The 60,948-nt window shown below is 37.3% G+C and overlaps 3 protein-coding genes and 1 long non-coding RNA gene across 13 annotated transcripts in view; all 4 read right to left on the bottom strand.

Annotated features, from left to right (window-relative positions):
* Positions 1-672: 672 nt before the first annotated feature.
* On the bottom strand, positions 673-6,504 carry LOC131697626 (uncharacterized). Its single transcript, XR_009307414.1, has 4 exons — positions 6,077-6,504; positions 5,037-5,151; positions 4,176-4,291; positions 673-3,553 (listed from the first exon to the last, which is right to left on the bottom strand). It is a non-coding gene; the product is annotated as an uncharacterized LOC131697626 (long non-coding RNA).
* Positions 6,505-7,170: 666 nt separating this feature from the next.
* Positions 7,171-39,475, bottom strand: LOC117422249 (synaptotagmin-16-like). Of its 7 annotated transcripts, none has more exons than XM_034037016.3 (9): positions 39,090-39,475; positions 24,954-25,133; positions 24,320-24,349; positions 16,513-16,725; positions 15,488-15,723; positions 12,866-13,309; positions 12,572-12,610; positions 11,712-11,901; positions 7,171-10,589 (listed from the first exon to the last, which is right to left on the bottom strand). In XM_034037016.3, the coding sequence occupies exons 1-9, from the start codon at positions 39,100-39,102 to the stop codon at positions 10,276-10,278; spliced, it is 1,659 nt and encodes a 552-aa protein (XP_033892907.3). In that variant the 5' UTR covers positions 39,103-39,475; the 3' UTR covers positions 7,171-10,275. The 7 variants fall into 7 exon arrangements, with proteins under 7 accessions (XP_033892907.3, XP_033892904.2, XP_058843972.1 ...); XM_034037013.3 differs by lacking the exons at positions 16,513-16,725; positions 39,090-39,475 and adding exons at positions 19,909-20,509; positions 28,007-28,218; XM_058987989.1 differs by lacking the exons at positions 16,513-16,725; positions 39,090-39,475 and adding exons at positions 19,927-20,509; positions 28,007-28,217.
* Positions 39,476-40,940: 1,465 nt separating this feature from the next.
* On the bottom strand, positions 40,941-50,193 carry LOC117422701 (snRNA-activating protein complex subunit 1-like). Of its 3 annotated transcripts, none has more exons than XM_058987986.1 (12): positions 50,055-50,193; positions 49,355-49,397; positions 49,022-49,204; positions 48,572-48,731; positions 48,146-48,286; positions 45,928-46,032; positions 45,536-45,694; positions 43,975-44,079; positions 43,081-43,143; positions 41,956-42,088; positions 41,466-41,558; positions 40,941-41,102 (listed from the first exon to the last, which is right to left on the bottom strand). In XM_058987986.1, the coding sequence occupies exons 3-12, from the start codon at positions 49,153-49,155 to the stop codon at positions 41,068-41,070; spliced, it is 1,128 nt and encodes a 375-aa protein (XP_058843969.1). In that variant the 5' UTR covers positions 49,156-49,204; positions 49,355-49,397; positions 50,055-50,193; the 3' UTR covers positions 40,941-41,067. The 3 variants fall into 3 exon arrangements, with proteins under 3 accessions (XP_058843969.1, XP_058843968.1, XP_058843970.1); XM_058987985.1 differs by lacking the exon at positions 50,055-50,193 and adding an exon at positions 49,524-49,651; XM_058987987.1 differs by lacking the exons at positions 48,572-48,731; positions 49,355-49,397; positions 50,055-50,193 and having other exon boundaries at positions 49,022-49,154.
* Positions 50,194-51,937: 1,744 nt separating this feature from the next.
* The window catches only part of LOC117422192 (hypoxia-inducible factor 1-alpha-like), a 13,879-nt gene continuing 4,868 nt past the window's right edge, over positions 51,938-60,948 (bottom strand). Inside the window, exons 2-15 of one of the 2 annotated variants that reach the window (XM_058987984.1) lie at positions 60,575-60,765; positions 60,039-60,184; positions 59,640-59,724; positions 58,960-59,072; positions 57,848-58,053; positions 57,343-57,449; positions 56,372-56,519; positions 55,914-56,137; positions 55,527-55,783; positions 54,936-55,058; positions 54,212-54,576; positions 53,987-54,083; positions 53,593-53,698; positions 51,938-53,161 (exon numbers count right to left, since the gene is read on the bottom strand). In XM_058987984.1, the coding sequence (XP_058843967.1) occupies positions 53,010-53,161; positions 53,593-53,698; positions 53,987-54,083; positions 54,212-54,576; positions 54,936-55,058; positions 55,527-55,783; positions 55,914-56,137; positions 56,372-56,519; positions 57,343-57,449; positions 57,848-58,053; positions 58,960-59,072; positions 59,640-59,724; positions 60,039-60,184; positions 60,575-60,765 (2,320 nt within the window). In that variant the 3' untranslated portion in view covers positions 51,938-53,009. Of the gene's footprint in view, positions 53,162-53,592; positions 53,699-53,986; positions 54,084-54,211; positions 54,577-54,935; positions 55,059-55,526; positions 55,784-55,913; positions 56,138-56,371; positions 56,520-57,342; positions 57,450-57,847; positions 58,054-58,959; positions 59,073-59,639; positions 59,725-60,038; positions 60,188-60,574; positions 60,766-60,948 lie in introns of both variants that reach the window. The other variant, XM_058987983.1, reaches the window with a different exon arrangement.

Below are 60,948 nucleotides of genomic sequence, written 5' to 3'. Positions count from 1 at the left end.
TTCAGAATTGTCCACTTGTCTAAAAATGTGTATGTGCAGAAACCCTTATAAAAGTTTACCATATTAAGAGCATGGTCGAGTGTAATAAAGCATAATGAAAACATGGTAAAGTATAGTTAAGCATTGTACTGGGGAATTATATTATACACACAGATCAACAAGGAGGACTAGTGCTGCTCTATAGAGACATTCGAAAGTAAACAATATGGTACTGAAACCTTTTAACTACGCCCTGTTCTCTATTAACTGTAATAACTTCAGTCTCGCTAAAATCAATTTATTAAGCAGACACACTACCACATTTAAATCGTTTTTTTGTATTGTCTTTAGAAAGACCTATTTTGTTTTTAAAATGTGGTTAATATTTATAAATATTTAATTTACTTTTATTTTGAATGTAGCAATATGCTTCCTGTTAAGTACGGTGCAGGCACTATTTTAGTATAACATTTACAACATTATGAGATGCTGCTTTATCCCTTTTACAACTTGTTGTCAAAGACGCGTTGCATAATGACGTCTGCCACAAGAACATTTTAGTTGTAGATTCAGTATTTTATAAAGTTCCTCGTTTAGCCACATGATGGCAGTGTTGTGTGTTTTGCGTAATTGTGTTACACAGCAAGAGAAGCCAGGAGAAAACTTTTGAAAACATTTATTTGACATGTTGAGCAAAATAACAAATACTTTGCCAAATATATAGCATTTTAAAAAATATTTAAATACATTAAAATACATAAATTGTAAACTTTGAAAATAAGAGGGTTTTCTGTAAATGAACTGTTCCATGTTAAAAATCAGCATCCTCTAGCAATATCTGAAAATAGATAATGTTACATGTTTATCAATGTATTAAAATATATCACATATATTTTTATTTATATAGGTTTTTTTTCATTCATATTCTATATATTTAAAACCATATTTATTTGGCAGTAATGATAGCAGATAAGCTCAATACCTTTTTAAATAAATGCAATACTTAATTACAATATTTTTTTGTCACATATCTGGCACAGGCTGTAAAACTCACTTCAAGCGAACACTATCTTACTATTAATAAAATACATAATGAACGGGTTCCAGAGAGTGCAGAGACTTCAACAGAAATACAAATGATGGGGAATGACCTTTACATTTACAAGGGACCATTTATTTTCTATTTAATTAGGCTCCCACTTTTTCAACCCATGTTTGCACTCTTAACTATATAGAAACAAACATGGTACACAAACGTTATTAAATCATAGGCAGCAATTACAAAAAAAACCAGGCAGCAAAACCTTAGCAGATGTTCTATAGTTAAATATTGCACCATATGGTTCTTAAAAGTAATAACCTCAGTTTTAAAAGCATTGATTGGACATACATTTAGATACAGTACTATATAAACAATGGATCATATGCACACATCACAGTAAGGCACACTATTCCAAATACTGAACTACAATGGACGCAAATGCAGAGCAAAATAATCTAATTCAGCATTAAAATAAATATGGATTTTGCATTTTCCATTTATTCCACCAATGTATTTTGCTTGCAGCTCATTTTTTTTTATCTGCTGCATATTTACACAAACATATCTTTCTGAAACAGCATTACAGTACCAGATACCGTATGCATAGAAACACAGTCCAGCCACACTATTCACAGTAAGCATGTGCTTGTGCGTGCTATGCATTCATACAAGTGTGCCATATACACAGGGGTAAAACTTAGCTGTGTTGTCCCTGCAGTAGGAGAATCTGCTGAGTCAGGCCCTCAGACTAGTACATTAAGCCACTGTTCCACAGAAAAGAAAAACAAATACAAATTTAAAATAAAAAAAAAACAGCGCTATGGCAACCGTGTTGTATTTATTAATTCAACTTATAATTGGCTAACATTAGTCTTCCCATTTGTACGCAGCCATAGACCTCAAACCTAATAAACAGGTTAGCTACTTTTCAGAAGTTAACAACCAGTTGCATTTTTACTGGCACTAGGACAGCTGATTCCGCTGCTGCCAGTAACTGCACAAAACAAATCCTTAATATAACCACCTATTGCACTTTCTCTAAACATAAAGGCAATAAAATATAAGTACTATAAGTATATAAGTGCTCAGGCACACATGTAAATGGTTGATTTTCATAACCTTCGTGTTCACAAAGGCCCCTTTATTATTATTTCTCTAAACATGGCGCAGTTTGGATCAATTGAACAAACCCTCTCTGGAATGTCAGAGAAAGACAAACATAAATACAGTAATACAGTGTCTGTATTCCGTACCCAATGCAATGCATAATGTTTTATTTAAAGGTGTGGGTAAAAACTTGAGGTGAATATCTTATCACATTTCAAACACCTGTGTTATTGATATGGTGAGGAAAACAGCTTGTTAAATAAGTGGGTGAAAGGTTTGGTGATTATTGATAGCAATCTAGTATGTTTTGGCTACATTAGTTTGACAAGTTAATAATAAGATATTTATCGATGCCAAAACAGAACATTTAGTAGTCATTCATTACATCGGCCAGCAGTCACAAACTATAGTCTTCTTTTACAGCTGCAGATCAGCTGTTAAATCATCGATAACAGACAACAGACAAGTTTGGATATCTGATTTAGGCTTCTAAATTGTATAGTTTAAAAGTTTCCATTTTAACAGTATAGTATTCACTGATTAAGCTACAATCATACAATATGCTTTTGGGAACATTAATGCTCTCAATGAATGAACAAAAGCTTAAAATATATAAAAACTCTATATATATTTTATACTGTATTTATAAATAAATATATATATATATATATATATATATATATATATATATATATATATATATATATATATATATATATAATCACAAAGGTCCCTGAAATTTTCAACTGCTGCCGCTGAATTTGCATATGCCCTCACCTGTAAACTGTGTATCAAAATATTTTTTGCTCAGCTGCTTAGATCCTTGTTGTATATTGCCACACTCTGACATAAAAAGCAGAACACCACAATACAATTTATTAACCACTTCTACTGTGCTTCCAAATGCTATGATATACTTTGACACCCATGCTTCTCAGTCGTGTTTTTTAAGGCATGGCATGGGTCTTCCATTTACTGAAAGCATTTCAATATTATCTCTGCCTCTGTTAAGCTATTGATAAACATTGTGCTTGTTTCAAAGTGCTAGTCAAAAAGTTATCATCCCTTATCGTCCATTTTATAAACCAGTAGTTGAGGAGTTTGGCCTCGTTGACTGCTGGGAAAGCCCAATCCATACATGGTGTTGTCTGACCCATAAGGCACAACATGATAAGACTGCAGCTCGTTGTAGCAGAAGGACTGAGAGCAACAGCCGGCAACCATGAGTTTCAGTCGCTTTCTTGGTTCTGGGGTATGTTTTCCGAAGTACTCAAAGCCCTCTTTCTCAGCCTCATGGTGGATCTTTCTTAACAAATTGTTAATCAAGACAGACCTACGCAGATAGACTTCAGGATCCTCAAGGAACTTTAGCTTCTCCAGAGACAGCCTTAAAATGCATGTCCGGTCCTCTGGCAATATCAAGTGCTGAAAAGAAAGCAACATGAAACATTAGCGGTTTCAAGCCTTAGAATGCACAGAAGCAGTTTATTTTGCAACGTAATAGATGTATATGACACTTGTGGCATGGGGTCAGGGGTGGCACAGTGGGCACTAGCCTTTCACTTCTGGAGGCCTGGATTTGCAATCCATGTTAATTGAGTTTGGTTGTTTGAAAATGGGTGCACCACCCATATGAAAAAGGAACATCCGAAAACACCATAGCAAGTCAGATCTTTTGTTTTGGGTAAATTGAACTTGTTTTAAGATAGTCTTTCTTTTTTTCTGTTAGTAAAATATGCATGGCTCTAACCAAAAAGGCTGGACAGCTACAGGAATTATGGATGCTCTGTTTCTTTGCATGGGACAGCAGCCTTTCATGAAGAGAAGCCGCAGATGGAGACAAAACTATGAACTACTTGCTCTCTCAGGTGGGGTCCTCACAGAGCAGGCTTGGGGCATGTTCACAGGGCAATGTAGATGTGAACAAGCTCACATTTCTACAGCTTGTGCTATCCCTCCTGTTCAGATACAGAGAGAGGGCTTCTGTCTCCTGCCAACCCAGCAAGTTTCATGAACACCAAAATCCATCCCAAAGAAAAGTTCTTACTTTCTGAAAATACCCATGGTAATCTTTATGTGAATCCTCTTCTTCTGCATATTTTCTCTTAAAGTATGCAACTTTCGACGTTGTTGATGTATTTGGTCTTTCTCGGAGTGAATGGGCTGTGTAAAACAATGGATTCTTTTTTAATTTAATGGACAAAGAAAAAAAAAACTAAATGGTTTGGTTATAGTTTTAACTTTCAAAAAATAACAGCTTGCATCATTGTTCGTTATAATCAAGCCAGGTTGTACATGCCTCAATAGAAAGAAATATTGAATGCTGCTGGGTAGTTTATTTGGAGACACACGATAAATGGCTCTGTTAAAGATGGGTCCTAATTTGGAATCAATCAGTCAGACAAGGATCATTACTTTATTTGCAACAAATCAATCATTTAACCAATATGAGCAAGATTTTAGACTAAATTCAGGAAGACACTGCAAATTTCAAAACTCTTACAAACTGGCTGAGCTCAACAGGGCTCGGAATACATCACAACTAGGGCTGTGCAATATCCATTATAAAGTACAGCAAAGGCTACACCATACACTTTGATTTAATTCAGGCTCAGGTTCTATATAAAATAAAATATTTGAAATGCATAAAACTAGTAAACCCTGTTCTTAACTTCTTCATAAACAATTTACAACAGATTTATGAACACCAAACCTTACCGGTATTAAAAATAATAATAACTCCAGATTTATCAATACAACCCCCCCCCCCCCCCCCATATATATAAAATAAAATAAAAAAATGAAAGAAAGTTAAAAGGTATATATGCAAAACTACAACAAATAAATTACAATAAAACCTAAATATTCTTAATAATAATAATAATGATGATGATAGACCAATAATTACCCGACGTTACTGTAGTCAGCCGTCAAACTGCTGTTCTAAATGGATCTCTTTCGTTTCAGTCAGACTCTTTTCAACAGCAAGCATTTCTTTATTACACAGTGGCTCTTCTGTACGGCTGTACATTGCAAAAGGAAACAGTGTTACGTCTATGTACCACACACGATCATGCAATTATTAAAATCATAACGATTTCTGCAAGTACATATGTTTTTTAAAACAATGAACGAAACTAAGAATATCCATTGCACATGAGACGGTATTAGAAGCGCATGTATCAAGGTCGGTTTGTCTGGCCTATTGTTGCATATTACTGGTACATTATTCTGTTCATCTGATGTTTTAAAATCGTAATTACCATTCTCGCCAGATCAACAGTTTAGCAAATGTAATCTGGAATTAAATATAAACACAGTGATGTCACATCTTTATAATTGAAAATGTGCCACACAACAGCTGACACAATTAACATCGACAATAATATTAACACACATAATGCCATCTTCTGACTCTGATGTGTGCGTTAAAATATGTTGTTTAAAACAATAGCATTCAAATATTCTAGGTGTTCTAGTAAGCATGATCCCTTGTGTTTTTATTAGGCTACTGCATTTACACCGTGGCTGTATGTTTAGCTGAGTTTTTGTAACCTGTGCAGTAACCTGTGCAGTTAACTTGAATGCAACTGAAATATATCTTCTGTAATGATTTACATGATGCGTGCACGTTAAGACGCACCAAATGAAAGCTGTTTCGCACAAAGTAAGCTGCCGAGTTTTAATTGAACTGATTTAGAAAATTACTGTTTTCTGTTTTGCAGCGTTGTATATTTAGAACAAACGTTTCTGCTAGCACATCCAATACAGATTACTATTCTTCCTTGTACAACATAGCTAAACTATAGTATTATCTGTTACCTTATTTTTCTTGATGCTCCGACTATAACAATACAATAGCCTATATTGTCCATGCATGTTTCATATGGTATTTTTATAATGAATTAGTAGAGGAGGGTAAAATAAAATTAATACATATATAAATACCTTATAGAAAACACGACGAGTTCTTGTAATTTAGAAGTATCTCTTCGTTTCTTTAAAACGCAATTCACTGAGGAAAAAAAATGCTGGTTGTTGGATGCTGTGCCATTGGTCCTTTGTTTTTGTGTCAGATATCCAAATCCTTGTCTTGATGTAAGTTTTCTTTTTTTTTTTTTTTTTTTCTTTTACACCCAGTTCCAATCTGGGTTGCAATAATCTAAGATCTTAAAATATCCTTTTATGTGCAATAAGCAACAACACAGCTGTTCTGGTAGCGGATTGGTCCAGGCAGCGGCAGATGTTACCTGTTGCTAAGAGAGTTGCTAGGCGATAATGACGCTCTCCGCATCTCAGCAACATCTCGACTTTGGTGCTAGAGATGTTTGTGTGTGGGTGTGATTTTTTAAAACTACAATTATAATATATACATGATTCCATGTAAGCACAGCTGTAACATAAAGAAACTGCATGAAGTATAAAGCTATACACAACAAGTGCCATAGTGTGTGTGTGTGTATTCTCAATTGTGTATGTAGTACTGTTTTGTGTGTACTATGGGCTGATTGGATAAGGGCGTCTGCTAAGAAAGAAATAAATAAATGTCACTCGTTGCTTTATAATATTATTTTAATTTTATTTTTTGTCCATTTTCTTTGGAAAGGAATTACATTTTAATTTCCCTTTGCTACCCCTTGACATACATTTGTTTGGCAGCTTTAAATTTACCGGACGAAACCAGAAACTTTTCACCTGGGTTGAGAAATAATCGCGTGTCCATTTCACTGCTTAAGATGCACGATCGCGCTTATTCTAATGTCACTGCCGAGGAAAAAGCGTTGAAATCTTTACACAGTGCACGGTCAAGGTCAGGTTATCCAGCAGCAGTCATCAAATTACATAGTTTTAGTTTTACACTTATCCGTACTGAGTATCAGTACGCTGCTGGACAAAACGTCAGTTATCTAAAATAATGTATTTGTGTTGTAGTTCATAATCACTGTGTATGTGCTTTTCTGTTTCAGTCATCTTAACTGGGCAACTTCTTAAACTTCTTAAAAATGCTGCAATCAAACAATAAGACAGACTATACGGTGACATGTATTGCATAATTAATTTTATTTCATTTTAAGAAAGAACCTTAACTTGGCCAAAAAACAGCTGTTTGATGTACCAGCATACAATTCGAAAGATTACAAAGCAGGGAAGCTGAACAACCATCATTTTCATAGGCCCTCACATTTTTAATTCACCTCATATTAAGAGTTTTTTTTTATTATTTGTAGAACACTACTTGACAATTTCAATAATGCACATTTTGAATGCAGTTCCAGAACAAGACTTTGTATGAGACCAGGAATAAGAATAAGACACACTTAACACTGTAGGTGCAGAATGCTAAAGGGTATAGCCTTGCTGTATATTTCTATTTGAATTAGTTTGCTCTTTTCAGTGTCATATCCCCTGCTCATTGATAGTTTGTCTATATGACATGGCTTGCATAAATAGGACATTACTCATGATGCACAAAGTGCACTATGAATACTGGTATTGTTGGTATGCTTTTTGAGGGGGTATATGCCATTCATTTATTAGCCTGTATATGTGCAGTTAACATTAACAATCCTTCCTTTAGGTACTGTATAGATCATTACAGGAGAAGCTCTCCAAGAGCTCTTTAATAGAGCACAAGGACAGTAGTCACACCCTTTCAGGGATTCTACCCTCCACTGGTTGTTAGAATTACAGGTTATTCCGCTTGGTGAAATAAAAAGAGTACCATGCACAGATATGATGAATTATCCCAGGTATAGTGTTTGAGCAGACACCGTATTCGTTCTGTGTGTCCCATTTTACAACATGTACAGCTATGGCCAAAAGTTTTGCTTCACCTAGAGTTTTAGGATGGAGACATTATACAAATTTAAAAAAAAAATAAAAAAATAACAAAAAGAAAAAACTATATGAACATCATTTTTTTTTTAAATTTAACATCATGTAATCAAAGAAACTAGAAAATGATATCGCAAAAGTCTACTTGAAGCCATAATAGAAACCAAATAAAAGTATTTCATGTTAGAATTCAACATTTTGTCAGTTTATTTTATTTAGTATATGGATTAGTTGATTCTAGGGTGATGCAAAACATTTTGGCCCTAGCTGTATGTACACTAAATTACATATCATGTATAAATGAACACAGAGCCAGTTGGCAACACTAATCTGCTGGACAGCAAATGTATTGTTGCACCTTTTTCATTTTTGTAAAAAAAAAGAAAAGTTTAAATACATTGCAAATCTTTTTATAGAGACTCAACATTCAGTGAGTTGTTTGTTTATAATTCCCTTATATAAGTTTTAATGTAGTAGAGCAGGAAGTGGTCAAAGCACAGCTGCAGAATTGTCATGCTATACTGTATGAAACACACTACAGGAAACTTCCATAACGGTTAGCTTCCAGTTTGCTTTCAGCTAGCAAGATGCTATCACAGAGATTTCCCACCTTTCTTGTTAAAACATTTATATGTGTGTCGGATTAGCAGCCCTGAAGATGCATATCATTTACTACTGAATATTGCACTGTTAATCACAACTGACACTATCATAAAATACATACAAAACATTGTGTTCTTGTTGCAGCATCTTTGCATGCATTGCAGAGGCCCTGTGTAGACTGCCCCCTGGGGGTTGACGGATCATGCTTCCATTTGATACCACGGCAACACATTTAGCGCATGCTGGTCTTAAACACTGGTTTTGTTTCTCGTAATGCTTACACATCACAGCCCCACACCGACGCTTACCTACAGGCACTTTATAAAAACATACAGACAGAATAAAATATAAAGTCATGCCATATAAAATAGATTTTATTTCAAATGCATTAAAATATATATTTTAATGCATATATATATATATATATATATATATTTTAATGTACATGAATATAAGGACATGCATACTGTAGGTGTGTTTTGGGATTATATGGTTAACAGTAAAATGCTTTGTTGTTTGAACTCTAGCCAGTGTTTCTTGGTGTCAGAATGAATAGAACGGAATTCAAAGAAAGCTCTGCGTTTGTAGACACTGTGAGGAATATCCCCTAAAAAATGAGACATTTCAAAGTGAACGTCACACTGCTGTTGACACAAGGTTATAGAGATGACTTTACAACATAACAGACAAGGCAACATTTTAAATGGACTGAAGTATTTTTTTAAATGCAAATTAAAGGAAATTCCTACAAACATCATCTCCTTTGTGGTGAGCATGCCTCGACAGAAAACCAACAGCAATCTAATTCTACACAACATTCAGTATCACTCACTTTACAGCTGCTGTCCACCCAGGACAATAGCCAGGCTCCATACCAGCAGGCACTGTTCTTTAATGCCTGCTGCTGTTCCTCTAATGAAGACTGGTGGCAGGTCCTGAAACTAGAGTTCAGTTCTCTGTAGGTCAGGGCTACCATTCACAACAGCCAATCCACACCTAGTTTACTAGGGTTAAAGATGCATATGTGCTGCCATGATAGACAGGTGGGACTCCCTACATGAGAGTGCAAAGGCTGATTGTGAGGTAGATGTGGCACATTGCCTGAATATCTAGAGCTGCGGCTCATGGTATTTCACTTTCTAAAACCAAGCACACCACTGGCAGTTGATACGTATTCCTCAAGGCTCAATGGATGGAAGTTAAGATGAACTGAAGAGTATGACTAGGAAGATAGTTGTGAAATAGCTTCTCTAGGGACTGTGTATCTAAGACAAAAAATGACACAGATCATTTTGAGAACATTCAGCTTTTGGCATAGTTCCTTTTACTTAGTGTTAAAAAACGTATGGCATGCAATAAAAATGTATCGCAAGTGCATAAGAATTAGTAGTAATGATTTAGTGCATTAGGCCACCTCATGTCTTTATTTGTGAGGACTTCTAACAGTGAACAATAATAGATGACCTTTCATCTGAACAAACCCTTGTTACATCAAACCTAGATTGCCTCATGTGTAATTCTGAATGCACTGCAGCAACTGGTCTGAAGTAGGTTCTGGTTGATAGAAAAGTAATCAAAATGCAAACAAGCAACAGAACTCATCTTAGCACCAGCAAAGCGGCCAGTTCTAGAAGTCTACACTGGTCCTCGTTGGATTCGTACAAGGCCACAAACTTTAGAGGACCTTCTTTGGACTTTCGTATGGAAGTCTAGGATTCAAGTAAGACGTGCCACCGGCACACCTGCTGGCCCTTGGATTCCTTCATGTCCAACCAGTGGTTCTGCTCCTCCTCCCCGCTGCTGTTCTGGCCCAGGGAGACCCAGCCGATCATCTCCTTGCGCTTCATGCTGCGGCGGTTGTAGATGGAGATCATGAGCGTGACATCGGAGAGCTGGAAGAGAGCCACCTGGAAAATGAAGGTCTCCTTGTAGATGGGGTTGGGCTGGCCCCTCCTGATAGACGTCTTACACCGAGAGATCTCCTGACCCACCGAGTTCAGAAGTGTGAGTTTCACATAGGTGTCTACAAGAAACGAGACATCCATCGTCAACCCAGTGTAGGGAAGCCAATTGGAAATACTTATACATTCTAAAGAAGGACCATTCCATTAAAGCAGATGCATTTCTTACACAGATAAGACTAACTGATAAAAAACTGTTTACTTTACTAAAACTGTTTTTTTTTCCTTCTATTTTTAAGATAGTTATTTTCGCATCAGTCGCTGTGTTTAGGAAGTATGAAAATGAAGTGTGATATCACTTCTCTGCGTACACCCAGCCCGGGGCAACACAGCTAATAACAAACAGCAAAGTTTCATGCCAAGGAGAGTGCTCCTTTGCTCTAAGGCAACCACTAACACACAGAACTGGTAATAAAGTATTTTTTATATGGCTCCCATTTTCCATTTAATACCAGTCCACATACACTTGCAGTTCTCATTAGAAGGTAGAACACATCCAGCACAGGTCCCTTTAGAATAGCTCCTAATGAGAGTACAGTGCTTTGTGGAGTGCTACCAAGTACAAGGAAACAAACAAACAAGCAGCCTTATGTGCTGGGCGTGTGGACACATTCTCTAATACAATTCTTCATCTAGACTGAGGTTTTAAAAAGCTGCCTTGATCAAAGCCTTAACACAATGTGGTATAGACTACATAAGGTGTTGGAAGGTGACCTGACCTAACCCTAACCCATTCATTCATTGATATTTCAGACTTGACAAGACTAGCTGACTTTTCCCTCCGTCCATCACTAACTGTTTGCGGCCACAGCTGTCTCTATTGGCGACCATTATCCCCTTGTTTTGCCCTTGCTGATACACTGTATGTCTGGATGTAGCCTAGAGAACAAACATGACTCTTCTTGTTACTACCTTGTTTCTAATGCGGTTAGATCTTTACCTTTCCCCTTCCCCCAGACAGTGACCAGACAGTGTATCAGTTTTTTTCTTTCCTTTCAATTTCTTATGCATACCAACCTTTTTTTATTGTATTACAACCTGTATTTTACTGTATGCTTATGCCTTCTCATAGATCATTCTCTGAAGTGCAGTTCTTGAGGGATTGTTTGCAGACTGTAATGCACTTCCAGGATGTAGCCCAGCAGGAGCTGAAGCTGTGAAAAAAGAGCAGGATTTTGACTCACCGGGTGGTCGGTTGAGGGCCAGGTTTCGGAAGTGGCTGCCTTTAATGACCTCGATGGAGAGCCGGCCCGTGGTGGCGTTGTACGACAGGCCAATGAGGAGCTCTGGGACGCCTCCGTGAGACAGGGACTGTGTAGATGAGGCGCTATCGCTGTGGGAGATGGCAGACAAGCTCACCTGGGAATCACCGCTCTGTGGGGCAAGGCAAGCACACTTCCTGTCAGCTTAAATACGCTCCATGGTGCAGAATGTTTCTGCTTACCTACTGTATATGTATGTCGCCATATGATTTTCAAATACAGTAAATTAAAAATTAAAACCATTCTTGAATAAACAATGACAGTAATCTGGTTATTATTAAGTCTGCAATCGATTTAAAACCATTCTTGAATAAACAATGACTGTTATAATTTAATTCTGCAATCGACTTTCCCTTTTACCTCTTTTGATTGTACAGCATGTCTGATTTACAGGTGCACCCTGGAGATACTTTGAAATCTGGGATAGCTGATTATTATATTGATCCAACAAACTCATGCAAAATAAAACATGTTCTATAAAACCAGATTTGAATACATTTACACCCTTTGATTAGTTGTGAAGCCTCAGGTAAGCAAAAGCAAATGCAAAAAAATCTCAGATGCTACAATATTCAGATTTCATTTGAAATTGTATGTGTTCGTTACGCTTCATCATTGGATCACACACTTTTGTCAAGCTGGAATATCTGAGAGGAAGAGGTAGGAGGGAGGGATGGGTGTGGCTTGAATCATATAATCATAAACTGCAGAGCGCCACAATCATGCTCAATTTACATCCACGTATGATTAAGTCAAGAATTCCAAGTGCTAGAAAAACATACCTTGTCCAGTTGGTTTACATTCGCCAAAAGTAGGCTTTGCTGTAGATTACAAATTGCATCTTGAAACTCAAAAGTTTAAAATTACATCTTAAAAACAAGCAAACAAGCAAAACTAAAACTAAAAACGGGAAAAACGTCCATATTTTTCCCAAAACAGTGTATCTGGTAAACAAATTTTACAGAAAATTTATTAACTTAAAAAAATATATTTTAAACCTATCTTGAAAATGGCATTTCACCCTAAAATGTTAAAATAAATTAAAAAAAAAAACAATACATTTTACCAACACTTACACTCATGTTGCTCCGCGGTTCCAGCACTAGCACCGCTTCCATCTCTCCCTCCAGGTTCAAGTTTCTCAGGTAGAACAGCTTCTCTCCCATCATCCTCTCGCGGGTCATCTTGCGCACAGCGTACAGGCGGAAGCGCAGTGCGTAGTGTCCCAGCTCGTCTGCCTCCAGCTTGCTGAAGCGGAAGGTCTCGTTGAACATGGGCGTGGAGCCCCTCTGCACCCCGCTCTTGTGCCGCTGCTTCTTGCTGGGCAGGAGGACCACATGAACTTGCCAGGTGTCCACTCCGCTGCGGTCCTTATCCGGGATGTCCTTCGCAGTCACCACGGTTACTAGCAGCTTCTGGCTGTCGGCCTTATAGTCAAGTATAATAATGAGGTCCCCGCACTTTGATATGGGTTTGCGCGTGTCGGGCTGCTGGGAAGGTCCATCGGTAGCTTCCTGTTCCTGGGATCATAAAGCGAATGTTTCAGTCTGCACTCTCGTCATTACAAATGGTAATTTCTTCATTGATAAAATACACAGGTTATGATAAGGTATTTACATGACTAGATAATTTGTTACTGACATATATTTTGTAAAAAGCTGAATTTTACATCTGCAAATCGCTTTCAGTGGCAATACAGAAGACAGAAAATCAGACAGACTTTGACAGAAGAAAAGAGAGCACAAATGATTGCTTCACAAAGAACAAACGTAATGACTCTAGATGGGATTCTGGGGAAGACTCATAATGGTCACGTTTCTCTACAGAAAAATTTAAACCTTGAAGTTGATTCGATTATTTTGTCCAACCCAAGTATATGACATCAGATCTCCACAGTCAGACTGAGGCGCCACAGACATATACATGCACTACACTTATACATGTGGAAGCCTTAGTGTTTTAGCAGTGTTACTACAAATGAATCCATCAATACATTTTTCTGCTCCATTCCCCAATGACAATGATAACTAGGATAGTTCCTTCCAGCTTCCCTTGGAGACAGCATCTGTCAGCTCTTTGCTGGTCAGCACCTGTAAACAGCAGTTATTTCAATAGACAGGCTTTCTGTAGTTACATCAGCTCTACAGGGAAATGGCTAAAAGCTGTTTGTAGCTTGCCGCTATGATCCAAAGCCGGCACACCAAAGCTTTCAGAATTGAGTAAAGCTGCTATTCAGCTTCATCCTATTTTACTGCAGCCTTTTATGGAAAAAAATTAAACAAGAATTTGTATATTTCCTTTAGTTCTCAACCTGGTTTAGTCTGAAATACTGTACCAGCCCACACTTGAACAAGGCTTTATGGCTTAGTCTGAATCCTGTCTGTGCAACCAAGGTTTGTCTGATTGAGTTCTGTGCTCTCTGTTAGACATCCTTAAAACAATTGTTTTGTGTCAATGTGTTTATCCCTGCAGAATAATCTTTTTTTTTAGTTATTGCTCAAAGCGGGATTCTGTTGTCACTGGGCCAGCTGTTATTATTGCTTGTTGCAGCCTCTTCCTTTCTCTAAACTGAAATGGCAGGAAATAAATGCTTACTAGAACGGTGTCAAAATCGAGATTTTTTTTAGAAGAGGCTTCATTAAAGCAACAGTTGTCACAGAGAGTTTAGAGACATTTCCATACTGACAACTGCAAATAAAATAATATGAGTTTCTAATGGAAGGAAATTGATCCCGTTGATTTTAATGCAAAGGGATTTGTCTGTTCAACCCCCAGACACATCCTTCTAACAATAATGGTTCTACTAAAAAGCTAAAAACACAGTAAATTGAAGTCTCAAATTGTACTGATGGGCAGGGACATTATTTCCTGGTACTTTAAACAGCATCTGAAATTCATTGTTCAAATCGGAGAGGGAAATAAAGCATGCTTTGAAAAGCATTGTTACAGAAGCAGCCTTGAAAGCACTTTCAATGGCATCAAATCACAGCGCAGACTGATCAAATGTCAGTGATTAGATAACCATTGAAGTCGGGAACAGGTAATCCAGTCCATATAATGTGATGCGCCCGCCCACACACAATACAGCACATGCTGGTTTACACAACGACTTCCAGACATGCATCATTACATATTCTTTTTATATCTATTCTGAGGAGTAGCACTCCTGCACAGCCATTCACAGGCATTTATCATTTGTGGGTATAATTTTTTTTTGTTTCAGCAGCCGAATCCTGCATATGCATTCAGTCCTTTTTCGTGTTTTATTTAATGTATATCACAGATAAATACATGCTTCTTTTGGGCATTACTGGTTTATATTCTGTTGTGTACAACTGATAGCTAGATTTATTTAACTCTATAATGTTATTTGCATACCCTGGTACAGTGATATCTGGGATATACTAAACCAAAAACAATTAAAAAATCTTTCTTTCTTTCTGAATACACATGAAAAAAAAGAAAAAAAAAACAAACTCACCACTAAAACAAAAACAGTTTCTATAGAACTATAGGTGTCATTGGCCATTAAGTGCATATGTCATCTACAAATTCTGCTCAAGAAGCTTATATATCGAAATACATTCAGTTAAAAATATATACATTCAAAATTATACAAAAAAAATTACCAACTTTTAAAAAATTCTTGAGCGTTCGTAGAAAAGGTATGTGCAAAGAAGAAGAGGTTTCCCCAATACCTCAGGGCTCCAGGCTGATGAGCTGTCTGTCGCCTCATTCACGTCATAGCCCTGGTTGTCGAAGGCTGTCTCCATCTCCAGACTTCCCTCGGTGGCCTGTCTGCTGGGACTGGGGGCGATGCTGCCTTCTGTCCCAGACACCTTGCGCAGCCCCGAATCTCCCCTCTCAGAGGCCGCATGGCCGCCCATCGATAAGCTGTCATCCTCGTGGTAACTCTTACTCAACCTATCTCCGTCTAAGACATTGCATACAAAAAATATCAACAGTTCTGAGGTTATGATGCATTAAAAAAACAAACCCCCAAAACAAAGAACAAAGTTTACATGCTAGAAAGACTCTATTTGTAAATGTGTGTTTATGTATTCTGGAGATCACTATTCTGAATATAATCTGTGGAATGCTCTGTCCACAATACAACAGCAATTTGAATTGTCTGCCACGTAAACAGAGTATTCAACAGAGAATACCAGCGACTGAACTAACTCCCTGCTGGGCTATGGTATGAAAATATCAATAATTAATATAAACTAAGAATGGCTCCTGTTGGTTGAGATTCATAAGATCGAAGCACCAAATGAGACACGATGATGAAGTTACATTCTTCATTGGAAAGAGTTACTGCTCCACTGCAACAACTGCACCACATTTGTTTAACTGAATGAAAAGGTATTCATATTTTAAAGGAGCCAAGTAAATATGGTCTCATATATGAGAAAACATGTTTGAATGCTACAAATTGAGTTGACTTTTTTATTAAAAGGTCTGCCAAGCATGAATTCAAAATGAGGTCTGAGGGCTGTAGTGAGACCAACTGGGATAGTAAATCTCTGGAACTTGGCTGCAAAATCGCTCAGATATAATTTACAAAAGGCTGCATATGAGCTCTTCGTTAGTCCACCACATGCACAAGACAGCATAGTGTAAATATCCTGACGGGACACTTCATTAGCGGACTTCATACACCACATTTCGTTAAGGGCTTGCTTGCTGCTGTTTTTTTCTGACAGGATGGCACAGCAGGTACCTTCACACTCCGATGCCTCCGTGCTGCCCTCCTCCTGGTTGGACGGCAGGCGGGTGAATTTGTGGCGCTGTTCAGGGCCTGCCTGTATGCCCTTCTCGGTCACCCCTGAGTGGAAGCTCTGTGAGCGAGACACGGAGATCTCAAACTGTTTAATCACCTCGTCCTCGCTGTCTGACGACGTGGGCAGCTCCTCATCCTGCCCATAACTGTTTACTACAGAGAGAAAGACAGGACAGGTCCTTGATAGCAATCGCTAGACAGGATGCCGAAGTGAAGAGATGTTAATTGGAGCGAGGAAAGCATTAGTCTAAATAGATCAGATACAGTGGACAGGCACCCTTATTGAAATTCAACAGTAAGTTTGGATGAAAGTCAATGGTTTTTATAAATTCTGTTGAGAAAACTTGGTTGAACAAAAGGGAAGCCGTGGACAGGGTACTTAAGCTAACTAGGCGGAGGAAAATGATTTAACTCAGGCAGGGGAAAAGCTGTGACATAGACAGGCTGATATCCAAAGGAACTGTTTCAAAATTGTAACTTGGTTTTACGTTAACAAACCTTTAAATGGCATTTCAGCAGAGTTAAGACAGCATGCTGACTGCAGTTGGGGCAGAGTTAATGGTAATTAATTCCACTCCCATTGCTCTTATTCTGTATATGGGCACGAAGATTGTGTAATTTGTTTGAAATGCATGAATATTCTGAGAAACCCAGGTACAAGCACCCAAAGAGGAAGGCAATAGGATTTAGAAACTAGGAATTTCATGTGGGTAGACAGGAAAAAGGGAAAGTAGATATGTTTTCAGAAAGAAACCCGGAACCCTTTCTTTTTAGCCATGTTTGGTGTCATTCTTTTTCAGACCGAAGCAGTCCTCATAAACGCCCCACACTTTTGGTTTTAAACTAAAAGGGGGTCATTTCCACAGCGGGACACTCCTAATCTGTTTAAACTCGAAACGGACTGGTGCATAGGAAATTAACAAGAATGATTGTTCTGTCTGTATCTATATTAGAAATGTCTCCATTATGGCATCTACAGTACCATCCAACAAGCTCCAGGACGGTACTGGAACAGTATAGGTAATAATTCATTGTGCTGTACATTTTATTTTACCTGTTGCCTAGATTTAGATCCAGTTGCCTGATTAGCACATCTCAGCTTGAAAAAGAGAACAGCAAAACTGATCCAAACTTAAAAACCTAACATCAACCAAACAACACTTATTGACAGCTTCACAAGATTCCTACAAAGATAGCAGTGACAGTAAGGTCTTACACATTACAGCAGTAACAGCTGATGAGCTGAGCTGCTGTTTGCTCCTGCAGTCCTTATACTGTATGTGGTAATGAGGTTTGTTCGTATTCACTGTGGCATTCATTAAGACTATTATATAAAGAGCTGTTTGTTTTACTTTAATAACTAAAGTGACCTAGTTTTTTTTTCTATAAAAGGGCACAAAATGCTGTACCTGCTGCAAACCAATACAAGGAAGAAACTGTCTTCAGTGTCACCATGGAAACCACAAAGAGGCCAACAGGCCTATTTCATGAGCTTCTGAAACTAACTGATTTGTCAGCAGCTGAATCCTGCATGCATACATTCAGTCCTTTTGTCGTGGTTTATTTCATGTAAATCGCAGGCAAATACATGTTTCTTTTGGGCACTACTGGTTTATTTTCTGTATATACTGATAATTAGATTTATTTAACTCTGACATTATTTGCCTACCCTGGTACAGTGATATTTAGGACATACTAAACCAAAAATAATTTTAAAAACCTTTCTTTTAGAGTAGACATGAAAAAAAAACTCACCTCAAAACAAAAACAGTTTTTACAGAACTATAGATGTCATTGCTCAAGAAAATGTCAGAATACATTCAGTTAAGAAATATATACATTCAAAATGATAAAAAAACGAACTACTTTATGAAATGCCTGCAGTTTCGTATCCACAGAAGAGCTGGTTAAGTAAACTGTAACCATTACAACCAGCACAATTAGCATCAGCTTTTGTAATGGCCCTCTATTAGCAAGTATATACAAACCCATTAAAAACCTACACTGAAATGATTCATTTATTCTGCAAAAGGACCACGGGTATTGTACTCCATGAAATTACCAAATGGAAGTGCTGTTTCCATGGCAAAGAAAACCGCCTACCTCTAACCACTAAAGTGGTGCTTAAGATTCTATTAAAAAAAAAAAAATGCTATGAGGAGACTACTAGTAATTACAAAACAAGACATGGATAGTTGGATAGTAAAGTGTAGTTAATAATTTCCAAACAAAACTAATGCATGTTGAATGAAGACACAATGTTTCAAAGTATCCATCAATGCACACTGAAGAGACAGCGTCTTAACTGTTTCAGTAGAACAGAATCGTAGAATCGTGCCATGATTCAGGGAGTAGATACCATCTAAACAATGTGTGTGCAAATCCTTTTTGGTGTATAATGTTAAAAGCTTTGAAAATGATAGCCACCTTAAGCCAACACCCTCTAAAACTGAAAGAACAGTCCGCCATCAGGCAGTGGAACATTATGTTATGTGGGCTACCTGTTCCACATCCTGGTTTCTAAAAATAGCCACCCAGGCCTTTTGTTTAACCATAGACAAGTCACTGTTAAGAGCCAGGCAAACACTAGAGAGACTGGATGCTGGACCTTATGACAGCATGACCTATTGTTACTGGAACATCAAATAGGTATGGTACTAAGTTAACAATCTTCTCATGTGACTAGATTCCAAATCACAGCCTTCCTGGGCAGCCTTCCTCAATTAGGTTGATTAAATGCTATTGTCTTCAATCTTAATATCGAACAGTACAGATCTGCACCAGGCAGGCATGCTTACAAGTTATGAATCTCAGTGCTCAACAGTTGCCATTCCAGATGTTGTTTTTTTTTTTTCATCAGCCTTGGTTTGTTTAGATGGTTTCACACAATGTGCCTATTCAGATAGGATGCATTTACCTGTTTTTTTAGAACCCTTTCAGGAATTGTTAGCCACTCTCTATTTTTGTTTGTTGATTTACCCCCCCCAAAAAAAAAACAGCAAATTGGTAACAAGTCACTGATAATGTATTGCAAAAACATAGCTAAAGATGAATCCTGGTCCACAACATTTTGAAAAAGTTGTCATATTGATGTGCAGAAACTGCATAGACCCTCTATTGCTTAAGAAAAAGTTGCTAAAAAAGATGCAAAATATTTGCAAGTTTTCTATATTTCATAACCCAGAATATGAGGAAAGTGAAGTAAATGTCACTGCATTCAATGTAACACTTACTAAATGTTTACTATTGGTTTTATTGAGTCAATTAAGTCACATGTTAAATAACTAGGAGGTCCCTCAGGAACTTATTTCCTACATAGCATCATTTTTTGCTTACCTGCCGTTGGGTTCTTACCAATGCTTAGAAGCTCATGTATTTTAATATCCATCTGAAGGTCTCTTATCTGGTTATCCAGGTGTTCAGTCTCTTCAGGAATGGTAGAAAGCCTGTCTAGAAGTTGGTCATCAGTAAAGGCCTGGTAGCTAATCTCTGAGCCAGCAGATTTCACAGAAACATTATCATGCTGGGTTGAAGGAGAGATGTCCAAGCCTCCACTGGCACTGCTTTGATAGCTATTGTCGTTGTTTGGTTCCACATGTACATCACCAGCAGGTTGCAGTGAATCTGTGCTCCCCACACTCTGAGTTTCATCCTCAGACTCCTCAGGGATGTCTTCCACATCCGAATCAGATTTAAGGCTGTCATAGTCGTTTGCATTGGTGTCAGCGTTTTCATCCCCAGTTGCTGTTCCCTGACCAAGGTTGAGAAATGTGGTGGATATGGCTTCAGATATTCGAGCCATCCATGCAGAGAATGGAGGGAGGTCATTGTGAGCTTCTTGAGAAGACGCCATGGTTTGAAAGTCTAGATAATACTTGGCAATCCGGCTGGAGGAGGTTTAATTTGACAACATGCCACAGCTATCAATTTTCCAGCTCTAGAATGAGCAGCATAAATCCATTAAAACAGGGTTATGGTCCAAACTTTACTACAGTACATGAAATATACAGTACCTACGGGAGATAAGCCTACAGCACCAGACATGAAATATCTGAGACTTAATCCAGGCTATGCATAAAATAATTTTTCCTCACGCTTTTATATCTATTTATATTCAACAAGTTTAACAGCATACTGGAAACAGTACACAAGTTAGATTTAAATCCAATAAACACATGAAACCCATGTTTTCTTTATTTTATTTTACTTTTATTTATTTTATTGTTTGATCTTGTTTTGCTGGCCTTTTTACTTATTATTTAATGCTCTGCAATGGAAGGCCTCCTAATGATAAAGTGTGAAAATCTATGATGGTCCCATCATGAGAAGTCATTGTGCCCTTCCCTATAGATGCAAGAATTGCATATTATCCTTGTATAGGTGTGCACAGGTCAATGTAAAATGTTGTTAAGTCAGAAAATAAGGTAAATATGTCAGTGAGGTAAAAACATGGAAATTGTATACATAAGAGAAAGGTAGAATCCAGTATATTTAGATAAGAAAGAGATAATCAGAGTGTATCATTGGTGATTACTTCACGCAGGAAATATATTCTGGTGCAGTGGTGTTATTGTATTTATTGCAAATCTTATTAATTGCTTCTTTATTGCTTTCTGCAATTATGAAAATAAACAAAAACAATATATTAGCACATTGTCAAACAAACAGTAGCAATGTTACTGAATGCCAAGGGTTAACCACAGGTTGTAGGTCATGGAAACATATCCCAGTGGTGTCAGTCAACTCAGTCCAAACCATGTTGACATTCTAGTCTCACCAGTCTTACAGCCAGACCTAGTCTCTTCATATAGCTTGTAAAGCTTGAGCAGAAACTGCATTCAATTACCGATATCTCACTCAAAACTGAATGTAAAGGAAGTAAATAGGATTTCTATAATCCTTGCCTTAGTAAATGGTTAATTTGAATGGTAAAAGGACATCCAAAATTGTGGGAGGTTTGTGTACAATTACACAGATATGAAGGTAAGTTGCTTTAAAGTAATTTCAGTTTTGCGTCCCCTGTGAGATTGTAGCTCTAAAGAGCTGAATGGCACTATCTGCTGATTAAAACCACTGTAACACATTAATGTGTGAATCTCTACTAGCAATAAAATATGCACAGTGCTATTAAAACTGACTACAGCAGTTCCATAATGAAGAATTTAGATTAAGTTGGCATGACAAAGTATTTTGTTCCCTTTCAGATGATCGCACCCCTAATACCCTTACAGTAATGTTTGTAATATACCATGCACACTATGAATAATGCACATCAGCTACCTTGGGTTTCATCCCTCTGGTTTAATGCTCTCTTCGCTATACAAGCCTATCACAGCAGCATAGTATACTATACTATTACCCACTATACTGCACAATTTCAAGTACAGTCCATATAAAAACATGCATACATTCTCCCACTATTAGAAAAGGACTGTGCTATACTATAGATTTTTGGCATTAGCGTTCAGGCAATTTTAAGTTAGGGATGTGCAGAAAAACAATCCATTGTTGCATGGGGTGTCTGAACTGTCCTTTGTTTTGGATTGTTATAACATCAAAGGCCTGCACTCCTGTAGTACACTGCAATCCCAGTGTTCTGAAAAGCATTATGTTCTCCATTTCCAAGCCCTCTCTTTGTTACACTGATAATGCCCATCCCTGAGGTCTTTTAAATGTGCAGTCTGGTTTTTTTTCCAGGTCTCACAGCAGCCCACACGCTTCTCTAAAGCCCGCTGAGGAATCTTAAGAGGAGAATAAAATTGATAAAAACCTGTTTAAAATTTCTGGCATTCTAATCATCTGCACTCCTGAGTTTTGGAGGCTAATTGAGTTTGCTGATACTCGGTCGATCTGCTTTTGTTTGTTACAAAAGATGTAAATGAGCTTCACGAAACATAATAAATAATGAAAACATACTTGTATCTTTATTGTTCTATGAACTCTAAATCCAATGCAAAACAACATTCCCCATACCGTGTTACTAGATGCTATAAGCATTACCAAGAACTGCACAATGTTTAATGGACTCCTCCACATACTGGAGCAATGAACCTTCAAACACATCATACTTAAAGTCTCCCACTCAGCTGGTGGGATGTTACCATTATGAAAGCTTTTAAACATCTCCACTGCTACAAAACTGCAGGCTGGTTCATGTCTGTGTTCTCCAAAAGTGAGGGTAGTTACTTGAACTCCCAACTCATTTCATACTTAACACCTGTACAGCTGTTATCACTTGGAGTGGCTAGTAGGCTATGTAGAGGCAATTCATCATTCCACTGCCAAACCTACTGTATAGTGCCTGGCTACCTTACTGTTGTTACGTACATACAACTCCCAAGGTGTGTCTTCACTCAAACTACAGAAAAAATCTTGACATCGCGGTCAGTCACAGTCAGATGTATCAACACATTCTACTGGTACCTGAGTTTGTGAAAGGTCTCTTCTAAGGTAGATATGCAACAGTGGTTCACTGTATACTTCTCCTGTATTCCGTTAAGCGGTATGGTAAGGTTATACATTGTGTGGAGGTTGTCTCTTATTATTGCAGATTCTGGTTACTCAAGCTGTAATTTCTGTTATAAGTCACTCTACACATGACGTATTATAATTAATCACAAAAACATAATTTGTACTATTAAACAGAAACTTTTTTTAAAAACTTTACAACTATGCACTATGTAATGTTCTCTGTACAGAATGACAATACACAGGATAAGGTGTACTGGATCTGACAAACATTGAACAGTGATTTCTTACAGTGTACATGATTTATACTCTAGCTATATCCTCTTGTCACATCTTGCTACCTTACTTCCTCTTGCTTAGCCACTCAGCAAAACCAATACTTCACAAAATAAATCCACCTCACCCAACTAAAACACCTAAAACTCAAAATGCAATGTGATATTTGCATGCAGCAGAATAGGGTCATGAAAAGTAATTCACTTTTTCTGAAAGGCCAAAATGACCATAGGAAACAATTAGGACACCTCTGTCTGTACTAAAAATCATACTTTTATTTCCTGGTTGAAAATAAACAAATAAAAATGTGTTACAGTTGAACAGGCTACAATATGATTAAAAAGCTATCAAGGTTGCAAAATCACTTGAACTCAAACACCCATTACAAAGCAAGGACCTCTCTGTTTAGAAAATGGCTCTGTGATTATGGTTGGGTTACAATAAAGGTGGTGTTTATTTGGTTAAGCCTCTTAAGCCATGCTCTTTGCGTTTTACAAATGCCCCTGGCTGCATGGGCTCTTTCTGTATTACAAGGAAGCTAAGTGGACTGGAAGGAGGATGCGAAGACTTTCTCCCTGGGTAGCGAGTTCCAATCCCGTCCAGGTCTGTGATAATAAACTCAAGTCATTTTCACCTGATTGTTTTTCAGAGAAATGAGCCCTGGAGGTCTCATACTCCCTGGCTGTCAGCACCATACATTGCAAATGGCTCGGCTGTCTGTTTCCCAGAGATATCACAAATTTGACAGTCGTGGTTTGTATATTACCTTGTCTTGTCAACTACACGGCTTGTCAGAACACACTTTAGAAGCAGCATAAAAAAGGAATACAGCATGGAAGACTCCAAACATGACTAGAGAAAGAAGGGGTTGTAATGCTTGTGATATAAATAGTGGTGGGGTCCCTTCTGCAACTCAACTCCTCAAAGAGATTTAAAGTACACGGTTACATTTCCATTCTATTCCCAGTAGAAATGAAAGCACCAATGATTTAAAAACGCTCACCCTGAACTTTGTTGCTTGGAAGTTTGTTTTCTGAAAATAAAGAACGGTACCATATATTTACAGGGCTGCCAAATAAACAATAGAGCAATAGCAAACGCACATTATAATGTCCTCTTTCAAAATGTCATTACAAACAATATTACTTCCTAGCAGTGGATTTGATGTCTGGTGTTTTCTTACTTGTATGGTCCCTTTTACTGTACTTTCCCCACATTCTACAGCTCGCATAGTACTGCATTCATTTTGTGAAGTTTACATTGTCTGCAAGGCTCTCTTTACAATGTACAGTCTGATTGATGCAGCAGTGGGGAAGAAATCTAAAGCTACCCTGTGCCTTTGCTGGCAAAGCTTCCTGGGAGGCTTCAAAGGGGTATGAGTCACAAACACAGAGGCTCAAAGTGATCAACAAAAGAGAATCAAAATAAATGGAAAATAACATGAACCACACAAGAGAGAACAGCAAAACACCCACAGGTAAAACCATTGCTAGGAAGTAATTCCTAAATTCTATTTGAGTTCTAAATGTCGTAGCAGTTAAAGCCAGGGGAAACACATAAGAAAATTAACAAAAGACAGGAGGTCACTTGGGCCACCAGGGATGGGTTCCTGGTAGCTGACTGCTCGTGAAACTTACCCAGCCCCTCGTGAATGCCAGCCTTTTCCTTGGTCCGTTTCTTCTTTCCTCGCTGCTCCAAGCACGGCAGGCCACCAATCTTTTCAAAGCAAAGCTTCTTGTTGATAAAGAGGAAGAGGACAGCCAGAAGAACGATAAACACTCCGACTGCAGACAGGAACCCGATCGCCTCAGGGGTTACTGTCGATCAAACACAAGACACCAAAATGGCATGAAGGCATTCTTTTATTTATTAGGCTTTTTTTTTGCTTTTTTTTTTTGTTGTTGTTGACCACTTTGCTGTGAATTGATTCACTTTTTAATTTTTTGTTCTAGACATCCCATCCTGGAGACTTTTTAAAACTCAGAAGTTAAAGGCGACCCTGTGGCCTATGGTATTTCTAGTTGATATATTTCTTACTACATTCACTCGAGGCAGAATGTTTCAAGGGAACAGTTAAATGATTGGTGAACCAACTGTACTTTGAGAATATTTGAAGGCCCCTTTGAGGCCGTAAGGGATCTTTAAAGTTGAAACTTCAGAGTTTTGAAGAGGATAGGATGATTGAGAACAGAAAAGTATACTAATTCAGTCAAAACAAGAGGATACAGTTAAATCTGATACTTCACACCCATACCAAGTTTCTCTTTAAGATTAATATAATCATATTGCATGCAATAAGTTGTGTTAGGCTGTAATTCAAATATTTACCAAAGACAAACTCTGAGATTAAAAGATTTAAGCTTTAGAAAAGCTTAAGGGGTGCGACAGTTAATATTTCATTGCAATATTTGTTTTCCTAATGCTGCGATTGAATACAAACAAAACTGTCTTCTCGCCATTCAGGTCCTTTCAATGCAATCAGAGGACTCCTTGTATTTAGAACAGCTCTCTATAATGACCACCTTTTGGTGGTCTCAATTTGCACTTCCTTGTGAGACAGGGGCTGCATCCCTGTCACATGGTTGCATCATGTGATTGTTGTATCCTCACACCGCTTGTGCATGAAGCTCATCAGAGATGCTACAAGTGTTAAACTGATTGACTGTTTTCAGTATAAAAAGGAACCTGCGACCAAGAGAATTCAGTCACGTTTAGGAGTCATATGTAGTTTGCTCAGCTAAAAACCAAAGTGTTCATTCGCCAGGCCAAGTCTGTAGGGAGAAGCTCGGCAGCTTTTGAATCTTTAGTCCTGCTCAGTAGAAGCTATAGAGAGTTCAGTGTATCTCCATAGTTACTTCCCCATTATCACATTTCACCTGTGAAAGGTGACCTTTTGCTTTGTTAGGCTTTAGAAAGTGTTCATTTTGTATTTTTGAGAAACCTCTGTCAGGCCGTGCTAGGAGTTGCCGTTGCGAGGGTTCCAGCTACGACTGTAAATATTTGTAAATATGTTTTACTAAACCTGGGTGCCTACTCTCTCCTAAGATTTCTGTAAGCGGTTCCAAGCTATTTTACACCCTACAACACGCATGTAATGTATTGCTTTATCAGCCAGGTAGCATGTTCTGTCAAATTGTTATGTGTGGGTTTATTGCGACACTGATGGCAGCTGTTCTGTATTTGAGAGGTTTGTCCTACTCCTCTACCCACGTGCTTTAATATTTTCATGCAAAGAAAAGGCTTGCTTAAAAGGCCACTGCCAAATGTCTACACTCCACCATTCTAACATTTCCAAGGCACCTTATTATAATGAATTAGCACTGAAAGACTTTAAAAATCAAGGTCTCTCTATGCACCGTATTCAATGCAGTGCTGCTAGAAAATAGAATGCTTGCAGACAATAGAATCTGCGGTCACATGGGGACTGGGCACAAATTGAGTGTGTCTTGGTATTTTAAAATTCTGCTTTACGCTTGTGAGATACCCTTTATAAACAATTTAAATGAAACAAAAAATAAAACAAAAAAGATATTTGCCGATTTGATAGAATTATATTCTTAGTTCAGAAGCTCCCTTTCTGAAATTCTCTTTTTTTTTTGGTGGCAAAACATCTAGCTCTCCCATGGCTTTTGAGACTGGAGATTCCAGCTAGACCAGCACTGCCCTCACTCAGCATGATAATGTATTAGTTTTTACATGCTACTCCCACTGTTATACTATGCATTTACCATAGTTTACCATAAGCTTAACAAGACCTATCTGATCTGGACTGTGCAATGTTTACCTAGGCTTTACCATGCTTTCACTTTGATATAGTAAATGTTTATAAGGGCTATCCTGGTCAGAGCTGGTACTTTGCTGGTTTCCTTTACCAGGCATCACTAACTCTAATGGCTGAGAGAGACAGAGAGACAGAGAGAGAGACTTTACACTTAGAACTGTATATAACAAATTAAATACATTTAATATTCCTGGAGAAATCTTCATCTAAAACCACAGCAGTGTTTCTATAGCCTTGATTAGACACTTTGCAGCTGAAGGTTTATTATCTGCGATAACAGCAGCCTTTTCCAGAAACACCTGCTGGAGAGCTGTGAGTCAGAGCTGGGTGCTGGTCCAGTGCCTGCTGGAGAGCAGTGGGGTGGGGGATGGGTGAATCAGCTACAGCACTCTGTGGCACTGTAACCTCTTATGAGCTGAATACATTAGACGTTTGTTCATCTTCAAAAAATATGGCTTCATCTTTACTGTCTGTCCTTTAAACATTCCATTTGTATTTTATTTATTTATTTATTTATTTTTTTTTATGAACATTTCTTTTGAGATACCGGTACCATATATGTTTGATTCTCCAAAAAGCGAGCAAGAATTTTACATAGTTTATAATGTACTTTATGTGAACAGCAAAAAAAAAGATATATATCAATGGCAAGTCTATAAAATATAAACAGAAAACAACATTTTGTTTTCTAAATTTGTCATGTTTTGAACAGTAAAGGTAGACATAAGTTCTGCCTTTCCAAGGTAATGTCAAACTGTCCAACTTCAAAAATAAGTCTTTCCAAACTAGCTATAACCATCTAATTAACATATTAAAAGCTTAATCTACAAGTCTATCCTACATCAGTTCAGTCTTCAACGTGTTTGTTTAACAATACAAAACAGAGCCGATCACCTGTTGCTTACTTACCTTAATTCAGTTCCACAAACTGGCAAAGCTGGTCTGACAACTGTAACATAAGGCCAACTTACTTTTTAAAACTGAAAACTACAAAAATACACTCTAGCTCCCATTGTCTTCCATTTTCTCTCTGTGTTTGTAGTTGTTTTTTTATGTTCACTGGGGATGGCAATGCCTGGGAAAGACGGGAGTGTTCTCCAGCAGTTTGTGTGCCAGAGGCAGGAGAGGCTATATTGGAATGTTGTTTGCACATGAGCATGTGACACTGAAGAAATTCCATTTCAAGCAGGTGAATCAGGCAGGACAGGTTTAGGGCTGTGACCTCCTTTTAGTATCACATTGGAAGCGGAAGTTTACACTGCCATAACCTATCAATTTACAGTCACTGTACAATACTAGAACAGTTGTACCAGGAATTTAGAAAAAAAAGTAGAAATGTCCACAACCAGCTCTGTCCAGGATAGATCAGTTACGGTCATTTCTGGAACTTCCAACAAGGAAATAAAGAGATATCTCAAACATGTTTTAGAGGTAGCACATACCAAACATGGTAACTCGTCATTTCTAATTTCTGCAATTCTTTTCTAGCTTAAACTTACTTACTTACAACATTGTAAACCAGATCCATCAAGTCATTTACCATTTATCATTGAGCTGTGCTCAACCAGATGCGTCCCCACTCATAACAAATGCAATATATAAAATCAATGTCGGATAATTTCTTTACAATACAAGAAAATAAACTAACAAACACATCAGTAAGGTCTTTGAGTTCATTCTGTTTCTGAATATTGACTGACACAAACATTAGTGACAAATTAGAAGAATTCTCTAACAGTATTCTGGGAATAAGAGAATCATGCTCTCTAAATGTCTTCTTGCTATTTTAAAATGTGCATATAATTTGCGTTGGTGAGTCCTTTGCACTTGCATCAGGCAGCTTTTTTTCTACCCGAGGATGACAAAGTGGTCAGTTTCCCTGGCAACCAGCTTCTCTGGAAAACAAAACCCTATGGCTTCTCAGAATTGATCCCCTCTAAAAAAAAAAAAAAAAAGAGCTGTTGCCATGGCTTCTGGTGAATGCCTGTCCTATAGGGTAAATTGGTGAGCTCTGACAGAGAAACGTCAGCAGGGGGGGTTAGTTGTAATTGTATAAACACACACAATAATAGAGTGGGAGTAATATATATGATTTTACAAGGTGTACTGCTGAGCACAGCCAACCTTGGCCAGGGAATTGTGAATGTACAGTCCATAAAATAGCTTGTATCTGGATTCAGTGCCCCATTATTCTCCCATTCCTGCATATTTAGATTGTATCACTGCTAGTAATGTCATTTTATAATACAATAAAACAGAACGTGCCATGCTAAATTGGATTGTCTCAGGTTGTGATCTATATCTAAGTGTCTCTGTAGCTAAGCTAGGGGACTCACAGGAACACAGCTATTTTGGTACAGCTTAGCTGGCCTGCATCCTCACAGCTCCAAGTTTCCTGTTCATTTGTGGGCTTTTTAATCACACGTTTTTAACTCAAACTAAAATGGATGAAAAACATTTTAGTTATCGAAGGTAATGGCTTTTAGTATCACATTTAACTTCAATTAACTTCACACTTGTCCTGTTGCTGATGGGATCAGCCCAAGCTGTTGTGCCTGTTATATACAGGTTAAGTCATAGGTATAACTTTTCCAGTAATGTTGGTTGTCCAGCTATTTCTTTCAGCTGTACAATGTCTTTAAGCAAAGAGGAACTCATTCATTTAGATGTGTGGTGGAGATAGTCAACAGATAACATCCTAATTGGTGTAATATATAACAGATCTTCTCAGGGGCATACTTTACTGCAACATACAGCTCCCCTTGCAGGGAAAGCGAGTAAGACAAAACCACCCAATGCAATTACATCATGCCTCGTTCATTTTCATACTGTGTGCACTTTAAACAGCTTTTGCAATCATGAAAAAGCCACCCTTCATCTGAACTGACTATAAAAGGTTTTTGTTTCTGTTATCTTCTGATAACGCACGACCATTTCCATCTGATCAAACACAGGTAAATAGCAATTGAATAGGCCATTATGAAACTCACTACAGTTTTCATCCATGCATATGACACATTTCTAGGATGATTTGATGACTTCTTATCAAGTAGCTGTAGTTTTACAGTAAAAGGCTTCATGTGGCACTATTAAGAAGTCTTTTGTAAACTGTGTCACTGTAATATACTGCTGTGAGGTTTCATTTTGCTGCATTGCGGGTCATATTATATATTGTACTATAGTTTTTGAAAAGTCTGTGTTAAGCTGCAGTTCCCTTTGTTTGGGTGTGTATCATTGAGGGTTAATGACAGGACACATTTATTTACATTAACATCTATTACTGCTCCCATTTCTTTGTCATTTGTAAATAGTATAGCCCAAAAATGAAAATCCACTTTATGAAATCGACTTTGCTGAAAGAGGCTTGTTATGTCCATTCATACCTGTGACGAGGCAGAGACCTGGCAGTCATGAATACACCTGATTACCTGGCAACGGAAATATTGTTTTACCATAGCAACAACATTGGCGATAAAACACCAGGGAACAGGAAATCAAGGAGGCTGGAAAAATTTAAATCTCAGAAGAAGTACACCGCGCTCAACTAAGCCCCTTCCTGAAAGCACCCTTCCTTTTTCTTTATATTCAATCAATTTCTAAATCCCATCATAACAGAATGTAATAAATCCTGTTAACCAAGATAGAGGGGAGATATACACTGTCTGGCTACTTTATAGGACCTGCACCTCCTGTAATATCAGGCTGGGCCACCATGTGCCCTGATCACAGCCGTGACCCCATATAGCAGACTCCACATGATGCTGCAAGGCGCAATGAAAACATGCATAGTCTGTCATTTAAGAAACAGACAACGAGCATGTTTCATATGAGTGTACAATCATCACACTTATTAGTAAAATCTCTTAATCTTTTATTCTGGTGCTAACACTCACAATGCACTCCCAATGTCCTTTTTCATCTTTAGTGTTCACTCAGACTACCTCTCAAGTTGGTGCCATTCCATCAATGAGTAAATGTTGTTAAATACTGCCACCCAGTGGTACACACCTGCACACTGCAATACTACAAATAAGAAAAGCCACAGAAAGCATTATTAAAGCAGCTGTAGGTCTGTTTATAAAATAATGGCACTACTTTGCTTTAGGAATTTTCTAGTATTGTTTATGCTTAGTAACCAATATGAACTTCAGGACCAAGTGTCGAGAGGGTAAACGTTCCTTTTTTCACTATTTGCATTATTTTGTCTGTGTGACATGCATTCAGCTATTGAGTGGAGGTCTGTGATACAGCAGTTTGCGAAAGTTTTGTTGCTAAGGCTTTATAGCCAGCATTAAATTGAAACAGAGCTCTATGGTATGTGCTGCCTGGCTTTCATAAGTGCAGAGCCACACCCTCCCTGGGGACTTCAGTACCACACTGCACCTCTAGATCCAATTTCCCTATTGATTTCCATTGTGTGAGGTGCCAGAAAACATAGTCGCCTTTCCACAGATATCGATCTGTAAGTCTTGACATTTTAATTTGGCTTTAACTCTCATTCACATGCTTCTGTTACTGTTGAATTGTATTGTTTTTTTTTTAAATATTAAATGATAGACTGTCAAAGCACAGTTCACTAAAGGTTATAAGACTGTCTGTGAGCAAGATTACATTAAAAAAAAAAAAAAAAGATTTCGTAATTGTAATTATTTATAATCTGGTTCAATGTAATCCAGCAGTGACATTTTCTGAAAAACCTAATCAAAACGATCCAGATAAAAGTAATCTCGATCACAAAATATAGGATTACAAAATCTGGATCACTTTTATCCAGATTACAGGTTTTGAAAAACCGGCCCCTGGTGTCTGGTATTCTATGTTTGGCACGCATGCTGGGTAACAGGTTGTAAAGTTACTGTATACAGGGCAATCTCTAGTTCAACCAACAACATGGTCTTAATGGAGTGCTGGTCCATATGGAGGGGGATCTTCTTGGTCTTACTTTAATAGTGAGCAGGTCACAGGGGATGAGTTTACTGTGCAACAGACAAACAGGCACGGTGAAAGAGTACCTCAATACTGACCAGAACACCCGAAGCCATTCTGTTCTGGACTGGGCCTCCACAGGCAGCTAAAGCCACATCTCCATCTACCACTGGGACCGACCTGAAAGTGATCTGAAATCAGACTTGCTTATTTCGATCAGCAGCGAGCCAAGATCAAAATGATTTTAACTGTCAGCCCCAGTTAGAATTTCTTTTCTCTGTCATCCTGATGCGACTCCCGAATTCAGAGATCGCCACTTTTCATATAGATACAGGAAACTCATCCTCGTCTAAAGCGTTTTCAAACATTGCTAAAGCTTTCACGTCACTTCATTTATTAGAAAAGCACAGTTCCTGCCCAAACTCTCATATAAGATTCAGCAAAGATCAATAACCCCCATTTCCTAGTGGCCCCATTCTCACAGCCAGTAAACCAGCGGTTAATAAAAGTGCCAGGAAGAGTGGAGATAATGAGAGCTTTTAAAGTGCAATGACAATCAGGCAGTCCATAAAGTAAGGTGACTGATGCAGGAAGGTAAAGCTTTTCAGCACCTGCCCGTACTTGTAATGTATAAAGTACTATTAAAAAAGGATGAACTGCAAAAAGATCTGATGTGGAGGATATAAAATAGCATTTAGGGAACTTGATTTATATCAATTAAAGTGAAGAGACTCTTCAGTATATACAGCATTCTTTATATAAATCAAATGGACTAAATGCCATTTTATATTCTGACCATATCAGATCTTCTTGTAATTCATCTTTTTTTATATATAGCGTGGGAGCGACACAGAAAAGTCACAGATGAACCCATTAGCTTGAGGATCATTGCAGATTAAATACAATTTCCCCTCCCTGACTACAAATTTTAGTGCATCTGTACAAATATGCCACCAATGCAAACAACAAACAGGTGATTCTACCATAATAAAAAATGTTAGATATCCTTCAATCCAGTGGCATACTGAGAATGCAAAGAAAATACTTCTTGCATTCTGCAATGTCCCAAGCCTTAAACACACACCCAAAAACAGACCAAATCAAGGCTGTACAGGTGTGCAGGCTGCGATATGCCATAAATTACTGCCTGCCAGTAACTTGTCTGTTTTTCCATCATCTCAGTGATGCAAAGGGAGTCATATTTGATACTAAAAAGATAATGTTCTACTTTTGAACCCTAAACCCCAGACATAAACAGATACAGGTGTTGTGAAACTGTAGGAGATGTAACATTTCACCTCAAAGAAGATAAGAAAATGGGGGGGGGGGGGGAGGCTAGGTAATTAATACTACATTATTGCCAATTTCCCTCCAGTGTGCATTTGCTTTAAATGATGGCAGTAATATGTTAGCAGTTATAAAGACTGCTCTTTTTATAGTCATATTTGTAAAGACTGTATCTGCGCAATGGGCAATGCTACACTGCAGCAAACTTGTGTTCAGTTGCAACAACTGCATGAGCAAAGGACTGAGCAAAGGAGCAGACTCTTATTAGGTATGCAGTAGATTTTCCTGGCGGTCACAAATCCCAGAGGCTTCATTACTCCCGCAGCCTCGATGCAGAGTGCAGCTGTGGATAAATGCCCAGTTCATGCCAGAGATGCAGATCAGCTAAGATGCACTACGTTTAATGGCTGGCATGGGGACCTGATTCAAGCCCAGGTTATTACAGCTGCTTTAGGATTAAGAGCAGACATTAATCTGCAGCCCTGGAGGCTGCCCCAGTCTGCCAGGAGCAGATCGCTGAAGAGAGGCACAAGAATATCAGATCCTATAAGAACCAGCCTGCAATGGAGCTGTGTCCAAATTCATCTTTGTAGATAGGATGTGCGCTATTTTGCATATCCAGTAAGGATTAAGATGTGAGCCAAGAAATGGAACAGAGCTTTTAAGTGAGTGCGCTGGATCATTTAAAGTATTGTACAAATACAGGTATTTCAACTTTACCATACTTCAAAAAAGGCTTGGGACTGCTCACAAACCCTTAGACCCAGCATTTCCCCTTTTGAAAATGCGCTATAAATACAGTATACAGTAATATGTGTAATCCATTAGAAATCACACACTTCATGGGCCTAGGTCACTCTTGAAGTGTAGTTTGTTATGTTTCTGAGAGATACTGTAAGTCACATCCCCATAGGAACCTATTAGCAGCAAGTACACTTATATTTTCGCACTCAGAATGTCAATGACAAAGCATTCTAAATATTTAAAACACATGAGGTTCTATATAACCAGATTAAGTATGTTGATATCAGGTTTTCGTCTGTTGTTTATTTAGATATAATGACTTACAATATGTTTATAAGTGTTCGGCAGCTACCACTAATCAAGTTGAGAGTGTACTTGCTCTTGCACTCTGTATGACAGGGCAAAACAAACAGTGTGCGAGAAATACACTCTGAACTTGATTAGAAGTATCCGCCGAACACTTATACACATACACTCTGCAAGCTCCAGAACTGTGTAAGTGACGAGAGGCGCCTCTAATGATACATGTTATGTTATTTTCCTTTCCGAGTTAACATTTAATCTTCTGAAGCAGAACTCTTCCTGTACCAGCAGATAAGATGCAGATGAAAGCTATTTCCATAGTTATAGATTGTAGAAATGGGTGTCGTGCTTTTCATTTCCTCCAATGAGGGCATTTTCTTGTATCCAGTCCAGGGCAATTACTGTGCAGTCCCTCCTGCCTGCCCTTAGCATGTAAGACTGGAGTCTCCAGCCCACATCCTACAGAATGGGGTTTGTTGGGTTCTATTCATTAAACATTCATTTGCACTTCATTTAAAGTCAGCATTAACACAAAAATATATATACGACTCCCATGATTCAAGCATCCATACCAATAAATACTATGCAAGGATGATACAAGGATAAGGAAGGAATTCATGCATGCCTTGTACAGAAAATGCAGGGTGCATGCTTGGATGAAACAAGGGATGTATGGATCTCACAAGAAATGTGCAGGATTTTTTTTTTTTTTAAATGACTGCAAAGAAGGTTTGTAGGATCCTTCCTTACCCTTGTATCACACTCTGACAGTTTACAGCTTTAAACTTGAATTGCATTGCCTTGCATGTCCTTGCATTTTAATTGGTATGAACATGGGTTATGAGCATTAAAATAACGCTGAAAAGATTAAATACCAGTAGACTTCTCCATAGGTAACTGCTAATAATTAAATACACAAAAACATTACTACTGCCCCGATACCTAATATAGACAGGCTCTTCAGTGGAGGATCTCAGCATAAGATTGTGTTTTTTATTTTCACTTTTCTTAACTTTAATTGCACTGAAACCCGTTTCAATAAAAAGACTCTGTAAGCGAGACAGAATCGTTCATTAATCAAGGTGCTTTCTTCTATTATAATAAATAATTCAACAGCATTATTACATTCCAAACATGAAACAAAGCTCTTTGCATTCAGACACACTGCATCATTATAGTACTGTACTCTATACACATGTACAAGCATACAAACTTATCTCAGAAATGCACAGAGAAATGATTGGAACCTGAGTGATGAGGAGGCTGTGTGGTCCGGTGGTGAAACAAAAGGGCTTATAATCAGGAGGTCCCCGGTTCAAATCCCGGCTCACACACTGAGTGTGACCCTGAGCAAGTCACTTAACCTCCTTGTGCTCTGTCTTTCGGGTGAGACGTTGTAAGTGACTCTGCAGCTGATGCATAGTTCACACACCCTAGTCTCTAAGTCGCCTTGGATAAAGGTGTCTGCTAAATAAACAAATAATAATGCTTTATTTATACTGTATAACATTAATCTGTTCTGTATATGCACTGAGGGAGCAGACAAAAAGTATCAGAGTGATAGGAAATTTATGAAGGCAATTGATCCCTGTAGGTAACACCTTGATTCCTAATTGTGTTTCCATTTAGTAACATATGTATTTCTGTATTATTAAGACTGTTGTTACCAGCAGTTCCAGGAAACACCTAAATATAATGGCTCCCCTCCAACCCACATTACAGACAATGGAGTAGCCATGCCTACAATCCTGAAGCTGGAAATTCAACAGTTTAAGCTCTAAATGTTTAAACCAATTCAGTAAGAGCCACTCACACAATACAGTCTGTTCCAATCAAATTTAGAGATTTTTCATAACTGTTAAAGCATATGGATTTAAAGTAATTTGGGGGTTAGATCTGACTGGTTCCCAGAATTCCTCTGCTAATGTCAGCAAATCACTTCTGCTTATTTACACTGATGATTCAATCCAAATGAAGCTTACCTACAAAACGAATGTTTAAATGACAAAATGACATCATCCCCTGAATAAATACTCACAAATACAAATCTCACAAAATAACATAACAAATATCTAAGACAAGCATGCCTGTGCAGTAAATGCTGATCACTTGAAAACAACATACCTCTTCCACTAGAGACACTCTCTGTTAAGCTTTGTTAAGAATTTGTTAACAACAGTGACACTAAATGTATTAAAAAGAAACCGGGTTGGGTCCCTCTTATGGATCCAGATGACTAATGCAACGAGAAAGCACTGCTACTGTATATTGGATTCATTTGCAAAGCTGCAACTCTGTATCAGGACACGATAGGAATTCCTGTTTGTTCAACCCCTTCCTCTGCCAGCCCATAAGCACAGCAGAGATAAGACCATTAATAATTAGTGCATTCTTTGAAATAAAACAGCCACACAAGACAACAGCAAGTAAAGACTAAATACAATGGAAAAATACTATTGTGTCACATAAAGGGTAACACTGAAGAATATACCGGTACGTTTAGATTATCACCAGAGATCATGTCCCACACTCTTTATAATGCAGCTCAATCACTGCTGCATCATCCGTGTAGTTTTGTAAATAATTTAGCATCTTCACGTTTCCTAAGAAAGCACTATACAGTACCTCTGTACTGTCAAGTCTGCAAAAATGAGTTGGTGTTGTGTATTCCTACACAAGGATGTGATACACTATACAAAACATCAGCAGGCTGCTGCAATGACTCCAGGTTATAATATGCATAGCAGGGTTCTGGTGGCTCAAAGTGTCAAAGGGTCAGCAGAGCCTCAAAGCAAAGAAGAACGTTATGTATGTGTAGGTCGTCTACAGGCAAATACTCCAGTTAAGATAAAGGAGTCGGCTGCAGGTGCTCATCACATTCTCTAACTGCTTAAACCACAACTTAAAATGAGTAAATTATATATATATATATTGAAAGAGTGCTTCTGCACATCAGCAGGGACGCTATAGCATTATTGCAGGTGTTCAGTCACTGAGGACAATACATCAGAACAGGTTGCTTACCCACAAAGACTTCACTGTTCAGACTCCTTCGCGAAGGCATGGAAGTGAGAGCACTCAAAAGGCAGCTTCCAATAAGTACATTTTATTTTGTATAATACATATTATTCAGAGACAGGATGCTATCCTCGGACAGCAAAGCTGATGTCTAGTTTCAAATCACGTCTTCCTCAGAGCATACCATCTATACTGTAGAAGACAAACCAAGGAGGAATATGAAATACAAGTACATTACAGCCAATTATAGATAGAATATGATATACAGTTTGCTTTTGGCACCACTTGCAATACTGAAAAAGACTCCACAGCCAACTTACTGATAACCCAGGTTTTTTTTTGTTTTTTTTTTTAACTTTAAAATTTGTACAACCCATCTCATCACCAGCATTGTTGACCATGATGAATATACAGCAGACACTCCCTTATCCAAACTGCTCTGAGATACACATGGGTTCTCACAGTGGGGAGTTCTGGGTTGATTGTGCTTGCAGTGAATACAGTATCCCCTGTACTGTACAAAGAGATGTGTCATTTGTTTGGCTAATCCAGAGTTTTGGTTAATCAGGTTTTAGATAACCAGGTGGCAACTGTGTTTTGATGTTTCAGTATATTTAGAACAGCCACAGCACCTGAGGACTTTTCATAATAATAGTCTGGTAATCACATTTTTTTTAAACTCTCAAAATTCCAGATTGCATTTAACAATACTGATAAAATGATTAGACAGACCTGTAAACATGTATAAATTACAGGGGCGTCCAGAACACAGAATTAATTAACTAGTCACATATTGTGAACCACAAAGCAATTCGACCTGTTTTGTCTTTGATCCATGGCTGTCCTTTGAACAGTCCTGTACAGGCATCCTTTACGACAAAAGCTGCATGTCGTTCAGGATTGATTAACCCATAAATAAAAATAAATCTAAAGGCTTTGTCATTTCTTCCAAAATATTTGTTTGAGGATGCACACCACCAAAGTTTGGCACCATGGCATTAGGAGAGATCTTCCAAACGTAAAAATAAACAGAAATAAATATATAAACTGCTGTCAGCGAAGTCATTATTAAGAGCAGTATTGTCTCTGTATATAATATAATCAAAAACATATTGGACAATAACATATAGAAGCTATTCTGCGTACTGCACCCTGCGCTTTTACTTTTTCTGCTGAATGTGCAGATACCTTTATGAAGTCTTCAACAGTACAGTACTAAAAAGAACAAAAAAACAAAAAAACCGCTGCGTTATCACATGCCGGGTAAATTAAAGCACACATTTCTTCACTGATTCTTTGACACACGGCCGTTGTTTTAATAAAATATGGTTCGGTACCCGTTTAAAATAACAAATCCTTACCGGAAATGTTATTTCTTAGTTAACTCACCCACTGTAATCGGAACACGACGTAAGAGTAATTAAAATGTACTGTACTACCAAAGATAGCGGTGCAATTATTTTGTTCTTTTCTTTTTAATTTGCAAACCCATTCACCCTCTCCAATCCAATAATTAATATAAGTATTTAAAAAATAAATAATCCGGACTAGGAAATGCAGCCTCTGGTGCAATGCACAGCACTGCATCAAACATAAATTGATAGATATATCCACCTACACCACATCTTAAGCAGTTCTGTTCAAATTGCAAAAAAAATTAAAATAAAAATAAACTGTTATTTAATAAACATATCTGATGTATTAGAATACTTACTGTCTGCTGCCATGGTTTCAGATTGAGCAGTTTTGGAAGCAGCAAATCCACAGATGCGCACTGTATCCAGATGTTTGGTTTGTTTTTTTCAACAGTGCATTCTCAGCCCTCACGCATTATTATTGCCCGTGATAGCAGCTACTTGCTGTTATTGATCCCGCAGAGCTCACATCTTCCCCCTCCTCCCTGTTCCTCTGATCTACAACACCGCCAGATTCAGTGCCTCTTCCCCTGCCCTTTCCTTCCCAGGCATTAAACAGCAGTGACGTTTACAGTTGGATACAATCTACGCTGCCTCAGGTGCAGCAACAGCCTCCCCCAAAACAAAACAAAAACTAGTGTATGTCATTTTGCCTCGTACTGCACTTAATACAGTACACCGGATGCAATTGCAACAACTGCATATCACCCACATAGACACGTATTTAAAATACATATAACACATACATATTAAAATACATATACTGTAATTAGCAAGCCTTACATCATTAACACGCCAGCAAATGACATGAAAACGTTATAATTTTAACACCAACACATTAATGGTTTATTATTCAACACGCATCATTAAGTATTTTCTAAAGTGTATAGATGACAGTCACTGCGATTCTGGTAACAGAATACCTGCCGCAGCCTGCAAACCACAGAAGAGCCAACACAGTAGGCAGGAGCATCATTTATCTTGGGACATCGTTTCATTATTATAGTCCTTTTTCCAAGAGCGGATTTGGAAGTCTGCAGGTGAGTATACAGGTTGCAGTAAAGATAGAGGCAGCCTTCGACTCCAGCTAATTTGTAAATGAATTCGACAAATAATGAATAATAATGAGCCAGTAAAATATAGATACTTCCTGTTGTTACTTCACGCCATGTCAATTCTCCCCATTGGTATCAAGCTAAACAATGCTTTCCTCTCCTGAATTCTTCTGTAATGACAGGACTCTGGTATACATGTATGTCTAGCTGTTTTATCTTAACTCCATAATGCATAGAGTTTGAAAGGGATGATTAATCCTGTAAAATCCAAAGTGTCAGGCTTTGATGACCATTATGCTTTTCCACTTATTAATCCTCACAAAAGTAAAAAGCTAATTATTACACACTTAATGCATTCTTAACCAATACTGACAACCCCGCCATCACCATTTATACATTAAAAGGATAGCCGTCTATCTCAGAGATGTATGAAATCAGAATATAGATTCCAGGTTATGGAATTGTAAGTACAATAACCCACAGCAAGATGTTGGAATTTCAGAACTACCTTTTCTGAATAGCATTAAAGAACCTGCATGTCAAAGTGTCTTCTGACAGCTGGGTTTTCTTTACAACTAATGTACCAGAACAGATGCATTTAATGCTATGTCGCCCTTAAGTAGCAATCTGGGAGCATTTCAGTTCTAACAGAACTGCAACAGCGTAGCTTCACTTTGATTCCTCGCAGGAATGATGGCTTGCTCCTGTCCATAATCAATGAAAGTGTCCTTATGGAAATCACCGTTCAATAGGACTGAACCAGCTTTCTCCTGATGGATGAATACAGTGCCTGATAAAACAAACACTGTGTGTCATGTTGGCGGTAAACAATCCCCAAGGTTTGCAATTAAATACCAAGACTGCGTGAGACAACAGCAGGGGTGTTTTAAGAGACGTTGCATAGACATGTGTTATGATATGCTATTATGCTCATTCTTTAGATATGTTAACTTACTAATGTTAGCTTCAAATATGAGGTTTAGATTTAAGGCATGAAAACCAAAGTAGTATTTGTTACCGAGAGGTTATGGTGCAGCTCTGTATGTGATGCTGAAAAACGTTTTTGCACAAACACACAGACAATTATAACAGATGTTCCTTTCCAAAACAAACTCTTTACTATCTACAGAATTTACAATTAGGTACAACATTTTCAACAGGTCAAGAGCTGCTTGAATCCTTGACGACCACCAGGGCTTTCTTTTTTGTCTCTTGTTTGTCATCAGCGTTTTCTTCTCCTTTTTGGAGGTGGTATAACTAGAGAGAACAAAAACACATTATTAAGGCTTACTGCTTCCTAGTTACATGTAGCTAGTTCATATATTACCTCTTATGTGTGTTGTGACAAAAACATGAATGAAAAAATGAAAATCAGGAATGGGAATAGTACTGCCAAAATGAGGTCAAACAGGCCAGTTAGGCTGACCTATTTCTCTCTTCAGCTTGCCTCATTCAGCTCACAGTGAAACCTAGAATGGCTCAAGCTGCACTTGGAAGTAAGATCAGGCTTTTAGTTAGAGGGGACTTCAGAGAAATGTAAAACTTTTTTTTTTTTTTTTATCTGCTTGAACTATATATATATATATATATATATATATATATTTTTTACTACTGTTTTACCTTCTTTGGTATCACTGTCGTCTTCTTCTGCAATCATGGGCATACTAAGCCTCTGAGGGTCTGTCTCCATGGCAACCTCATGCTTCACCTCATCTGCAAGACACCAGCAAAAGAACATTTTACTTTGTAGCTATCTCTGAACGAGCATTAGAAGCCATAATGTAACCACTAGTTTATTAACAAATCATTTGACTTATACATGCACACACATAGCATTATTATTTTGATTAAGAAATAAGTACCTGTCTCTTCATATCTGCAGAGATTAAACAGTGATATAATAATAATAATAATGATGATGTTCAGCCTATGATCTATGTTTCCAATTAACTATGTTTCTTTAATAAGTTAATGGGCCTTGTGTTCAAGAAAATGAATCTTACGCAATGTCTCTTTAATTCATTTCTGTCTCGGGTTACTACTAAGACAGGAAAAACTATTTAAACCTGAATCAAAAGATATAAGATGTATATATAAAATGTTTCATTACATTTCTTCAAAGCCTTCTTTCCCTTTTCTGCCAGTCGTCTTCTTTTGCCACCACCTTTCTCCACTTTGCCCTGATCAGATCCCGATCCTGAGGACTCCAGTTCTACCTGGCGATGTCTTCTTGATTTTGGGGCCTGAAGAAAACAGACAAACCAGAGCTCAAAGCTAAGCCAAGCCAAACTGTACAGTACACGTTCTTCAGTCCGAAAAACAAGTGAACTTTATTTATCAATACAGGCTCCCTTGTTATAAGACAGCCCTTTATACTGCGGAACCAGCTGTAAGGCAGTAGGCTTCCATTTGACCCATAATGCCATTACAGTAGCACCTGTATACTCGTTATAAGGTGGAACACAAATTGCATGGCCTCTTGCCCAAGGCTCTTGACTACAACGTTATACAGGGGGTTATTTATTGTGAAAACGTGCTCCAGTTTCTAATTATAGTTCTTCAACATACTATTACTTAAGCCATGTTGTAATCCAAACTTTTGCTGGGTAGTTATACCAAAATAATATACACCACCATCACCAAGATGGACAAGTCTATGGTTTAGAGATAAAATCAATTCCATATCCAAGCAACTGAAGAATATAGTCAGGTAAGTCAATTTAAAAATCAATTATATTCATCAATACTACGTTTTCTGCTTTAGACCATCAATCATTTTTGAATGCATTAAAAATAAAATTAACCATATAGTCCACTAAATAAAAACACATGGATAAGAATCTGAATTAACATAGGGGCTGAATTTTAATGAAATTATATGACTAATTAGGAAATTTAACTGTGTGTGTGTTCCAGCATATGGCTCCAAGCATTAGCCTTTTTGAAATATAAGAGTATACTTGGCCTGTCACTGGTAAACATGCAACAGTGCTGTACTAAGAAACAGCAAACAAGACTGATAAGAAATAGACCCTTCAAAAAGATGTTTGATCCATGAATGCATCTGATATGTAGAAAAAAATACATAATGTGAAAAATGCTCAATCCCAATGTGTAGGGTCTGGAATATACAGCAATCAGAAAAAGAAAGAGAATGCGAAAAAGTGAGAGTCAAAAGCTTTAACCTGCCCTAATACAACATATGAACAAAACACAAGAATGAAGGAGAGCAAACCTCGGTAACATGGCCGTAGGATTTGGATTTTATTTTCTCCAGCATCTGCGCACGTACAGACGACTGCAAAAGCAAAAAGAAAGAACACAATGTTGATACATATTTCTCTGTAGTTCCTTCACTTAATAGATCAGACAACATTAAAACTACAAGATTTTCAACACAATAAAAGTGAGATCAGTAATATTGCTGCAAAATCGGTAAAATATTTTAAAATCTTGGCAATCACTCCTTTTTTAGGCAAATTGAGTAGTAACACCCATTATCGTATTTCAGAGATTTAGTACTGGCAGTTTCAATACCAAATTCTCCAATTGCATTTTTATATAAATAAATAGGTAACACATTCCAAACAGATCCAGACAGGATACCATAGGGAGTATAAAGTAACAGCATGTGAAATTGGCACTACAGCAATTTTTCTTGTGGCGACAGATAAGCACACAAATTCCTTTGATGTACACAAGATAATCCTCTTCCTAACTTAACTGAATCAACGTGTTCACATTTTTTTTTATCTATCAGGCCAGTTCTAAAGAATTCGGTTTGCACTTCATCAGCTGATAAATGCAACACAATTAGTGTGTAATACTTGGAACCAGGGAGTTCCTTTCCTGTTTACTCAGTGTGAAATGAAATGTGATTGGGCTACGTTTCCTCATGCTTTCCACAGCTAAATTGTGCTTTTAGGACAAGATTGAAGCTGGGAATAATTAAATGTGGACTACAGCTGTTCAGATCAAACCATGCCACAAACATTTATGAAAAATCCTATATAAAATGTTGTTTCAGTATTCTTGTCACTCAAAGGACCCTATTTCTTCTGTTTGCAAACCAGGGTCTTAGCACATTTGCCTATATAGGTCTGTGATGATGTGGTCATTCCAAACTTACCTCATTCACCTGAGAGCTTCCTTCACCAGCACCATCCTCCTCCTCCTCCTTCTTCTCCTCCTCCATTCCATGTGCTTCTTTCTTCAAGGCATGTTTTAACTTCCTCTGGGAGACAAACAGTGACTACAGTCATTTGTTGTCTATAGAAGTTTAACTGCTGTAATGTGCAGAACAACTTGCTGACTTGTGTGTTTTTTTTGTTGGTTTTTCTTTTTTTTTTTTTAAACCAACGGTTTTATTGTTGAGTGTTTGTTCTGGATTGCAGTAAACTGTATGTGTTGTAAATGACAGGGAAAATATGCTTGGGCATTATGAAAAAAATCCATACAATATCAGGAACCTTGATCATTAAATACATTCAAACCTTTGAATATATTAGTTATTTACTTGCTACACTGTGCCACCCAGTCACCAAAACAGCAGTTTCTGTTTATTTTATTTTTAAAAACACATCATCCAGTGACCAAATGAGGATGGTACAGTAAGTGTTTTGAATGGAAAGAGATAGAAAGTTTTGGGGGGGGGGGGGGGCTATATTAGGTATGAACACTGAGAAAAGGCTAGCTTTAAATTGTTCAATTCATTCATAAACTTTTCAGAATGTTTAGAATGTTCTGAACACCCATAACAGACATTCTATTAGGGTCGTTGATTTAGGCATCGTATTCTCAATTCATTAAGATAACTGTTAGGTAATTTCTACCCTATTCACACTTAAATAATATATTATTATTATTATTTATTTTTTACCAGACACCCTTATCCAGGGTGACTTACAATTGTTACAAGTTATCACATTAGTTTTACGTACAATTACCCATTTATACAGTTGGGTTTTTACTGGAGCAATCTAGGTACAGTACCTTGCTCAAGGGTACAGCAGCAGTGTCCCCCATCTGGGATTGAACCAACAACCCTCCAGTCCAGAGCCCTAACTACTACTCCACACTGCTGCCCATGTGCTTTACATGATCATGACACACTGAAACAACATGATTATCACTTCATTCAAAATGGGAGGACTGCATATTATTTAAAGAGTGTGGATATGGTATTACTCATCCCAGCTTAATATCAAACCTCTCATTGCATTTCTAGCAATTGACAATCTAACAAATCTCATTAGTTCTAAATGGCAGAGCACAGTAATGCAAATGTGTCCAGAAGCAGGGATGCTGTTCCACAGCACGGATGAGGAATTAATGAAATTCTACCTCTGTGTGACATTCCATCCAACAACATTACAGCTTAGAAGCTGAGATGGCCATCTTCCACCAACAAGGTAGAAAGAAAAGAAGTAAAATGAATTGAAGCCTATTGAATTTAACCACCCAGAACCCAGAATTCAATATTAACACTTTTGCCTTTATCAGTTCAGTGATCACCTCTAAAAAACACGTTAAACATGTATTTTCATCCACCTCTGTCCTTAACCTGCAGTGGGAATGCCACCCAGATTACTAACTCCCCAACACTGTTCGTCTCTATTTAATCTTTTGAACATCATGCTGTGTGCACTTGTTACACTGTTACATTCTGGCTATTGCACACAAATTCCTACCTTACGGTTTTCCTGCCACTCATGAAAGTCCAAGGCAAAGTTTCTGAGGTCCGACACAAGATCTTGTTTAATGAGGCTCAGGGCTTTGTCAGGTTGGGTCTTATCTGACGAGATGGCACATTTCATTTTTTGATAGTGTTCATGTACATTTGTTATTTCCTAACAGGAGACAGAAAGCAAAAAGGAAATGATACATCTCAACCAAAATAGAATATGTTTTATGGACGATGGCTGTAGTATCACACCCACCTGAAGATTGCAGTACCTGTTCAGTTCTGTCAGAACAGTAACTCTCCAGAACGTCTTTCTGGAACCTATAGGCTAAATATTCTTTCAGTAATAACACTCTTGATATAAAAACCGCATCACTGTTGAAAAAACAAAACAATTACCTCCAATGCATCTGTGGTAATAAGGGTATTCACTTTAGCAGTTCTGTCTCTAAACTCTTCACAGATCTCCTGGCGGGGCATTTTCTGTTTTATCCTATAGAAAAGCTTTAAAAAAAGGGCATAAAAAATATTTATTGGAAGTGATGAGAGCATTATTTTTTGGGGCCTTGGATATTTAATTTTATTAACATTTATAACATTTTAAAAATGTTACAAGAAATCAAATTATTGGATTATAGAATAATGACAAAGAAAATGTCAAATATATTTGAAAATGATTAAAAGATTATATAACCTGGTCTGGTTAAAAACATGATTATATATATATATATACAGTGTGTGTATATGTGTGTATATATATATATATATATATATATATATATATATATATATATATATATATATATACACACACTACCGGTCAAAAGTTTTAGAACACCTCCATTTTTCCAGTTTTTATTGAAATTTACGCAGTTTAATGTCTCAATGTACTCTGAAATTAAAGCATAGAACAAATAAACAATTGGAGATAAAAAGAAATTATGGAATCGTTTTGTTTAACAAAATTGAATCTAAATTTTTGACTCATCAAAGTAGCCACCTTTTGCAGATATAACAGCCGAACACACTCGTGGCATTCTTTCTACAATGGAAATCAAATATTGTTCGGAAAGTTCTTCCCAACACTGTTGCAGAAGTTCCCACAAATGTGTTGCACTTGTAGGTTGCTTTGCTTTCACCCTTCTGTCCAGTTCATCCCAAACCAGCTCGATGGGGTTTATGGAGACTGTGCTGGCCAGTCCATGATTTGAAGCCTACCGTCTTGTTCTTTTCTTCTAAGGTAGTTCTGACATAGCCTGGAGGTATGTTTTAGGTCATTATCTTGCTGTAGGATGAACCCCTGACCAACTAGGCGTATACCAGAGTGTATTGCATGGCGCTGCAAAATGCTGTGGTAGCAGTTTTGGTTCAGGGTGCTACTCACTCTGTGCAAGTCGCCGACTCTGGATCCAGCAAAAGAGCCCCAGACCATCACGCTTCCTCCTCCATGTTTGACAGTTGGTGTCACACACCGAGGAACCATCCTTTCGCCTACTCGACGGCGTACAAAAACCCTGCGTGATGAACCGAAGATTTCAAATTTTGATTCATCGGTCCATAAGACCTTCTTCCAGTCTTCAGTAGTCCACTGGCGGTGCTTCATGGCCCAGGCAAGCCTCTTTTTCTTATTTTGCCATCTTAGCAATGGCTTTCTTACTGCCACTCAACCTGTCAAACCTGCAGCTCGAAGTCTTCTCTTCACAGTTGAAACTGAGACTTGCTTACTTTGACCAGTGTTAAGCTGTGCTTGAAGCTGTTGTCCTGTGAGCTGCCTATCACGCAAGCTGTTGACTCTCAGAAATTTGTCTTCTGATTCTGTTGTGGCTTTGGGTCTGCCAGACCTCTTCCTCTCAGAGTTTCCTCCAGTTTCCAAGTGCCTTTTGATGGTGTAGGAAACTGTACTCACTGACACCTTGGCTTTCTTTGCAATTTCTCTAAAGGAAAGACCTACACTTTTAAGGGTTATAATGGTCTGTCTGTCTTCCTTTGTTAATTGCCTTTTTCTCGCCATTATGAGAGCAATATACTACTTCCTGCAGTACAATACTGTCCAAATAATGCTTAAGAGGGTGTAGTAACACAGTCTGTTCCAACACTGCTTTTATACAGACAGAGGGTTTGTAAGTAATCAACAAAAGTTGGGACACCTGTAGGAATTGTTAGCATCAACTTTCAAGGCTTAATTTACTTCCATTGCTGCAGAACAGCTGTAAATTGTTAACCCATTACTTGTTCCCTGAAAAGGGCCTTTTTGTATAACTCTAAAATGTACATTATTTTTCAGTTTTTGGTAACCTAAACTTTTTTTTTTAACCTCTGGCAGTTTACGGCTTACCTTTGTACCATTTCAGGTTATTCACTGGACTTGAACTGCTTAAATTTCAATAAAAACTGGAAAAATGGGGGTGTTCTAAAACTTTTGACCGGTAGTGTATATATAGTGTGCACTCTAGTGTTAAATCAAAAAAAAGAATCTGCTTTTTTTTTTTTTTTTTTTTTTTTTTTAAATACAGATATAGAATGTTACTTTTAGAACTGTGACTCACATTCAAATGTATACCGGTACATAAAAATTTACTCAGACACAAAATGTGAAACAGAAAGAAAAAATACTTACCAAGTGGGGCATGGCTGTGAAGTGAAACACTTTGGTCAAAAACATCTTCCTTAGAATATAAACTGCATCAAAGTGTTGTGCATTAATGACATCTTGTTGGAATGCCTCAACTTCTTCCCAGTCTTTTAATGCTAGTCTGATCTGAAAAGTGCAGAAAATGTCTAAGTCCTTACATCTCAGTATTACACTACTTGTATTCTTAATTCAATCCATACACTGTCTATTGATATTTCAATGTTCTACTGAAAGGATTAACATTACACAACTTGTGTATCTGCAACACAGCAACAGAATGCATGAAGCCATCAAAGGAAATGCTTCACTAACCCCGAGTAGCACTAGCCTTGGACTATCTTGCCTAAGGTAACATTTCATATATCTCTGTTATCCCTGTGTGTTGGCAGTAATTTTATTTATAGGACATACCGCTTCCTTGGGCTGACAGAGCTGTGTATTATAGAGCCCATAGAGGAGGTATAGTGCACCCACTCTTATCTGAAAACTGTATGGAGGGAAAAAGTAATGACAGGCAGTAGACAGTGCTTCTCTGCTGAAATTCCTCTTCTCAACATCTCCCATTTTACCACTAGAACAAGGCAGAAAAAAAATATTTAACAGTGCAACCTAGTGGAGGAAAATATATGTGGATAACCTGTAATGGGTTCAGAGCAAAGCTGACCAATTTTGAATTTGAATTTGAAGTACGAGATGGCAAATACACTATTACACAACAAATCAAATATCCACGCATAACTATAAACTGACAGCAAGGTCTACTGGTTTGGTCGCAGTATTAATTGCAAACATGTTTGAATAGGGAAGGGACAATACTAACCACACGTATTTAAAAAAAGACATGCGAGTAAAATGGCTTACTGGAATATAGTGGAGAACTTCATTTCCCGCCAGAGAGCAGAGAAGTCTTCATATCGCACAGAATCAGTCACCTGAAATCTGGTCAGCAAATCTTCGCAGTCAGCCTTCAGCGTGTCGGTATAGCACACGTTCATGTCTGCTCTGGTTTACTTGTAATTAGTTATTGTGGCAACACACCAGTAGCTGAAACAAAATTAATATCAGTGATATTGGTTAAGGCCATGGAATGCAGATTAAATGCAAATTAATCCTATCCTCGAATGCAAAACCCGCCAGTAAAACAGTGACTTATTGTAGCAAAAGTCACTATTCAACAAATAACAAACTACCTACTTTCACGTTTTCAGACGCAGTCCATGTTGTTTCTCGCTTTTTGCTGTTAATAACAATAAAAAGATCAGATCACATTAATCGATTATGCTGCTTATTTCATGTATTACTGTAAACAAAAAGTGTACAAGGACTCTTGGTAATTAAAAAAAAACAAAAAACATTAAAATACCGGTATGCTAGGTTAGCGATTACAGCGTCTTATTTTAGAACTGTGCAACCATGCCTAAAGAACAGGGTACTTCCGTGTTACTGATGGCAGTTTGGTCCAAAATGGTTATAGAGAGGTGGCGTTCTGGATCTCTTTTTGTGGATGTGCTGTTTGCATAATATGCGGTTTAGGGGACAGTGGCATCTTACATCTGTACATTTAATGTTGATATCGATAACATTTTTACTGGGAGTTTTCTGTTAAAAGTTACAGTAATTATTTTGACATGCCAGACAGTAAAGCACCTTTTACGATTTAAATTTCGGAACAGAGATAAACAGACACGTGGTATAAATATAAATCGGGTACAATTTATAAAAAAAAATTACAATATTTTCTCTTCAATGCGGGATTTTGGTGCATGATCGTGAATATGTATTAGCAATGAACTCAATCTGATGTTTTTTAAAACACACAAATCAAGCTGAACCAATTCTTGTTTGTTTACAGTGACTGGTAACATTTTACGATTTTGAAAGCGTTGCGTCTTACTTTGTTCTGAAGTTGAACATTCTTCTGAAGTACCCAATTGAGAAATCAAACACACACACACACACACACACAATAAATGATCTGCCCCAGGAATAACTTAATAACTGATGATTGATGACTGTTCTGCTGTTGTCAGATTAGCACTGGAGTGTAGATGCAATTAAGAGCACGTACGCGGGGTGTGGCTAAGAAATGTGACGTGCGGTTTGGAACGCAGCCTGGTACAAGCGTTATTTAGAGTAGTGTTGTGTCTAATCCTGATCAAGCTATAAGGAGGGAACGACAAACTTCACGATGCACGGTAAGAGTCCTAAGTGATGCTATATATTTTCACATAATGCGTTTTAAGATTTAATCTTTGAAATGTGGGGTGTCTATAGCGGTATGGTATTAAACATGTGCATAGGTGGTAAATATTTTAGCCAAAGCCGGTTATTTTAACGTTTTTACTGTGTAAATGTTCATATATATCTGTGTAGATAATGTAGACTAAAAATAGCACGCATATGTGCTTAAATTAGCGTTATTTGTGAAAGTGGAAAAAGATGAAACAATAAGGATGTGCAAATGTGGTTTTTCGAGTTTTTAATGTTAACAGAATGCAAAACTGGGCACATCCTATTCGATACACAGGCTTGTTTAGTTGTCAACTAATATGTGAAGAGGTCGATACCATGAGATCTGTTCATTAAAGTTCAATTAGCTGAAAATACTGTATCGCAATCGACACTAAGTTGTGCATTACTATTCTGAATGCATATTGCATTGTTTTCTCCCTGCTGTGCTAACTGCTTAAGGAAAGTTTTGTTGTATTTTTTTCCTGGAAGGGAGACAAACTGTACTGTGTGCAGACCCTTTTCTAGAAATAATGGAAGCTTCAGAACGAATAGTTGATATTCACGTGGAATTGTTTTTGTTTTTGTCCACTATAAAATGATACAACATTTTGTTTTAGGTTTAAAAATAATGCATCAACACTATATGGCTTTGTTGGTTTGGAAGTACAGTAAGGCAAAATGGGTGAATATTCCTGTTGTTTATAGGAATTCTTAATTGTTTCATCTCTGGAGTGGCAATTTCATATTACAAAGTATTGTATAAACATGAAATTATAAACAAGAAAACAACATTAAAAAACATCTCATGTAACCACGCATTTATATAAGCTGCAATATATATATATATATATATATATATATATATATATATATATATATATATATATAAATGAAAGAAAAGGTTTAAAAAAATGTACACAAAAAATGTAAAAGATCTTTTATTTTCAGGACGGTTCAGGCAAAAGCCCTTCTTCAGCTGTTTAAAAAGAAAGTAAACACAGTGCAGTAAACTTGTTGTTATTCAAGAATTGTAATTATACAAAATTTTGTGGACGGTGTCATGATTATTAGAATAGAATGTTCATTCCCAGAGCTTCCAAAGTTCCCAGTTTGAAGATAAAGCACTGATTGATCACACAGACTGTGATGTCTTCTATGATTTATATATATATATATATATATATATATATATATATATATATATATATATATATATATATATACCCTCAAGAACATACAATTTTAGCTATGCTACAGGGTATGAACTTCACATCAAATGTTAATAAAACCGGGTTAGAACATTCCTTACCATAAGTGACTCACTGACTAGCGAAGATGGTCTTGGTTGTTTACATTCAGCAACTTTTAGTTTAATTGCATTTTTTTACATGAGTTGTGGATTAAATTAAAGCTGTTTAATGCTGCAGTTATGTTGATTGAAAGCCTGAGATGGGAGTGTGATTTTTCCATCCAGTATTTTATAAGTAGCTTTGAAGTTTACTGTTGATGTTCAAGTGGTACATAAGACAGATTTAAAACATGTAGCCTGGTCCACATATAATGTTTATTGATGTAATAAAACAATACATTTAGTGTTAGAACCAACCACAGACAGCAAAGGGATGATTTAACAAAATGAGATACATGTGTGTTACGATCACACAAGAAAAGGTGTAGCTAGGGCTAAAAGGTTTTAAAAAGAAACTGAAAGTTATTCCTTACTTGATATCATAAACTGATGTTAATAACCACATGTAAAACAAACACTGAGTATATTAACATATTATGCATTTGGTAACAATGCAAAACCTGCAACACTTCTTGTTTGATTCATCATCTACACCACAGCAGACAAGTGTAACATGTATACTCTTTACCTACACAATAATTAAGCATGAACTTTTACAACTACAGTAAAGACTTTAGCTGGTAAAAAGTGACTACTGAAAATATACATATATTCTATTAGAATCCGAAATGTTAACATCCCAAGATGAAACCCACCCACAGACTACCAAATCAGGCAGAGCGTTTGTAACAATGAATTCAAATCTTTAAGTACAAATAAACAGCATGTGACTTGTGCATTCCAGACTAAATATGGTTTTACTACTATATAGAAAATAACTGAAGAAAAAATAAATTGCTGAATCTTTCATTAAAAGTAGTTTAAAAATGTTTAATATATTGCATGAACTGCTGGTATAGTTTAAGAAAATATATATTGTGCGAGTGTCGCTACAATGCACTGCTGGCAAAGCACTCTTACTTAACAGACAGGGTAAAAGTATGACATATCAGGCAGCTAGCAACACTGAAGTAGGATTACGAAAAAAAACCTTGGTGATAAAACACCAGAAACATGATAAGACTGCAATAAAGCTGCCAGCACTACACAGCGTGACTTTCCACTTGTGCTGCTCCGTGCCCATAGATGTTCTTATTTTTTGTCAACAAAGCAGATATTTTAAAACAAAGGTTTTGGATTATACTACAGCTGCTATACTAAGTGGGTGCAGCACTGTAGCCTGGCTTCAGATATAGAAAATATAAATAGACTGATTTGGATGCGGATTCACCAGTGTCCCAGACTGAGTGTCGCACAGGAGAGTGTGCTTCAGCTGACTTGATCCAGAGCCCGGATTAGGTCTTCACCCTGAAGCAAGGTCTGTTTGCCTTGAACCGGAGCATTTACTTCACAATCGTAACGGGTGAGCTGTGGTAATCCGCTGTTTTCAAATGAACAGGCTAGCAGTCTGCTTGCCAAGTCTGCAAAAATAAATAAAATAAAATAATTTTTTTTTTTTTTTTAAATCACTATTTTAAAAAGGTTCCACTTCAAGTCAGTTTACAGTTTTAGTAATGAACTAAAAGTATTTTAACCTAGATAGTCCATATGTTACATTACAAATCATTAGAAGCAAATATTTGATAACACCTATCCCTATTTTAAGAGCTGGTACAGTGTTAGAAGAATTACCAATATCCAGCTAGTTTAGAAGTTAATCAAAGTTGCTGAAATTAGAAATAGTTACATTTTACTCTCAATTTATATCATTTCTTTAGACATTTTAGATTTATAGTAAATTGGAAATAAAATACAACAAAGGAGGAATACTTTGAAGGCAACACTATGCACTTTGGAATCAGAGGAACAGTTTATAACATTTATTATAATAAAACTTATACAAAAAACAAACCTGTTGGCAGTAGGAGAATGGTCTTATGCGTCAGCACCTCTTTACCACTATCCTCAGATGCCTTGGATCTTTTCAATGTCCCCTCATGTTGATGTAGCTGAGTACCCTAGCAATAAAAGAGACAGAAATTTAAGAAAATGCAGCTATTGTCTTCGATTGTTACGTTTATGGAGTCAGTAGTCTGCTGTAAGCTTTTAAACTGACACTTTCAGACAATGTTTAAGACAAAATGATTATTCTAAATTACTGTCAAAATAGCACAGTATCATCGGTTTCATTGTAAACAGGTGTGTAATAAAACAGGTTTTATTTACAGTGGTATTGCCAAGTGGTGGAATGTGAATTACCCAAACCATTACTGTTAGCATTGAGCAGTAAGAGTCAGAAAACTTACAATGCCAACTGCCTTGGAAAGTGAGAGCCCACTTTCTAGTTTTCTCTTCCGCTGAGCTAGCATCTTTGGGGATAACTCTTCATCGAAAGCAGTAGGCCTACAGAACAAGAAAATAGTAGTTTAATAGATTTTCACTATACTAATTCCACAATCAACATTTTACAAAACGTCACTGTTTACAGTTTTAAAAGAAAATAATATAAGGTTGATAAGGTTTGTAAATACCTTTTACTTCTCAAAGGAGTTCCTGGATGGGATTGGTTAGACTGTTCCTCCAACTTTACTAGAGGTTGTGTGCTTTTTCTGATCGGAGAGGATGTTCGGCTATTTTTTCCACTGAAAGGCGAATTTGGAGCACTCTTTACTTCTTCTGTCATATGCAGAGGTGAGACTATACTCATCAGGGGCAGGACATCATACTTTGCTGCTGTTGGTGCAAATGTGACTAATGTCTGAGCTTTATGAAAGATGTCAGGAGGGCTTGCAGAGATGGGCTCTATAGAAGACAGTTGGTCCAGTGTGCGTAACTGGAAGTCATCATCCATTGGGATATAAGGAGCCAACATTTCCAAATCAAAGTCATCTGCAACCTAGAGACAGAATTTAAAATTAGAAGGTGACAACATGCAATGTCATTACCAAGGTAATGCTCTCTAGTCAGGGAAATGCTTTTACAATTCAAAAATGTGTCTTTTTTTAAAGCTGTTAAAGCTAATAGGAGTTCACAATTGGTGAATGAGGTTTCTAACTATGACTTTGTAACAAAACACAGAATTAATATGAAGCAACATTTCTGTCCAGAAGGGTAACTAAGAAACAATATTATGGACAATCTAAAATAATCTAGTACTGGCTGTAGAAAGTTATTTGTTAATAAACTTAATATAAAATGTTTTGTTAAAAAAAAAAAAAAAAAAAAAAAAAAAAAAAAAAAAAAAGAAACACCTACCTGTGTAGTAAAGGGGGTCCTAGCTTCAGTATCAATGGCAAAGAGTTTCTCAACCAGATCCATCTTAAACTCACCGGAAAAATCAGTTTCAACTTTAAAGCAGTAATCACTGGGACTGCTTGGCTGTAAAAAAAAAAAAAAAATTAAAAAAACACATTTATTTAGGTACATATGTATAGTCTGTATCTTGCTATACAAAGTCCATGTATGCCTACTAACCTAAATCTAAATGTACACATGTATTATTATTATTATTTTTTTATACTCAACCACTTGACTGCCACTAAATGTACTAGGCACGTCCTAATCGAGTAATGCAAAAAGATAGGCTTTTGTACTCTCCTTTAAAAATGTATTCTTTGTACAGAGACTGCTGATTGAACAATCGGCTTGAAAGGACATGGGATAATGGCAGTGATTAACTTCCTTGTTTGACAATCATAGTCAAGTTAGGTGTTAATCCAAAAATAAATGCCTGTGTAAAATAAACGAATTAACTTAATCTTAAAGGGGAAAAATGTAATAGGTGGAAAAATGAACAGTTACATTGGCAATCAGTATTTATCTGGTCAGTTCATAAATGACACACACCTCTGGCAAACTCTGGGTTGCACTTGGTAAAGGTAAGTCTGGTGTTTGAGGAATGGTAAATGAAATTCCCAGTGGCTCTGTGCTGGACTCCAGCTTTGTGACTACTTCCACATTCAAAACTGGGTCATGACTGCTAAGCAATGGCTTCACCACTTCTGTGGGTGGGAGAGGGGACATCAGCATCTTCTCACTGGATGAAGGCAGCATGACATCATTGTACAATGGAACCTCCTCAAGCTTCTTTATCTCTGAATTATCTGTGTGGCCAAACAGCATATCGGTTACAAAAGCAAACAAATAGTAACAGATTTAAATTTTATATTGTACATACATTTTTCTAAATGCAGGGAAACTACATATCTAGGCTCAATGGTAAAATCTACCCACCTGATTTGCTGAAATCCAAAGAAATGATGGTGTCTCCTGCAGCTGGGGCAAGCAGTGTCAAGGCCTCTGGTTCTTCTTTCAGTTTCTCAAACAGGCTGTTTGTATTCTCCTCTGGATCAACCTGCATTAAGAGCTTTGTAATGTCTGCATCTGGAGACTCGACTGGTTTTAATACATTCTCAGTCTGACCCAGGGAAAATACAAGGTCTTCTCCAACTACACCACTGAAAGCAAAGTAATTAGATGAGGTTAAAGTAATCTTCTGAATCTACTAAAAAGCACAGACACACAATTTTGTTATTTTAAGCATGTTATGAAAAAAATGCAATAAGCTGTTTTACATTTAAATATGTACAATAATAATAATAATAATAATAATAATAATAATAATAATAATAATAATAATAATAATAATTATTATTATTATTATTATTATTATTATTATTATATCTACCTACCTCAGGACATAGTTCACACACACAATGCACTGTGGCTGAGAATTCTTGGTGTTGTAGATGACAGTAGCTTGAGTTTCAACCCAAACAAACCCCCCTTTCTTGGCCAGCATCCGGTATTGCCCTGTGATGGCTTGTCCTTTTGCAAACACTGGTTTAAAAAACATAAATAAATATTAAACAATCTGAGCATACATCATGAACTGTACTTTGAATATAACATTGAATAAAAAATACAATCACTAAAGTAAGTAGAACAGTACTGTCAAAGGCGTTGGACGATTAAGTTGCTTAACTAACCCAACACCGATTGCTAGTCATAGTTGAAGTTTAAAGATATTCAGCACCAACAGTAATGAATAAAAAGGTAAACATCATCTTTAATTGTGAATTTCCATTCTGAGTTGAACCCCTGTGCAACCAGCCAATGATTGATCTCCACATTAATCTGTTAATGTTCTCTGAATTATTTTCAACAAATAGTAGGCACATCAGCTAATGTGTAAAAAAAAAAAAAAAAAAAAAAAAAATGTTGTCAAGAATACACCACAAAAACAATGCAGTTTAGTGACATTTCAAAGTAGCTAAAACATTTTCTTTTGAACATATCATTTGAAACTGTTTTGTATAATCACATCATAGGTAAATTGCTGCAGTTTTGGTCTCCCAGTGGATTCCCTTCTGTGCAGCATATACACCAGCAAATCTAAACAATGCTGAGCCCCACAACTTTTTTCAGTATATTCATTAAAATATTATTCTTGAGTTTATCATCTTCTAGTCTAACCTTTGGTGAAGTCTTAATTAGTACACATTGTGTCTCTATAACCTACTTGGGGAAATGTAAAATATAGCATTGTGTTCTTTGGCCTAAATTGCAATACTGACCTAAAAATGCATTTTACAGACACCCAATGTTCAGTGGGTATACAGTATTCCTGAATGGTGTGAATCATTATTGCTGTAATGCTTACAGTCATGGTGCGTTTTAGTAAGATGGTCAGAATCCAGGGCATGGTAATACTCATACACTGAACGGCCCAGGAGATCTTCAGGCTGGTATCCCATCAGCTCTGTAATTCTGTAACAAAGGGGAGGGGAGAAATGCATCAGCACTGATCCTATAAACCGATAACCTTTTGATAAAGAAAAAAATAATAATAAACCAACTCCTAACTGGAATCTGAAAGTGAATACATAAAGTTACTAAAAATATCTTGTGGAAAGATGTGACTTTTTTTTTTTACTGTAATATATCAGCCACTAGGTGGCAGAGATGTCTCATATCTAATCTTTGTCTGAAACCTAGTAAGAAATACCATAAGGTTTTTGGAAGTAAAATGTGGAAGTTGTCATGTATTCGTGGTTGGTGGGCAATTATAGTAAGGGTACATACAAAAAAATTACCCTCTTTGTGAAATTAGGATCTCTACCTTAATGTGGTCCTGTCCTGACTAAACAGAAGAAGTAATTTCTCACCTCTCATCACAGTATGAGAATTTCATGTCTAGGCTGTGGCGACTTAGAAATGTTTTGCTGTCCAATGGAACCTCAATATTTGACGGGTGTGGGATTGGATCGCAGATCAACACCATGGAAGTCATTGGGCGCTCCTTGTACCCGCAGTTATTCTGTTCTCCTTTGGAGGGGTCACACACCCGGATGTGGCCTGTGCAGTGAAGAACCTGCATTAAAAATACAAAATATGTTTATCAAAACAGATCAGAGCAGTGTAACAGAAACTGAGAACAGCAATATACTGTTGGTGAAGTTCGCTCTGTGGGAGTGTTTGACTGTAAATATTGCTCATTAATTATATTCAATTTACTTTTCACACCTAACCAACTAATATTCCTACAAGCAAAAATAACATTTTCATGCAACTGGATATTTTCATGAACCGCTGAAACAAGACATGGGAGTTTTTGTGAACAAAAACAAAGCACCCCTCGGAGTACAATCTAAGGGGCATGTGATGAGAATGAATAGTTTGGAAACATGAAGTAACATGTACATGTGAAAAAGATTATTATTGTGTCAAAGCATGTGGGGTCTGTATCATTGATATGGCCAGTTTATAGTAACGCAGCAGTAAAAGGGTCGATTTTTACTGGACTACACTGGTAATGCAACTTTTTTTTTTTTTTTTTTAAATAGGAAAATCAAAGAATACAGCTGTACCAAACATTAAAACGATAAAATGTACTGTCTATGCAGTTGTAAGTTCAAAAGTGACATAACCTCAATATGGCAGCAATATCTTGTGGTCAGCAACACATTTCACATGAATGATTTATATAACCCTGCAAATATGGCACTACCTAAAATGGTTACAAGACTTTGAAACTGTGGGAGCGGCTTTACAGGATGCTGTTAGATTTTGCGGCTGCAGTGGATTCATTCAAGCTCCTTTTACGGGTTACATCCCTAGTCCTGTATAGTCTGGCTTTCATAAATATAAAAAATGCTGGACATGACGTTCGGTTTTCTTTGCAAAAATGTTGAACTAATGAAATGTCCCTCTGACAGAAATGAATTGGCACCGGACTCTGCAGGATGGTTTAAAAGCATGAAGCAAAACGATGACTTGCCTTCCAAGTTGCAGACTTGATATTAACAGTACGGCCTCTACTGGTCAGAGTGCACTTCATTCTGAGGAAAAAGCTGCGTTCTGTATTATGCTCCTTACCCTTCTTGGTGGATCCTAGTACACAAGAAACCATCATCATATTATGCTAACTTTCAATCCTGGGGTCTCATCCAACAGATCTGTGTGTGTGTCTGTAGGAAATCCTTTTGGATTAAACAAACAATATGCAATTGTCGTCTCTTTTTTTTTTTAAATCCTTGAAGCAGTGTCACATTTCTTTATAATTTCAACTCTTTGCCTAGAAGTGCCTCACAGCACAGCTTTTTTTATATTAAATATTATCTTCTTATCTCTCAACGCAACACGCATCTAACCCACAGCAGAAAAGATAGTATTTTAAATTGGAAGCCACGATCATTTAAAACCAGTCAGTCCTAATTGTAACACACATTTACTCTTAGTAGTCATTCACACACACACACTGTTTTCTATGGAGAGACCATTACATTAACATCAGTTTTCAATTTTATTCATGGAGGCCCTGTTAGTGACAGGCGTTCACAGGAAATCCAGCAGTGTAATAATATATATTTTTCATGATTATCTGATATTGCCCAAACTATACATTTAAGCTACAAGTTGGTAATAATTAAAACAAGCCAATTTACATAATTCACTCACCTGTTCTGTGTGTGAGCATTTCTCTCAACTCCTCATGGTCACAGGGGTGTGCAAAATCAAACAAGCTGTGCCCTGTTAACTCGAACTATAAGAAGAAAAAACACATTTGTAAATGTACTACTAAAAGAGTATACTTCAGATGTAAATTATTTCCAGAGAAGTTAGACATCAAAAGTCTACTGTATAGCTAAAACATCTTTACTACTGTATGTTGAAGCAGTCCCCCCCCAAACAATGTCAATAAACAATTCAAATGTAATGCCCATAGTTAGGAATTAATAAATCAAAAAGCCAAAAGATCAGTTATGCAATGACAGTATTAAAGAATACTGTAAGCAAGAGTTTGTAAAGTATCAAATAACAATGCTGACACTCATTTAACTCAACATGTTGCAGTACCTGAGTAAGGCCCATGCACTTGCTGACATTTTCAGAAAGATAAACCATATCTCCATCCTCTGACAGGACCATTACAAATCCATCCAGTGCTTTCAGGTAGAAGTTGTTAAATTGGCTCTCCAATTCAGACTCCTCCTTTTGGTCACCTGCTGAAATAGCAGTTCATTTGAGTAAGTTCACTGTTGTATTTTTGTACTTGTTTAATCTGAATTCATGAAGTATTACCTAAAAGCATCTCCCCCTTTTCTTCCATATCCAAAATGTGACTAAGGTCACTAAATACATCAATAAAACGTATATATTATGCTGCTTGAAGTTTCTTTAATCCTTTGTCCCATTATGAGGAGCAGCTGGAGTTCTCATCTTCTACTCTGTATTTGATGTTTTAATCTGACTCTGTTAATTGGCCCCAGATACATTAACTAAACTTCATGCAGAATTGTAAATCTAGTAAAAAGCTATTTTAAAAGAATCAGATTATTATTATTTATTTTTATTATTATTATTATTTTTTTTTTTTTTTTAAGAGAACTCACCAGCACCGAGTACATTTCTCATGCGAAGGTAGCTGAGGATCAGCCTCATTATGGATGCCTTATCCAGGTGCGAGGTGACATTGTGAGGCAGAGGCAACTCGTGGGACAGCTCGTAGAAGACCTCCGACTCTTTGCCTCTTCGACATCTTGCTGCATCTCTTGATTTCTCCTTTCTACGATCAGAACTGACCCTGTGGTGATTGAGAACAGGAAAACTGAAGTCAAAGGACAGTCCTACTTCATCAGAAAATAGATCACACATAATGGCAGATAAGCAACAGCTGGCAGGCAGGAACTTGTATCATATTGCTAAAGTACTGTCTAAAGTCATTTCAAAAGACAGCCTCCATCCCTTTTCCTCTGACGCAGCTACT

Source organism: Acipenser ruthenus, chromosome 15 (assembly GCF_902713425.1).
Source record: "Acipenser ruthenus chromosome 15, fAciRut3.2 maternal haplotype, whole genome shotgun sequence".
Lineage (NCBI taxonomy): Eukaryota > Metazoa > Chordata > Actinopteri > Acipenseriformes > Acipenseridae > Acipenser > Acipenser ruthenus.
This window is presented reverse-complemented; position numbering and strand designations above follow the sequence as displayed.

What these genes read in the sequence shown, in the direction of transcription:
- LOC117422249 (XM_034037013.3), bottom strand. Translation starts at nt 20,425, where the DNA reads ATGGCGTCTTCTCAAGAAGCTCACAATGACCTCCCTCCATTCTCTGCA. An exon ending in AACCGCGGAGCAACATGAGT is followed by an intron (nt 12,611 to 12,865) that starts GTAAGTGTTGGT and finishes TGTAATCTACAG; the next exon opens with CAAAGCCTACTTTTGGCGAA. An exon ending in ATGTAAACCAACTGGACAAG is followed by an intron (nt 11,902 to 12,571) that starts GTATGTTTTTCT and finishes CTTGCCCCACAG; the next exon opens with AGCGGTGATTCCCAGGTGAG.
- LOC117422701 (XM_058987986.1), bottom strand. Translation starts at nt 49,155, where the DNA reads ATGAACGTGTGCTATACCGACACGCTGAAGGCTGACTGCGAAGATTTG. An exon ending in AAAGAAGGCTTTGAAGAAAT is followed by an intron (nt 41,559 to 41,955) that starts GTAATGAAACAT and finishes GGTGTCTTGCAG; the next exon opens with ATGAGGTGAAGCATGAGGTT. An exon ending in CGACAGTGATACCAAAGAAG is followed by an intron (nt 41,103 to 41,465) that starts GTAAAACAGTAG and finishes TGTTCTCTCTAG; the next exon opens with TTATACCACCTCCAAAAAGG.